This window comes from Impatiens glandulifera, chromosome 3 (genome assembly GCF_907164915.1).
Source record: "Impatiens glandulifera chromosome 3, dImpGla2.1, whole genome shotgun sequence".
Lineage (NCBI taxonomy): Eukaryota > Viridiplantae > Streptophyta > Magnoliopsida > Ericales > Balsaminaceae > Impatiens > Impatiens glandulifera.
The window spans coordinates 13,655,877-13,727,965 of record NC_061864.1 but is presented as its reverse complement, the minus strand read 5'-3'; the positions used below and the strand labels follow the sequence as shown (position 1 = coordinate 13,727,965).

At 27.2% G+C, this 72,089-nt stretch overlaps 7 protein-coding genes across 8 annotated transcripts; 4 read left to right on the top strand and 3 right to left on the bottom strand.

The window, feature by feature from the left end:
* The first annotated feature begins 3,406 nt into the window (after positions 1–3,406).
* LOC124929784 (transcription factor LAF1-like) lies at positions 3,407–4,476 on the top strand. The gene is made up of 3 exons (XM_047470177.1): positions 3,407–3,548; positions 3,638–3,767; positions 3,924–4,476. Exons 1-3 carry the CDS (start codon positions 3,407–3,409, stop codon positions 4,474–4,476), a joined length of 825 nt encoding a protein of 274 aa, XP_047326133.1.
* Positions 4,477–20,447: 15,971 nt separating this feature from the next.
* On the bottom strand, positions 20,448–20,829 carry LOC124928720 (heavy metal-associated isoprenylated plant protein 39-like). Its single transcript, XM_047468969.1, has 2 exons — positions 20,745–20,829; positions 20,448–20,614 (listed from the first exon to the last, which is right to left on the bottom strand). Exons 1-2 carry the CDS (start codon positions 20,812–20,814, stop codon positions 20,478–20,480), a joined length of 207 nt encoding a protein of 68 aa, XP_047324925.1. The 5' UTR covers positions 20,815–20,829; the 3' UTR covers positions 20,448–20,477.
* Positions 20,830–23,493: 2,664 nt separating this feature from the next.
* LOC124932225 (actin-depolymerizing factor 7) lies at positions 23,494–24,253 on the bottom strand. The gene is made up of 3 exons (XM_047472842.1): positions 24,197–24,253; positions 23,716–23,975; positions 23,494–23,645 (listed from the first exon to the last, which is right to left on the bottom strand). The coding sequence occupies exons 1-3, from the start codon at positions 24,197–24,199 to the stop codon at positions 23,495–23,497; spliced, it is 414 nt and encodes a 137-aa protein (XP_047328798.1). The 5' UTR covers positions 24,200–24,253; the 3' UTR covers position 23,494.
* Positions 24,254–30,625: 6,372 nt separating this feature from the next.
* On the top strand, positions 30,626–36,817 carry LOC124932190 (chromatin assembly factor 1 subunit FAS1-like). 2 transcript variants are annotated; one of them, XM_047472806.1, is made up of 13 exons: positions 30,626–30,669; positions 30,741–31,254; positions 31,528–31,627; positions 31,737–31,875; positions 31,963–32,086; positions 32,434–32,801; positions 32,899–33,201; positions 33,922–34,003; positions 34,074–34,214; positions 35,114–35,533; positions 35,657–35,794; positions 36,108–36,153; positions 36,424–36,817. In XM_047472806.1, exons 1-13 carry the CDS (start codon positions 30,641–30,643, stop codon positions 36,579–36,581), a joined length of 2,562 nt encoding a protein of 853 aa, XP_047328762.1. In that variant the 5' UTR covers positions 30,626–30,640; the 3' UTR covers positions 36,582–36,817. The 2 variants fall into 2 exon arrangements, with proteins under 2 accessions (XP_047328762.1, XP_047328763.1); XM_047472807.1 differs by having other exon boundaries at positions 30,648–30,659.
* A 7,402-nt stretch (positions 36,818–44,219) lies between these two features.
* LOC124929580 (stearoyl-[acyl-carrier-protein] 9-desaturase, chloroplastic-like) lies at positions 44,220–46,484 on the top strand. The gene is made up of 3 exons (XM_047469981.1): positions 44,220–44,429; positions 45,055–45,559; positions 45,718–46,484. Exons 1-3 carry the CDS (start codon positions 44,305–44,307, stop codon positions 46,282–46,284), a joined length of 1,197 nt encoding a protein of 398 aa, XP_047325937.1. The 5' UTR covers positions 44,220–44,304; the 3' UTR covers positions 46,285–46,484.
* Positions 46,485–50,699: 4,215 nt separating this feature from the next.
* Positions 50,700–53,352, top strand: LOC124932175 (beta-hexosaminidase 3-like). The gene is made up of 14 exons (XM_047472790.1): positions 50,700–51,038; positions 51,112–51,186; positions 51,258–51,293; positions 51,386–51,497; positions 51,595–51,665; positions 51,745–51,875; positions 51,959–52,024; positions 52,108–52,208; positions 52,287–52,346; positions 52,413–52,446; positions 52,521–52,619; positions 52,702–52,761; positions 52,844–53,094; positions 53,186–53,352. The coding sequence occupies exons 1-14, from the start codon at positions 50,700–50,702 to the stop codon at positions 53,350–53,352; spliced, it is 1,602 nt and encodes a 533-aa protein (XP_047328746.1).
* Positions 53,353–69,651: 16,299 nt separating this feature from the next.
* On the bottom strand, positions 69,652–71,869 carry LOC124932095 (protein ASYMMETRIC LEAVES 2-like). Its single transcript, XM_047472701.1, has 2 exons — positions 71,451–71,869; positions 69,652–70,480 (listed from the first exon to the last, which is right to left on the bottom strand). The coding sequence occupies exon 2, from the start codon at positions 70,466–70,468 to the stop codon at positions 69,815–69,817; it is 654 nt and encodes a 217-aa protein (XP_047328657.1). The 5' UTR covers positions 70,469–70,480; positions 71,451–71,869; the 3' UTR covers positions 69,652–69,814.
* Between the last annotated feature and the right edge of the window lie 220 nt (positions 71,870–72,089).

Below are 72,089 nucleotides of genomic sequence, written 5' to 3'. Positions count from 1 at the left end.
TATATCTAACCAACCATATGGTGTTCTATTTGATAGAGTAACTATTATTAGTATCAAATATACCATTCACACATGAATTACTTAAATACATCAAAGAATAACACATTAGTTTGTGTATTTTGTTCAATTGTATACATATTTCATTATTTGTTAATTATGAATTATTTAAATAGGAATGGAGTATTTATTTATATATAAAGCTATAAGAAGAAGAATTAAGCCAAGTCTAACTAAATTATATGTACGGACAAAAGTTGACAAGAATTTTTTTCTCCAACTACTAAAGGGAAAATAGTTGACTTAATATTTCTTTAATATGTAAAACTCTCATGCCAAGAATTAAAAAAAAAAAAAAAAAACATGTAACTTGTCAAAAGGCCGTGCCAAATTTATTTAATCATTGTACAATTTCAATAAAAAAAACAGCTATAAGACAAATATAATTAGAATATCCTTATCGAATAATAAATTATTTAGATGCAAAATTTAGAAAAATATGTATATTTTGAACTTCCTCCAATAATTCTTTGAAAACATGTAATTAAAATTGCACAAGCTTAATTTCCCTTTTTCCAATTATAAATATTAAAATAGATTTTATAAATAATTAATTTTTTATTAAAAATTATAATTTTAATCAAATATATAATTACTCCAAAGCTTTCGTTTTTCAAATCTATAAATTCATTCACACTTTAATCAATCCTATCACAATTCATTAATCAAAATATTAAAATACACTATATTTCTTTCCCAGAAAAATATTTTATCATTATATATTAATAATTTCAAATCATTTTACAAAAAAATAATATCCTCAAAATAAACACGAATCAATATATATTCTATAATAATTATAAATAAAATGAATAATAAAATTTATAAAAAAAATGAATAAAATTTATAAAAAAAAATGAATAAAATAGATCAAGTAAAAGATAAGTAAAATATGTGCGTATTTTTTATAATATATAATTATTTGTTCATGTTTGATATACCAATGTTTGGTTTAAAGTGTAGGAAAAAAATTAATATTTTTTAGATGATTTTTTTTCAACATTAATTTTTAGATTTTTGGCTAATAGAAAGAAAATTTGATACCAAATAAGTAGATGCATGCTCTCTAGCTACTTAATTACGTCTCTCTAATTAGATATATGTAGCATTATTAGCATGTGATTATATATTTAATAAAATAAATAATGATTGATTAGTGATCATTGATCGCTACCTTTATTTAGATGCCACTTAATTTACTATTATTATTTTAAATTATTTTTCCTATATTAATTGATATAAAATATACGGGAAATTTGACGAAATGACCCTAAAAAACAACGCCAGTGCATAAATTTAATTGCGCAAATGACCGCTTTAAAATATTTTGATGAAATTACCTCAGTCGCGTAACCCGAAGTGCACGATCGTCACGCGAAATGTACGATCATTCTGAATTTTTCACCGGCTTTTTCTTCGCGAGACGATTATGCCCCTGCGTTACGCAACGAAGTAATTTCGTCCAAATATTTTAAAGGGATCATTCGCGCAATTAAATATATGCCTCGTCATAGTCATCTAATCATATTTTTTTTTGGGTCATTTCCTCAAAAACTTGATCAAGACAATATATCATATATATATATATAAGTGGAATTATTTTTATTGTCTAAAGTCAACAATTGTCTGATGTTTAATGTATTATTTTATATAATTAAGAAATTAGTTTGATGAAGATTCAGCTCCTTTAGACGCCTTAACTCATCAAAAGAAGGGCAATAATTCTAAGGGCCTCAAATAGGACAAGTGTAGTTGTCTTACATATTTTCTATTTATTAATATTGCACACTGAATAAATATAATTACAATATAAGTCAAAATTAATTTTATTATCTTTTATATATGACTTCTTCTCAAAGGCAAAAATATAAGCATTGAATTAGAATGCTCAAATAATAAACCCAACTTTTGAATGGTCTAAATAATCCATTGAACTTAGAACTATTCCATTTTAAAAACAATGTTTTCCATTAATTTTTGCCAGGTGAAAGTATATATAATAAATGCAATTTGATCAATAATTAAATATTAATTGTCACAACTAATTTGAAAGAAAAGAGACAATTCTGATACACTATATTATAAGAAACACTAATCTAGCAATACACTTCATCTCTCCTAATCTTTATGAAGAAGCACAATAAATATTGAGCAGTTTTGATGGTGCCATTAATAGATTATTTCTCCAAAATGAACCATCAAACGTTATAGTGGTACTTAGTAACGATAATAGGGTGAATCGGGGCACGAAGGTTTCTAAATATCCACCATGTCGGGTTCAGAAAATCCCTATATGAAACACCATTTACACCATTATTTAATTTTTATACTAAAAACTATTGTATACATGAATTAATAGTCTATATATATACATATATATTAAATGTGATCTTTAGTATCCTTATTTTGAAATAGTAAAAGAATATATTAAAATATATAGTCTTTAAAATTGGATAACTTTTTTTTTTCTAAAAAAAAATAGGATTTCTTTTAATAATTCTGTAGTGTTTGAGCCAAGTCTTCTCATTCAATTCTTTCGAGACGGATTAAAATTACCATATGCACCTAGACTGAAACCAAGAAGACCACACGAAAGACGTAGTTGTATAGCGCACATATGTGAAAGGGAATAAGTTGTTTAAGCGTCTCTTCTACGGGACACACCACTAGGAGTTCATGTTGTATTGTCTATGAAAATTGGCCAATATAACTGGAAACATATCAAAGTCCGAATTTTAATTATGTCGAAATCACAAAATTATTTAATATAACACGAGAAAGTTAGTTACACTTTATATATGTTTCGATATTCCGAATAAATAAATATTTATTTTTCCCAACTAAAAGTAAAATTTGAATTTTTTTAATGAAATGATTATAGGTTTATTTTTCTCAAAAATAAAATAAGAGGCAAATGTTTGAAATACATCATGTATTATTGGTGATTATCATTAATTTATATGACAAGTCTTTTTTTAGTTTACAATAGTTAGGAGGAATAATTTCATCACTGGAAAGTTCAGTAGATTATTTGAACATATAGTACAATTTCAGTACATTATTTTACATTCATTTTATTTCCTAACAAATTAATACTTTTCATGAAAAAAAATAGGGGTCAATATACAAATCCTTATTAATTAATAATATCGTTTACTAAAAAAAAGATACTATTAATTATTAAGAATTGATTAAATAATTAACAGGAACTTAGAGAATATTACCATCTCTTTCATTATTATTACCCTATAAATGACAACTATATAATATTGATACAAGTATGCATATCATCATCATCATATCATTATCTTCTGTGTTTCTTGAAATAAAGAAAACTAATTAAGGATCAATGGTGATGTGCAAAGAGGCCATGGAGAAAGCAAATGCAAAGCAGAAGAAGGGTTTGTGGTCTCCAGATGAAGACCAGAGACTTAGAAGTTACATTCTCAACCATGGCCATGGCTGCTGGAGCTCTATTCCAGCCAAAGCTGGTATGTCTCTTTATTTGGAAATTAAGTCTATATATATATATGCAGATGATTGGTTTTGATAATTGCATTTATATATATATAATTATTAGGGTTGAAAAGAAATGGAAAGAGTTGCAGATTGAGATGGATTAATTACTTAAGACCCGGGTTAAAAAGAGGGATGTTTACAAAGGAAGAGGAGGAGATGATCTTAACCCTTCATTCCATTTTAGGCAACAAGTAAGACATACCATCCTAATTACCTTTTTTTTTCATTTGTAATTAGAAGAATTAAGTAAGTATTAGTTAAACACTTAATTTATTCATTTGAAGTATTGTGGACAAATATATGTATCACACCAATTGAGATAATGTGTCACATTTGATGTTTAACAGATGGTCTCAGATTGCACAATATTTATCGGGAAGAACTGACAACGAGATTAAGAATCGTTGGCATTCGTACTTGAAGAGGAAGAAGAAGAACCCCGATGATCATGATCAATCTCATATCGAAACATTATCACCACAACTTGGACCAAGTGGGGTTACAAAGTTCTCTCCATCAATATCAACAACATCTTCTTCTTCTTCGACTAGAGAAACCATTGCTTCAAATGATAGCTTTGAAACATTGAAATCTTCCTCAATCCAGTCTAGTAATAATAGTAGTAGGAAATCACCAAAGCTTCTATTTGCAGAGTGGCTGTCACTAGATCAATTCCATGCCAAAACTCTTCACGATGAGGGTCTTGACCAGGCAGTAACCGCAAATGATTTCGATTTTGAAGGCACCGTTTTTAATGAGTTTTTACTAGAGGAGGGATCTCACAACGACCTGCTAAAATCGGAGAATTTATTTGGAGAAGACGATTTTCTTGGTTTCCAATCATCTGGCCGGGATCATTTGAGTAGCAATTTCTTGATGGACATTAATGATATTTATTAATCAACACCCCTATTAATTACAAGAAGGGTACATATATTGTTGTTGAAGCAATTTCCACCAAATTAAAGTATATATATATATTGAATGATATATTGGAATATATATTAACCAAAATTGTAACATATTGAAAGGCCAAATATATATTGATGCCTATTCTTTGATTTGAACATTAATTTCATGTGTATTTTATGTGCATATATATCTTTTATGTTTTCTTTGATACATGTTTATAAGGCATAAAATGAGAACTTTGTTGTCAGTTTTAAATTAGTAAATAAATAAATTTGAATGATATTGTGGTAATTTACTATTTTCCATTTTATGCATAAAACTCGAATTCATGACCATAGGTAAGAGTTGATTGAATTAAGAAGGAGGTAGAGGTGCATGAGACACGTACGTCATGGGCAGCACGTGTCACTTGAAGGCTTCCTGGATAAGACACGAATCATTCCACGAATGCAAGACAGTTGCCACGTGTACGCCAGTCCTGCACTCTTAGTACCTTCTGTGTCTGTCTGTCTGTCTGTCTGTCGTATAATATATAAGAATATGAAAGGTTGTGTCTTGTTTTTCGGTAATATTGTGAGTAGAAGATGGAATCCCAAATGATGCGTCCCTCCTCAGGTATTATTTATTTATAATCTGAATTTGCTTGTTTATTATATAAAAACAATACTCTTCTTCTTCTTTTTGTAAGGAAAAGAAGAAAAAGAAGAAGAAAATGAGAAAAGTGTGGTGAAGAAGGTGAAGGCCGAGGCTAAGAAGATAAAGGAAACCCTGAGAAAGCACGGCCAAAAGGATGAGGATGAGGATGAAAGCGCGACACTAGTAGTACCGAAATATGATGATGATGAAGAATTGGGTAAGGTCGACAACGGAAAGAGTAGGAATGAGACTTTAATGGAGGAAATGTATGGTTCCAACATTATTACAGAACCTCCGCTTAGGACTTTTGCTCAATGGGAAGATGATGAAGAACAAGAAGAAACCAAAAACAAGGCCTCCGAAATCATCGGTGGTGGTGGTCGACATTAATAGATTAATTTACTAGTCATGTACAATGTCGTGTCGTCGATGCCTGCCATAAAATGTTATAAAATAAAACATGTTTGGTTAGTTTTTATTACATTTCATTTAAGATAACATAATGTTCAACAAATTCTAATTACAACTGCCCACCTTTCCAACTATGATCCATATAATTAAAGTGTCTTCGTTAGCTTTTTATGTTGGGGATTTTAAACCGAAGATTATTTAGATATACTGTATTCTAGCAATGTGAGATGGGTATGTTTGGTTAGTTGTATTACATTTCATTTAAGATAACATAATGTGAGATGGGTATGTTTGGTTAGTTGTATTACATTTCATTTAAGATAACATAATGTTCAACAAATTCTAATTACAACTGCCCAACTTTCCAACTATGGATCGTTAGCTTTTTATGTTGGGAATTTTATACCGAAGATTGTAATATAGCAATGTGAGATAGGTAAATGCACAGGTTATCCGAGTCTAAAACAGAAGATCAAGCACCAAGTCTAAAACAGAAGATCAAGCACAAAATAAACGTCGTGGAAAACTCTCTCAACCTGGAGGGGAAAAAACCACAGGATCAACCAGCAAATTTCACTATAAACAAGAAACGAATACCTATACCTAAAGTTGAGAAACGGATACCCAAAGTTGAGGTATACAAATAGAGAAAACCAATTTCATTCAGACTCAAGCTAGTCTAGATATAAGACAAATGTGAAAATGTAAGAGATTTACTGCCTCCTTCTCTTTTTCTTCCTCTGTTTTTTTCTCTTTTATTTCTTCTCTTTTTTGCAGAATGTCTTCTCTCTCTAGAAGTGATAGAATAAGCAATATTCTTAGGTTTTTCTTGTTTAATTGAATGCCTGATTGGGCTGCATCCAAAGGCCCAACAATCCCCCTTCAGCCCACGGAGAGAGGCACACCGATCTTCAAGTCATCATTTGGTATTCATACCGACAAGTCAACAACAGAGCTCGAGCTTGTCTTTTGGAACAATCTTCGTAAACATGTCTGATGGGTTCTTATCCGTGTGGATTCTCTTAACCAATGAAACCTCACATTAATATGTTTAGTTCTAAAATGATATGTAGCATTTTTGCTCAAATCTATGGTACTTTGGCTATCACAGAAAACAATTGCATCTTCTTGTTGCATACCAAGCTCTATAAGAAATCTAATTAATCACCCACAATAACTCTTTACCAGCTTTAGTTGTTGCAATGTATTATGCTTCTTTTGTTGATAAAGCCACACATTTCTGCAACTTGGATTGCCATGACACAGCTCCCCCTGTAAAAGTAAACACATAACCCGAAGTGAATTTTCTGTGATCTAGATCTCCAGCCACATCAGCATCTGTGTAACCTTCTAACACAATTTCACCATTTCCAAAACTCAAACACAAATTGGAAGTTCCTCTTAGATATCTAAGAATCCACTTCACTGCTTCCCAATATTGTGCTTCCCAATATTGTTTTCCTAGATTAGAGAGGAACCTATTTACCACACCGACTGCATGCTCTATATTTGGCCTAGTGCAAACCATTGCATACATCAAACTCCATACAGCTGAGGAGTATGAAACACTTGACATTTCATCATTTTCTTTCTCTGTTGATGGACATATCTTCTTGCTCAATTTAAAATGGCTAGGAAGTGGACAACTTACTTCCTTTTCTCCTTGCATGTTGAATCTTTCAAGCACCCTTTCAAAGTACTTCTCTTGTGACAACCAAAGTCTCTTAGCCTTTCTGTCACGAGTAATCTGCATTGCCAATATCTGACGTGCTTGGCCCATGTCTTGGACATCTCTTTCTTCAACATGGCTATTATCTGAGCATCATGTCCTACAATCAACATATCATCAACATAAAGTAAAAGGATTATAAACTTTCCATTAGAAAATCTTTTGAAGTAAACACACAGATCTGCCTTGGTTCTCTGGTACCCATGACTCATCATAAAAGAGTCAAATTTTTTGTACCACTGTTTCAGAGCTTGTTTCAAACCGTATAGACTCTTCTTTAATTTGCAAATTCTCTTTTTCTTTCACTTCAAATCCCTCTAGTTGCACCATGTAGATCTCTTCTTCCAAGTTACCATGAAGAAATGCAGTTCATGACAGGACTCGAGGAAGAAGCCCCGGCTAACTCCGTGCCAGCAGCCGCTTGGTATTACTAATCTCTGTGCTGTGATACTAAATTAAAATCGAAATGCCAAAAAGTAGATTTCCCCGCAAGAAGAGAGAAAGTTAGTAGGGAAAGCTATCTACATTTTCTGCTTTCAGCTATAGATACTTTTAGGCCAACTAAGAGGAAAAGCTCGATAGGAAGAAAGATCAGCAGGGTTTATGCACGAAGACCGCCTTTTTAACTTAAAGTCTGGTGGGAGCTGCTGTGAAGAAGTCCGAGCATACCGTTAACTATGCTATAAGATGAGCCATATGCAAACCGAACTGGATTTCCTTTTCGTGCCATATGCGCTTAAACTTGACTTTTCCCCTCTTTTTTCCCAAGGCGGAAGGAGGCCTATGGGCGGCGAAAGGAGAGATGTTACTTTTCATCTTCAATAAATCCCTGAAAGAGAGCTCAACATGTCATCACCTGTAACCTAAAGAGTGATTTCATAACTGAGAATCAAATGTTCATGTTTTATTTCCTTCTCGCGCTATGAAATAAACTTGACTGCCATGGCGGAGAGTTTTGGAAAACTCTCGGCTAACCCAATAGCAGATTCCGCAGCTGCCACCGTTGGAACCAATGAAGCAAATGATTGACCCATCATATCATCCGAAGATCCACTTATTAAAGAAATGACTATCAGGAACGAAGTAATCCTTTCTTTTTTTGTCCCCTTTTCTGATTCGAATAGAAAAGAAAGAATGGAATAGCAATAAAAAATAAAAAATAGATCTTTCTTTTTCTTTCCTTCCTTTTCCCCCGATGCATTATCTAAATACCAATTTATCTAATCGAGTGGGGATTGACCCTGCGAGAGAGAGTTCGTGCTCCAGATCTTTTTTATGTTGGAGGAGACTTTCCAGCCTTTGTAGCCCCTCGGCCTCTTGCCAATAAACTTTCCGGCCTCATATGAGAATGGAAAACTTGAGCATTTTCTGGATCGGTGGATGAAGAATCGTTCACTAAATAATTTATTGTTAACCATGTTCCCAGAAAAAAGATACTTTCGAGAAAGGACGAGTACGACTGAACCTCGCATGGATTTCTTTTTACCACAATCAGCCACCCTTCCTTCTATTCTTTTTCCATAAGTCAAGCTGGCTAGCCAAAGCTTCTTGAATGACCAACTCTTGCTCGTCCTTTTGGCCCTTTACTTTGAGTTCACCAACCGAAGATGACAGTTCTTCCAGTCATTTCACAAGTATGATCATACATTCAGCAAATAAGATTCAGTCCCTCGATTTTACCTTTGATAGAGTTCGTGAAATTCTGCCACTCTACTTGCTGTCGAATTGATTCAAATCATGTGATGCTTGAATGCATTTTCATGATGTTTTCGTTTTGGGGACCTGCTCCCCTTCCGTAAATGGTTATCGGTACTTTGTTTGTGCATTTCTTGGACGACTTTAGTCGCTTTACTTGGTTTTATCCACTGAAGAAGAAGTCGGATACTTTTTTTGCTGAAAATGAAGTTTTTTCCTTTTTTTTTTTCTTTCTATAGTGGAGATAGTCGCACGTAATGACAGATTACGGCCATATTATTAAAGGCTTGTGGTAAAAATTTCGCTCTAGTGCACGAAAATAATATTCCAAAGCTTTTGTATGTTCTCCGTTTCTTGTGTGGATAAGGCCTATGTTATAGAGTATATAACTTCGATCGTAGGGATCAATTTCTAGTGGCATAGCTTCATAATAATTTTGTAAAGTTTCCGCATAATTTCCTTCGGATTGAGCCGGGAGAAGTTTTTTTGTAATTTTTTCATCAATGCTGGCCCAGTCGAGGCTCGTCCATGCCCAATCCCAATGGAAAAACCTGAGATTTAGCCCTAGCTCTAGTTTCCACTCGTCTTCCCCAGTCCCTGAAAGCCCTTCCGGTGGCCTAGCCCTCTTTCAAAACTCGAGTCTTAAGTGACTTGAATCGTTGACGAACACCTGCGCTAATAAGACAAAGAAATTGGGAATGCCTAAACTTTCTCGATAGGATTGATTCCCATCACAGTCGGAGGCGAAGGAGACAAGGGTGAGGCACCAAACATGTTCTATCCTCAACCTCCACCCGTCATTAGTAATCTCAATTCGCTTTTCCTATTAACTAGTACACTGCGCGCTACAACTAGCAGCCCCTTTAGACGTAAAGGAAAAGGCTAGCGCGGGAAAGGCTCAAAGGTAAGATTAGGTTTTCTAGATAAATGAAAGGATGAAAGCAAGTTTCGCCATTAGCGAAAAATAAAATGATCTTTATCAGGGAATAAGGCGGACCGTAAAGAAGATAGATTTTACATCAAGTTGCTCAAGCTCAAGGTCTAAGTTAGCTACTAGACCTAACATTGTACGAATGAAAGTCATCTTTACCATTGGTGAGAAAATCTCCTCAAAGTCGACGCCCTGTTTCTGTCCAAAACCCTTTACAACAAGTCGAGCTTTGTACTTCATAATTTCTCCATTTTCATATCTCTTTAGCTTGAACACCCATTTGTTTCTCAATGCCTTTCGGCCCTTAGGAAGTTCCACCAGCTCATATGTGTCCATCTCTTGCAATGAATTCATCTCATCTTTCATTGCATTCTGCCACTTAACTTTGTCTTTATGAACTTGTGCCTCCTGAAAACTGTTTGGCTCTCCTTCTTCTGTCAATAGTATATACTCTGAAGAAGGGTACCTTTTAGAAGGTTGGTGCTCTCTTTCATATCTTCTTAATGACGGCTCTTTTGGCTCCTCTTGATGATGTTGCCCCCCCTGCTCAGAAACATCATAAACAGTCACATCATCATTACTAGCATTCATGTTAGAAGTTTCCTCAGTGGCTTCTTCATTATGTTCATCTCCATCTGTTACTGTTGATTGTACATGTGAAGGAATTTGTATGAGTTCTATGGACTAATCAACTCTCTCTGACTTCTCATTGATTTCTAGATTTATCCCATTCTGACCCTCGAAGAACACAACATCTCTACTTCTAACAATTCTCTTCTTTTCTAGGTCCCATAATCTGTACCCAAATTCTTCATTTTCATACCCAAGGAAAATACATGGAATTGCTTTATCATCCAATTTGGATCTTTGTTTTGCTCCTTTGAAATATGCACATATGTTTTGCATCCAAACACCCTTAGATGCGAGTATGAAATATTATTCTTAGACCATACTCTTTTTAGTACTTCAAAGGAACAGAGGGTGACATGTTTATGAGATAGCAAGCTGTGCGAACTGTTTCTGCCCAAAACTGTTTTGACAACTTTATCATCTTCAGCATGCATCTCACTTTTTCTACAATGGTGCGATTCATTCTCTCAGCCACACCATTGTGTTGTGGAGTTCCAGACACTGTTTTCTCATGTCGAATTCCATATTTTACACAATATACTTTAAACTCATTGGAGGTATACACTCCCCCGTTATCAGAGCGAAGACATTTCAGCTTATTGTTTGTCTCTCTTTCTACCATGACATAGAACTCTTGAAAGTAATTAAATACCTGATCTTTTGTTCTCATGAAATAAACCCACACCTTTCTAGATGCATCATTAATAAATGTTAGAAAGTATCGATTGTCACTCAATGACTCCTCCTCAAAAGGACCACACACATCAGAATAAACCAAGTTCAGCACATTTTGTTTCCTTTCTGATGTTTGACTAAAAGAGACTCTGTGTTGCTTACCAAAAGGCAGTAGTCGCATAGATCCAAAATCTCATGTTTGGTTGAGGGCATGTGAAACTTTCTCACCAGAATTTGTAACCCTTTCTCACTCATGTGGCCGAGACGTTGATGCCATAGATTTAAAGAGCTTTCAGCTTGTACTGCATTCAACCCATTCTTGAGTATCTTCACATGGGTTCTGTATAAGGAGTTCCACGACTTCCCTTTTGCTACAATCATTGATCCTTTGCTGAGATTCCATTCTCCACTACCAAGGTAATGCTTGAATCCATCTTTGTCCAATGCATCACATGATATCAAGTTTAGACAGAAATTGAGAATATGTCGCACATCTTTCAGTGTTAACTGATGTCCCAGCTCTGTCTGCAAACAAATATCACCAATACCCATAATGTTCGAGTGACTAGTATTACCCATCTTCACTATACCAAGATCTCCAGCCTTGTAAGTCACGAAGAACTCTCTATTTGGTGTAGCATGATAGCAAACACATGTATCAATTATCCACTCAACTCTTTGGTGACTTTCTACATGTAGATATTATTCTTTTTCACAAGAAATAATCACTACATCATCTGTAGTTACTGTAGCTGTGGTATTTCTGATCTCATCATCTTTCTTCTGATTTTTGTCTTCATTCTGTAGTCTTTTCAGGCTCTACAATTTTTCTTCATGTGACATTCTTTACCACAGTGATAACACTATCTTCCTTTAGATTTTGATCTGCCTTTAGATTTGTTATGGCCTCTTGATTATTGTCGTTATTCAGCTCTTCTCATGTTCTCTATGACAAGGGTTTGTGCACTATTTGTATCAGTTGACTTCCTTCTTGTCTCCTCATTGAACATGATGTTAGTAACTATACTCATAGTAAGAACACCATTCGAAGTTTCATTACTGACTGTCACAACCAATGTCTCCCATCTGTCGGGCAATGATCCCAAAAGCAATAAGGCTTGCAGCTCATCTTCTAAGGTCATCTCCATCACTAACAATTGATTAATCAACCTTTGGAACTCATTTAAATGCTCAGCAACACCTGCACCTTCTTTGAATTTCAGATTTACTAACTTTCGAATCAGAAACGCTTTGTTACTTGTTGTTTTCTGCTCATACAATGACTCCAGCTTCTTCCACAACTCATGTGCACTCTTCTCACTTGCTACATGGTGGTACACGTTATCATCAAGCCACTGTCTGATTGTGTTGACTACTTTCCGGTTCAATTTTGTCCAATCACCGTCAGACATATCTTTTGACTTTGCACTATCTCCTTCAACCGGCTCATACAAGTCTTTACAATAAAGGATATCCTCCATCTTGGATTTCCAAATCTTTCAGTTATTATTTGTCAACCTGATCATTGTGTTATTGCCTTCCATCTCAACCACAAAAGCACTCTTCAAAAAATAAATCTAATAGCTCTGATACCACTTGTTGGGAATTTTGAAACGAATATGACTTTTATACTGTAATCTAGCAATGTGAGATGGGTAAATACACAAGTTATCCAAGCCTAAAACAGAAGATCAAGCACAGAACAAAACAACACCAGATTTACGTGGAAAACCCTCTCAACCTGGAGGGTAAAAAACCACGGAGCCAACCAACAAATTTCACTATAAACAAGAAACAGATACAAATGTTCTTCTCAATTTTAAACCCAAAGATTAAATATACAAACATAGAAAACCAATTTCATTCAGACTCAAGCTAGTCTAGATATAAGACAACAAGAAATTGGAACCTGAAGGTGAAAATGTAAGAGATCTACTGTCTCCTTCTCTTCTTCTTCCTCTATTTTTTCTCCATTATTTCTTCTCATTTTTGCAGAATGTCTTCTCTCTCTAGAAGTGATAGAATAAACAACATTCTTAGGTTTTGCTTGTTTAATTGAATGACTGATTGGGCTGGACCCAAAGGCCCAACATTTTAGTGATATTAAATATGTTATCAAGACTCTTCCTTCCTTGTCAAGACCAGAGCAAAGTTATGAATGTTGAGACCACCCACAAGCATCCCGTAAAACTGTTCATACTTGCCCAAAACCCACCACCACGAATATATTCACTACATACATACATTCCCGCCCAGTTCGCCAAGATCACCTGTGCTTCTCCGCCGCATTCAAATTCAAAGAAAACCCTTTTGGAATTTTCAACAAATAATCAAACTGGTAATTTCCCTTCCCATGTTGAGTTTTGTCTTTTTGACTTTCATATTTTTACAAAGTCAACATAGTATGATGGGTATAATTAAGTTTTTCTAATGGAAGATATCATTTTATATTATTCAACATTTCAAGTTAATATTTTCGTGAATACGACTTGAAACTAAATATGAGAGTTTTCGGAGGAAAAAAATTATGGGTACAATCGTCTCAAATGATTCATGTTAGACGCATTCTATTTAAAAAAATAACATTACAATATATTATGTATATATATATATATATATATATATATTTCTTTTAAAAAAACAGTATAAATTTAAGAGGGTGATATGAAAACAAATCTGGGGAACGAATCCCCGTGGCATGACATGTATGTAAAAAAACAATTATTTTTGTTTTCCTTTTCCACGTAGGATAATTTTCCCTAATTTTAAACTCTCTCTCGTTTCCTTTCAAACCTTCTCTCTCTTCAATTTGTCTCTGCTCAAACTCCCTCTCATTTCCCTTAAAACATTCCCTCTCTTCAATCTATCACCGCTCAAACTCCTTCTCATTTCCGCTAAAACCCTCAATCTCTTCAATCTACCACCGCTAAAACTCCCTCTCATATCCGCTAAAACCCTTAATCTCTTCAATCTATCACCGCTCAAACTCCCTCTAATTTTTGCTAAAACCCTAACCCTAAATATCTACTACTATTCAAACGAAATCCGCTCAAACCTTAATTCTAAGTATTCGCTGCTCTTCAAATGGAATCCGCTCAAACTCTAATCATAAGTTTCTACTACTCTTCAAACGGTATTCGCTCCTCTACTTCTTCTTCAAACGTTATTCAACTTCTTCTTTTTTTAAACGTTATTCAATTTTTTATTCTCCTATCTATAAAACGTTTCCTTCTATAAACCCTAAGTGTTTTGTTACTAATTAGTATCGAATTATTCTCACAGTAGCTCAGTAAGTATGTCAACAATGACAGAGAAGTATAGTAAGACTTTAGGTAAAAGGAAAGTTTTAGATAGAGATGAAATGTAACATGAACTTATCGTTGTTGTACTGTTTTCATTAATGTGTCGTCATTTGTCGTATATAATGTTGCATCTGTGTCATATATTGTGTTGTCCCTTGTTGATAAATATTAACCTTAAATTGTTAATATTATGTTGTCTTGTGTGTTAGACTATGTTGTCATGTGTTTTTAGTTATGTTGTCCTATGTCGATTACAATACTAGTGTCTTCTTTTTTATTTTGTAGAAGATTTAGTGGGGTGGTATATAACAGGAAGATTACCAACAAGAATGTTGTTCGCTCTGACCCCCTACTAGTGCTTGCGAAGGCTGCTTCTAAATCCAAGACCACAACTCCATCAAAAACAATACAATATGCGAGAAGAATTTTGATTTAGAGTAAAAGGAGCCCAATAGCTTTTTCGTTAAGGACCTACCCAAAAAGAATATACCATCTCGTTCGAGAGTTAACGGACCTACAAGAACAAGTTGTGAGGGATGTAGGATTCGGCTTGATGCTCTCATTGAGCGTCTTTAAATGTCTCATTAAATTGTCACTTCACCTCCTGAAGACTTTCAAACCCAACAAGAGTTGGTTGCCATTAAGCAACGGGGAGAGGCTAAGAATAGACGAAGAGGATGTCTATAACGTTCTGAATCTCCCCCGATGTGACATTGCAATCGATGAGTCGATAGGGAAATATGAAGACTCTAAATCACCAGAATATATCAAAGTATTGAGGGCATGAAGGACAAGATGAGTGGGGCAACCGAATAGTCAACAACATGCATGCCAAATATTATTAAACAGAACCTATCCAAAAAACAGAGGACAACACAAGCCAACAAAAATATTAACAGTTTTACACAAGTTCTTGAAAACAATAGAATATTAACAGTCTAGCTATATAAACAAAAAAAATATACTTATTTATGTCCCCGGTTGTTGGTTCCTACACATAACAATCACAAAACAACAGAAAAACGTGAATATCTTAAAACAAAGAGAAGAACAATGAAACAAACAAAGAAAAAAGTAAACTAGGATGACAGAGAAGATATACCATTAGAATAACAAATCTCCAAAAGTAGTGATCTCTTCAAACAAACAAAAGGACAGTAAGGCTAAACGATGAGGATGAAGACCAATCTAAAGAATGGAAGGAGAAGAAGCTAAACGGCGTGCCGATGGTGAAGAAAACGGAAGAAGAAGATGAAGGAGGGTTTTGTTTGATAATGAGCGGGAAATGAGAAGAGGATTTGCTAGAGGGAAAAGATGTAATTTTTTTTCTTTCCTCAGTGACATGTTGTCAGGTGGATTCGTTCTCTAATTAGCTCCTCTAATTCGTTCTCTATATCATTTCCCAAAATTTAAAGCCTTGTTGAGTTGGGGTTATTGAAATAACCTAGAGTTAGTGAAATAACCTAGAGAGGGAAAAAAAAAGATGATTGGTTATGATTTTGAGGAGGTATGGATGTTTTTTTTTTTAAAAAGACTTAGACTTTGTTTGAGATTGGAGTTATTTAAAAAACATAGAGGGGAAAAAATAATGATTGTTAATAATTTTGAGCATGTATTGGTTATTTTTGGTAAAATGATTTAAATGTATTGATATATATATAAATAAAATAAAAAATAATAATTTAAAATAAATGTTATTTTAGTATTTTAGTTAATGATTTGAATGATGTGATGAATGAGAGAGGAGTGAAATGATATTTAATTTTATTTGAGTTATTTAAATAATCCAAACCAAGCAAGGCCTTAAAGAGTGTTAATATATATAAATAAAATAAAAAATTATTATTTAAATTAGAGAGTATTTTAGTATTTTGGTTATTGAATTGATTGATGAGAAAGGGAGTGAAGTTATGTTTAATTTTTTTAGGTTATTTAAATAACCCCAAACCGAACTAGGCGTAAGAGTTGAATTGAACTTGTAACTCAATTCTTTTGAACATTGACAGTCGGCCTCTCTTATATCATAATTCATTATAGCCTAAGTAGAGAAGATTTTGTATTCTCTCTTTTTTTTCTCAGTTTATTAAGAAGAAAAATGGGTGAGTTTGTACGATATATCTTATTTTTTGTCCATACCTTATACTTTATTAAAAGTTTTGATATAAAAAAAATTATATATTTATCATTCTTTGATTTCGGTATACCTTTCTTTCGGTACAGTATCGGTATATACCTTTCATATCCAAAAAACATACTTTGTCAATTTTATTTTAGATATTTTCTAGTTAAAATAGTGAAAAAACAAAGTACTTTCTTACTCCATCGTCTCGTTCGTCAATATGGTTTGACTTTTATCCCCCCACATATTTCGTAGAGCGGACTCAACTTACACATTTTTAAAAGTGTTTTTTCAACCCACCAGTACTTCCAAAAACAGTTGAAGTCTAAACTCGGGGTACTTGCATACCCCGAGTGATTTTATTCTTTCATCAATCAACTCTCTTGTCTTCTTTTCATAATGTTCCACGATATACTCTTATCATGTTTAGGAGTTACATGGAGTTTTAGTTTCGAAGTTATTTTTACTTTCGAGTTGTGGACTCTTGTGTTTCAAATTTTATTGTATTTTTTATTTGAAATGAATTTGACAACGTAGTAAATTGAGTCTATTTTAAAAGAAAAAAATATTTTATAGTGAAATAAAATTAATTATATATCTCGTAAAATAGAATGTCTATGAATTACATATATTGAATAATATTATAATATAATTATTTTGTCTGATGCGTATCCTTCATAATGTTATTAATATAAAATTTTCTGAGTTTCGTTACGAAAAATCAGTAGAGTCCGTCGGAGAGTTAATTGTTCTTTTAGAGTATTTACGAGCTCGATAACTTATTAAGTAACGTTTTTTATTTTTATTTATTTTCATGTCATGTTTTATCGTTGTAGTTAAAAAAAATTATATCAATTTTAATATAAATATATTTTTTCAAAATAAAATAAAATTACAATATAATTATTTTTATAATTTTATTTTCAAAAAATATATTTTTACGATTGAATTAATATCAAATCTACTCAAATATGTTCGAAGAATGAAATAAATTTACTAAAATTGGTTAATTCATCAATAACTTTTTAATATTGCTGAACGTGTGAATATAATTTTTAAAATTAAAATTAAATTATAATTATTTATAATTTCATTAGTCATTTCGGTATATATCGATATACCTAAATTTTGAAATCTCCTAAGTGTTTAGGAGAGGGCCAATATAGGATTGACAACGTTATTACGAGGGTGGTCATAGATCAGGTAGCTCAACTGTAAATTATTCGGTATCGGTACTATACTCTACATTTTTTCGGTATACTAAAAAATTAGTATTTTTTATATTTTACATCACCGCATTTTCGATAGAAAAATAATTTCGATAATTTTTCAGCTCTAAGAAGGGAATAATGTATATATATATAAGTTCAATTAATAAAATTTAAATAAATAATTCAGGACTTTGTATAATTAATATTAATTTGTTTGTTTATAATGTTTTTGGATCATTCTCAAATAATTTATTATATAATTATTAATAGTGGTGCAATAATAATAAACATTTGAAATATATATATTAATTAGATGATCAAAAAGACCAAAATTTATCCTTTCCATTACTTTCAAAGAGAAGATGTGAATGAGAATATTTTGCCGTAGAGTATTAATTATAGTGGATGAAAAGTATAGTCATCAAAAAGAGAGGACATATATAGGTAGATAGTAGGTCTAGCAAACCTTGGTAAAAGTCTTCACATTTTCATCAATGGACAGATTCTTGTTCACATTTTCAGATAGGAATTATTTCATAACTTAAATTATTTGAAAAATAATAATTTGTGGTGATTTTGATGATGTGTTAACTTTTTGGATAAAAAAATTTAAGAGATATTAATATATAATTATAAAATAATAAATAATAATTTAAAATAAAAAGTAATTTTAATATTGTGATTAATAAATTAAATGATATGATGGAAAATATAAAAGTAAAATAACTTTTATTGGATTTGAATTTTTGAAATATTTCAAAACTTATAAAAACTTGTATTGTCAACCTGCACTTAGTTTAAAATTTATTTTCTTACAACTATTCATAACTTGTGTAATATTGATGCTGACTTCAGGTCTTCCTCAATAGAAAATTACAACTTTACAGCACTAAAGTAAAAGTTGGTTACATTAATCATTAATTAAACAACTAATATAATAATAATTATTTTAAAAAAATTAAGATATATTTATTTGGTAGGTAATGTAGACAGGCCTCTATGATTGCTCATTTGATACCACAATGGATTTTAAAAAAAAATTATTTTATTTTAGATTTCTTTAAAATGTTATTTTATATTTAAAATCTAAATTATGTAACGACTGAAAGAGTAGTAGTGAGACTTTAACAGCTGGAAATGTAGGGTTCCAATATTATTACACCTATGACTTTTTTCCAGGTCTCGGAAGTCAATGGTCGACATTAATAGATTTAGCAGTGTACATGGTCGTCTTTGACAAAAAAATGTTGTTAAATAAAACATGTTTGGTTAGTTTTTTTTTATATTAAATATACTTTTTTTTTTATTACAATTCATTCCAGATAACATCTTAAAAAAAAGAAGGATTCCCAATTGATTAGGAATACTTCCCAAAAGCTAGCTGATTTTAAATGTTGAAATAAAATTTCTAAAAAGAGGACAAATCCAACATTTAGGATTCGAGTGGACTTAAATTTTTTAGAATGGCAAAAAAAAAATTACGAAAAAATTATGAATAAAACGAATAAATAAATATAAATCAAACTATTTTTTTAATAATTAGATAAATAAACAGTTAATTGTATTGAATTTTTGTTTAAATTAGTGAGTATTTTCAAATTTGAATCATAAAAAAAAAATCGAATTAGACTGAGCCCTTTCATAGATTCGTCCAGTCTGCAACTCTAAGAGTTCACTATAAAAAAAAAATTTATGATTTGCAACAAGGGCATCACCGGCGTTATTTGAATTAAAACAGACTTTAATAATTTTCTTAACAATATTTACGATATTCACGACCTAATTGGCAAGCACACTTAAAACACTGTAAATAATTCAATTATAAATTTGTATTAGTTTTTACAATTAATTTTTTTTTTCTGAAATTATAATTAATCATGATTAATATTAATATGTAATAATTTTTTTTATTAATAAACATGTTGTTTTATATTAAAAATTGCAATACGATGAATTTATTAAATAATAAAATATATTTAAAAATTGTAATACCTCATAGAATTAGGTAATACAATCACTTTCATAATATCTAATATAACGAATATATGTAAAGTTAACCATAAATTTTGCATTTTTTTTATGCAACCAGTCCATATCTAAACTATCTCCATTAAAAATATATTTAGCTACAATACTTTATAAATTACATAATTTAATACTTTTTGTAATACTTTATTAAATTATATATGTAATTCAATATTTTTCATAATAACTATATTTACAATCTACATTATCATTTGTATAAATCTGCAATTTTATTTTTAATATTTAATTTTTATTTTTATTTAGAATACTCAATATATTTTAGTATATTCAATTTTTTTTTGTAATGTAACGTGTAAAATTATATTATTAATAAACGTTTACCTATGTTATCACCAAACAATACTTTCCCTACAAACCCAACAAACAATTGCACACCACACCATAACTCATTCCATGGAATGTATAAATATTTTCTGGATAATTAATATATTCTACACTTTGTTTTCCTTTTAATTCTAATCATCAATATATATATTTAATGACATTAATTTATTATATAATTACTAATGGTGTGGTAGTGGTACAATAATAATAAACATTTCAAATATATTTCTATATATGTATAATGAATAATAATAGCATAAAATGGTAATTAATTAATTGTTTATTTAGCTGGCCCTACTGATATTATATCAACTTTCCCCACCGCTTTCCTAAGCTTGGTCGCCATAGCCACTGGGTCTATATTTCCGACCACTGTTAGCTTCTGTTCCTTAAGATCTGCTACTATTGAATCAACCCCTGCCCCCATTTTATTCAAACAAATTTAAATTTGTCCATTCATGCATGCAAATTAATGCTCCTAAGCTAACTTTGAGCAAATTAATTCGAAAATCAGATAGAATCAATGGGTTTTGCGATAGAAACATACCATAAATGTCGACAGCAGCCTCCATAGCTTTCCGTTTGGTCTTAGCATCGGACATGTTCATGACTTTCATCACCACTTTCTGCAAATTAATTAGTTGAGATTGGGAAATAGATGAATATGTTAATTAGATGATCAGAAAACAAAATTTACCATTTCCATTATTTTCAGAGAGAAGAATATGTGAATGATAATATTTTGAGTTGAGTATTAATTTATATATAGTGGATGAAAAGTATATAAGTAATCAAAAAGAGACAAGATCGGGTCTAAAAAGTACTAATTCTATATTTGTATAGAAAAATGAAACCGTGTAAGCATTGATATAGAGTGGGTCTAACAACCTTGGTAAAAGTTTCACATTTTCATTGAAATGTCAATTCTTGTTTATCAAACTCTTTTACCACCCTTAACCATAAAAATTATAAATCGTTCTAAAGTTTTTATCTGAACTGTCCCGATAGTAGGGGTAAGTATTGGGTAGATTAATCTGAAATTTAATCTAATCCGAATCTTAAATACTAATTCGGATTAGATATTTCGGATTGGATTGAGATTGGATCGGATTGTGGTCGGATTGAATTAAATCGGATTGAATTAGGATTATCCAAATTATCCAAACTATTTAAATAAAAATATATTTTTTAATTTATTTTTCTTTAAATTAAATTTCATCTTAATATAATATATATTTTACTTATCATTGACAACTATATTTATTTTTATTTTTATTTTATTATTATTATTTTTTTCATATTCAAATTTAATAATAAAAAAAAATTTAATTCTTTTTCAAAAATAAATAAATAAATAAATAAAAATAAAAAGATTGTTAACTAATTTCAAGTTGATATATATAAATATTTTTTATTTTGGATTATCCAAATCATTTTCAATCCAATCTGTATCCGATCCGTATAAATTAATAAAATAGTTTGGATTACGGATTGGATAAATTTAGTTTGAATTTAATACGGATTAGACAAAACGGTTTGGTTTTACCCATTTGTTCACCCATACCCGTTAGGGTGTTAGAGCGATTTTTCTTCAAAATCGATCGGTGATAGGGTGAAAATGATATTTATGTTCCCGCCATCTTAATCTGATTCTTTCCAGAACACTAACAAATATAATTTAAAAAAAAACGGAAATAGTAATTAAAAAAAATTTAAAAAAAATATCAGAATAAAATAGGATCGAATGATAACCGCGTAACGGGGAACCATCGTATACAATTAACCAGACTATTAATGGAGAAACGTACTGTCAACCTGCACTTTGAGTTTAAAATTTATTTTCTTACAACTATATTCATCACGTGTAATATTGATGTTTAATTTAGGTTTTTCAAATCTATATAAAATTGCAAAAGTTGACACGATAAATAAAAAGTTAGTTACATTAATCATTCTACAACTAATATAATTATTATTATTTTTAAAAAGAATTGTTAATTTTTGATATGTAGACCCTCTATGGTTGCTGATCATTTGATACCACAATGGATTTAAAAGAAAATGTTTTATAAAAAATAAATGTTTTTGATTTGTTTAAAAGGATATTTTATATTTAAAAATTAAATTTAATAAAATTAAAATTAAAATATTATAATATTTTTATTGATAATTTAAATTATAGTGATTTTGATAATAAAAAAATCAAATAACTAAAGATAAACTAACTTATATAGATGTTGGTTATATGTTTTTATAAATAAATCTTGTGCGGGTAAAATAAAAATTAAGTTAATTAAATAAAAAAATTATGTTGTTTTAAATTTTATAATAAGGATCATATATAGTGTTTATATGCATTATGTGTGAATGATGAGGGAATTCTCTATTAAAAAAAAAGTAAGATTTTTCAATTTACAATTAAATATGATCAATATGACAAAAGTTTTCAAATTTAACACAATAAAATTACATAAAATAAATAAGAACAAAAAAAATTGAATAGTTAGATCAGTGCATATATTCGACTTTCTTTTCTTGCGAGTTTTTAAGTTAACCTTACACTAAAATTATTCTTTTTTAGTTTTGAACTTTTTTTACTTTCTACTTCTCTTGGTATTTTTCAGAATGAGATTATGATTTGAGTCTTTTTTAAATGAGAATTCTTATATTTTTCAAATGGTGAGATTTTTGTAAATATAGAAATCTAACGTTATCTTATTGTCCTGACTTTTATTTCATTTAAGGCGAAACTATTTTTTTTTTTATTAAATCATTATAGAAAGTATGTGTTGAACCGAACCAATTACAAACATAGTCGCAATTTCATCCAAATGCTTTGGATTATTGCATTGATTTTTGTATTTGTTGTTTTCACTTTTCATCATTTAATAATTTATATTTCTTTATTAACTTATAACAAATATTATTGCCATGATTTGTAAAATGTTTTTTAGGGCAACAATTGCATTATTATAATTAATTGATCAGTGTACATTGCCAAAAATCTACATAATGCAATTATACATCTCAGAAGGAAATCAACTGGATTTAATTTTGTCTATGACTTTAAATAAAGCCTAGTTACATATATTACAATAAAGTGTACAACACAATACAATCCGTTACAAAGAATATAAAAATTGACAGCTTAAGATAACTTTAAAAACACAAAAAGAATTCATTGCACGAGAAGCTATTTTATAAGGAGCACTATAACAACACACGATCAAAGTAAAAAGGAACAAAATTTCACAAAGATGTTGATGGGGTAGGGTGGCAAGGAATACGCAAAATTAATTAATATGCTCGAGCTTTTATTATGTCGAAGCTCATTTCGCTAGGGTCGGTGGCTTGTAACTCGACTTGAATCCCATCTAGTTCTCTCTTGAACCTATCCTTTGTGCTCGCATAAACCATCTTCATCCTCACCTTTGACGATTCCGGCGACCTACAAATTAAACATAGAACTAATTGCATTTTCGCATTAATTTTTAGGCAAGAATTAATTAACTAATTACCATGCAATGAAAAAAATCTTGCTCTTCTGGCAGTTTTCATTGGTGGTGAAGTCCAAGTCATAGACGGCATATCGACATTCGTCGGCAGGGAGAGAAGCTGTGAAATCCTCGTAGCTTTCTTCCGGGCTTCCTAGTTTATCCAACACAACTTCTTGCCCTTCAATCTTAAAAGTGATGAAACGGTAATTCCTTTTTGACTTTAGCTCCAAAAATTTCAACTTACACTCATCTACCACCCCCATTCCAGATGCAGAATTCGCCTATATACATATTAATCATAACATTATGATACAAATGTATATTATTCCTCAATGGTAACATTACAAGGTGTCAATTTGAAAACAAGTCTATTTGTAGCCCTTTTTTTTCCATTTTTTTCTTTTTTTTGAATGTTACACAAAAAAGTAAAGACAACCCAAATCATAATTTTTGCCATATAACATAAAATGATGAAGTGAAGAAATGAAAGAGTAGTACATACCATTTTGGGTTGATAGATGGAGCAAGAAGGTAAGAAGGGTGAGGAAGATGAAGAGAAAGAGGGAAAGAGGGGGAGAGGAAAAGGGCTAGGGATAATCCTTGGGGGGAAGAAATGGAAGTTGCCTGGCCTTTTTAGGGGGAGAGAAAGACGCGGGGGGAGAAGTCTAGGTTAATTAATTAGGAAATAAGGTAGGGTTGAGAATTGTCTCTATTTATTATTATTCATTTCTTCTTTCTTTCCTTCCTTCCACGTTTTCAAAGACTTGGTTGCATGTCTACCGTTGTTGTCTAAAACCACCTCTTCACAGCCAACCAACCTCCCCTCCTCTCTTCTTTCATATCATTCAATTTCATAAATTATTTAATATTGTATTTAGAATGATATATATATATTTACTTTAAATAAACTTGAGTTAAAGTGTCAATGAACCATACAAACCAATTGGACTAGCCATTTCTTATATTTATAATGAATCTTTTATAATATATATAGTTATAATTTTATTTTAAATTCTTTCAATAAAATTAATAATTTTAATTTAGGGGATAATAATTATAATGTATCTTTGTATACATTATTTTGTTTGAAATTATTTGTTTTACATTTATTTTTGTGTAAAATTACTTTTTATACATTTATTTTTGTTTGGAATAATTATATTCTTTTAACCGGGAAATTTGATTAAATAACCTCAAAGATGAGGTTATTTGATATGGTGGTGGCTTGCTAATTTTTTTGCGCTCGTGGTCTTTTTATTTTTTTGGACAATATTGCCCTTGTAGCGAAACGCTAAGTCCCTTAGCGGTTTCGCTAAGTAGATTAGGGTTAGTATAAATACTTTAATATTTTCATTTCCTTAGTTTTCTTTCTCTCTCTTCTCCTGTTCTATCTTTCACGGCGGTCGGCGACGACGACGGCGACGGAGGTTGCAGGCGGTGGTTCAGTTCATACAGATCTATACAGATTTACAAGATCTAACCTAATCCATTTATGTTTTTATCTATACATATTTACAAGATCTATATAGAACTAACCCTAAATCTATTTTGCATGCAGGTCTCCGATTCTAGGGTTTAGTGTATGCAGGTCTCCGATTCTAAGGATTTGAAGGTCGAGAAAGATGTTCATTTCAAAATCTAATTCGAGTTATGTTCATGTTTACATTTTCTTCATTTCAAAAATCTTTTCATATTTCGTTCTAGTTCATATTTGGTCATATTTGTGGATTCTTATTTGTTATTTGGTTCATATTGGTTCATGTTTGAGCATTTCGTTAGGTTATTATTTGTTATTGGTTGATATTTGCAGAAAATCTCTGATTAGATCGTATGTGTTTCCGTTTCAGATCTGCTAAACGTTTCGCTACGGACTTACCGTTTCGCTAAATTTGAGAAAGAATAATATTTTATTATTGTTTTAATATTTTAGACTTGAATTACAAAGTTTTAATATATATTAAAAGATATTTGAAATAACTTAGTAATCAATATGAGGATTTTAAGTTTTATTCATAATTGATTTAAAATAAAAGATAAGAAAACAATGTAATTGATTGTTAAGATTTTTTTAATAATATCTAATCAATATAGTAAAGGTTATACCACATTAATTTTAACACTCCCTTAATATGTTGTCGAGTTGTTAGAACCTCTCTTTTGGAAGTGCTTTTGTGAGAATGTCAGTCAGATACATGTTCTTCAGATCGACATAACTCAAGTTGAATTTATTTGTCTTCTATCATGTGTCGGATAAAATGATTCTTATCTTTGTAGATCCATTTGTCACCAATGAATTTCTTGTTAGTTGGCTTGTCAACGAGATGCCATATATGATTCTTCATAATCACATGGATTTCCTCCTTCATTGTTTTTCTCCACGATTTTTCTTTGATTATTTCGTCAAAGTTTTCGGGCTCAATTGAACAATAGTTGCAAGTAACGTATATGTTGTTTGTTGAACTGTACCTCTTTGGAGTTGAACTCGGGGATGAGGAGTTTGATGAAGTCGGATTAGTTGAGCTACAACTTTCTTCATTTAGTTGATCTAAGCTATAGTTTGGTGTTCTTGGCACTGATGAAATATGTTCATCATTGTTAGTGCTGATTAGAACGTCATTTTTTCTCAACTTAATTTTCTTCCCAATTCAACGAAGAATTTTCAAACTTGACCATCTCGACTGATAATAACTTGACCTTCTTTTAGGTTTGCATAATTGATGTTGAGAGCGAAACTTCGATTGACCATTTTGATCTTGGTGAACACCTTTGACTTATCTTGTCTATCAAATATAATACACTCATTGTTATCGAAGTAGAGCTTATACCAATTTTCCACCAATTATTCGAGACTGAGTAAAATTTGGCTCAAGCTCGCACATATAATACATTGTTAATATAGCTCGGTCATTCTTTCATCTTGATGTTGATTCTTCCAAGCCCTTTTGATTTCATTTGCTCTCAATTCCCGAACTAAATAGGGGCATTGACGCTTTTTCGAACTCGGATAAGATTTTTGAGGTCGATGTCATGTGCTTGCTACATTTGATGTCTAGTAACCATTCTCCCCTCTCTTTGTCACTATCTACGTGACACATATAATGTTTTGTGTGTATTCAGGACTGTTTGATTTGTTTCGGCCTGACTTGTTTGATTAGTGTTTACACTTCGGCAATCTTTGGTGAGGTGACCAAATTGATGACATTTGTTGCATCTATATTGATCTTTGTATCCAACCGTCTTTTTCGGAATGGTTTAGTTTATTGCAATTATAGCAATTTGATGTGTTAGTGTTGTGATCCACCATGATTTATTCATTTATAAAATAATAACTATATATTAGTGTTGTGATCTATCACTAAGTTATTGATATGAATGTATAACCACCAATACAATAAGTTGACAAGAAGATCATTTATGTTAGTTTTAAATCATTCAACTCCTTCCATTACTTGTACAAACATAATAAAAAAAAGTCAAAAAAAAATAGACTTTGATAAAACTGAAAATTAAGACCTTGAACACTGAATTTTAAGTACTTAATGACTTCAAAATTTAAAAATAAAAAATTGAATTAACAAACAGAAACATCTTAACTTTAAATATTCAATATTTTAATTAATTTGATAATATTTAAAGTTAATATCTGAAAAAGTATATTAAGACTATTATATCCTTATATATAAACTCATTGAAGTACTTTCACCTTCCTTTATGTTCATTTTCAATTGTGACTCATCTTTCCACTTTGGGATGAATTTAATATATTAAATAAAAAATTATTAAAATAAATTTTAATATATTTTTAAATGTAATATTAAATTATAATGAGTTAACGTAATGTAATATATATATATATATATATAAATAAATAAATGAGACTAACATATGAATATATATATATATATATATATATATTTATTTTATAATTAGTTCATATATAATCGTATTGATGTTTGAAAATATTTTTTTAATAATCAGATAAATTATGATTAAAAAGAAAGAAAAAGAAAGTTTATTTTATTTATAAAGAGAACAAAATGGAAAAATAATACAATTTTATATATAGCAGTAATTTTATTAAATTTTAAAATAATATAAATATTTAATAAAATTAATATTTTTTTAATTGGTATATTAAATTATAATTTGTTAATATATATATATATATATATATATATATATATATATATATATATATATAAAATAATGAGAAATATTAACTATATATAAATAAATGTGACTAATGTAGAGATAATAAAATTATATACATATTTATTTTTTATTTATTTTATAATTAGTTTATATATAATCATATTTTTATTTTAGGATATATTTAAAAATAATATTTTTAAAAATAATCAGATTAATTATAAAAAAAAAGAAAAAGAAAATTTGTTTTACTTGTATTGAGAAAAAATATGGAAAAATAATATGAACTTTGTATATATTACTAATTATCTGTTTTATATTTTATGATGTTTGAAGTAATCTTTTAAAAATAATCAGATGAATCATGATAAAAAATAAAATAAAAAAATTATACTTGTAATGAAAAAAAATTAAATAATATGACTATATTATATATAATACTAATTCTCTCTATTTTATATTTTATGATATTTGAAAATATATATTTTTTTTAAATAATCATATGAATTATGATAATAAAAAAAGAAGAAGAATAACTTATAATTGTAATAAGAAAAAAATTAAAAATAATAGAATTTTATAAATATAGCAGTAATTTTATTAAATTTAGAAGGATAAAGTGGTCTTTTAGTGATATTTTATTAAAATAACGTGTTTATAAGTCTTTTTCTCTTTTAAAATAAGCTTCATATTTGAACTTATTATTTTTAACGTGTTTTCACTTAAGTCGATAGACTTAAAAATAACTTAAAAATAAGTGATTATAAATATGTGTTATCAAACCTATTTATTATAAATAAGTTATTAATATATTAAAATATGTGATAAGTCAAGTTATCAATATATAGTAAATATTATATTAATTCAATTATTTATGTACAAGTTAAATTATATTACTGATTTTGTAAAATTGTTTTTGTTAATATATATATATATATATATATTATATTATGCAATTTAACACCACTTCTGCATGTGTTGTTTTTATTAAATGAATTTTAATATTTATTAAAAAAACATTTATAACATAGTACATATTTTGTTTTCATTATAATATTTTCGTGTGAATATACATAAATTTATTTTTAACACATTCACATTTAACTTGTTTCAATATTTTTACAAAGAGTGTGATGCTGTTACAACACGAATAATGAGTCGTGTCATTTTTTAATATTTTGTTACGACGACGACACATTTATTTTAACATATATATACTTGTATATTATATATAAAAACTAATAAATATATTTAAAATTAAATATATATATATATATATAACTTATTATAATTTTTAAACATATTCTATTAAGTACTTATACTGTTAAATTATCAATATTTACATTATTATTAATAAAAATAATTATTTTAACAAAATAAAAATACTAAAATATAACATAATTAGATAAGACAAGGTAAAGGAAAAAAATGTTATTAAGGCACTTGAAAAACAATGTTAATTGAATGGATATGAATGAAAGTTCCTCCTAAAATTGACTAAACAGCGCTTAAAGATACAAATACTGACTGCAACTTTACTTTCATAATTTATTATTATTATTATTATTTTGTATGAATTTTGATGTCTATTAGAAAACAAAATACTTTGTAATATATTTAATTAATTAATTTATTTTAATTTGTAAATTGAAATCTTTATATAATTTTCATATCAGCCTTTAAAAAATTTACACTTCACTTTAATCATTATTAATTACAAGAGTAAAATAAAAATGATTTATATTTCTGATTTATTATTTAATTTAAAAAAATTTAAATGTTAAAAAGTATTAATTTAGGTTTTTCCAAACGAACATTATATTATAAATAATCATTAATTTATAAGTGTTATTTATTAAAGTTTTTATTACACATTTTAGTACACATAGTTTTTAATTAATGTTATTACTTGTAAATTGTGTATTTAATAAATTAATAATTGTACTTATTTTTTATTTTTTTAAAATTTCCAATAATAATTGTACTTATTATTTATTTTAATTTAATTACTAACAAAAATATTAGTATTACATTACATTTTTGTATTGATTGCATAATTTTTTAATTTTTTTATTATAAATAAATAATTTAATTGTTATTTTTTAAGTGAGGTTGAACACAAATTATTGAAACTTTTTAAAAGTGAATATAGTATTAAAATATTTTAACTTTGTAAACAAGTAATATATATATATATATTTATTAATTATATATATATATATATATTTATATAAAATATATTAATGTTTACTTATAAATGATTAATTTAATAAACTAATAATTAGTATTTTCTTGTAATTGATATTATAAAATATAATTTTATGTGAGTAAGCATGACACACACATTGATCAATTTTTTCATTTTAATTATTTTATCCTTAATTAACTTAGCATCAATGCATTTTAACTTATTATAACTTAATAAACTATTTTGTTTTTAAAATGGTTAAAAATATATTATATAATTTGTTTAAATTTATTACCAATTTTAAATATATTTTGTTACTCAATTTTGTAAGTCTATACAAAATGTTGAATAATTGCAATAAATAAAATTTTATTACTAAAAATAATCATAATTCTTTTAATACATAATATTAAAAGAATTATTAGAATTAGAATTACAAGATAATTAATTAAGAAAATCTAAAAAAAGAAACAATATAGGCGGCAAAAAGTTTCTAAAAAATTGACAAATCGGCGCCAAATATTGAATTGCAATAGAGCGGGAATTTGCAATTTCTCTTACTTTAGTTGAACCCTAGCCAAATTGATATTACTAAAAAGCTTGGATTGAATGAAGATTCAAGCTTTGGGTTGTGACTTGTAATTGATTCCACTATCTTCATCTCTCCCTGTTTCTATCATTCTGATTTTGACATTTCTCCTAATTCCAGTATTTCAAGCGACCAAATGGCGGAGACGATGATAGGGATGAGTTCAGCATCTGGGGATGCGAAGTCAGGAATCGGAGTTGAGATTCAAAACCCAGAGAGAGAAAACATCCGGGTCAACTTACCCGGGAAGAGAAAGAGGGTTTCTGCTGTTGAATCAATGACACCAGAAGAGAGAGATGCTAGGGTTGGTGATTTTAGACAAGAGATCGAAGGATTGTTCAGGTACTACAGAGAGTTGGTAGCCGAGAAGATGAATCTGGACATACGTGGGTGTGCTTCGAGTAATATGGCGGTTGCTTGCTTGCTTGAAGAGAGTAGTATGCCGTTCTCGAAGTTGGTTAGCGAGATCTACGAGAAGATGAAGGAGATAAGCGAGGGTTCTACTAATGGGGTTACTCTCGCTTCCGTGAAGATTTCAGTTCATTCCGTTGGCCAGAGATCTTCGTATGGATTGACTAATTTTGATGCAGATTTGTTTGAAGATGAAACTGATTCATGTTTGTGGTGTTGGGAGGTGATCACCCTCTGCTTAATACTATTAATTATGTTCAGATCCGGGTTTCTTCATGTTATTCTCTTTTGGTTTTTGGAGTTCTTGATTAATTTGACCGGTAATTGTTTATTTCAATTGAGTGAAACTTTGCTTGATTTACATGGGTTTGTGCCTTCTATTTCAACTTCTTTCAATGTTTATTTGGGTGCCTTAGTTTTCTGCCCAAATTGTCCAAAGCATACGTTATATATGTTTGAGTGCCTGACCTTTAAGTTTTCATGTTTGTGAACACAGACAAGAGACATGAAGCTGCTGCCACAATCTTCGCGTGGTATGATAAAAATTAGACGTACATGTAAGAAAAAGATTCATGAAAGGATTACTGCTGTAACTGGTGAGTGTTAAGATATCTTTTGTCCATCATATCAATGTAGTACAATAGTTTATTGAGCTCTGGTTGTATAGATATGTAAGTTTGCCATTGGTTTGCTGATTGATGTCAGATATGATAACTACATTACAAAAGTCTGGAAGCTGTGTTCGTGATCTGACAAAAGCATCCGAAAGGCTTTGTAAAGTCTTAAATGAGGCAGATATTCGATTGATGGCTCAAAGCATGGTAGAGAAAAATAGTGCCCACATGTAAAGAATCAATCCACTACTATGAATTTCTTATTGGTGAAGTTTTGTTGTTTTTCCTTTTAACTTAAGTCTTATCTATCATTCTAGGGGAGACAAGGAAGTGAAGAAAGAAGAAAAGAAGCTAATCAAGGAAATGGAGAAGATTAAATGGGAAGAAGAGAAGGAGAAGAAGAGAATGAATCTGGAACTTATGAAGGAGAAATTGCAGAATGTTAGTACTCTATATTAAAACCCATGCATTTTTGTTCAGTAAATTTTCAATGAAGCTGTGAAAATTGACCATTGCTTGATGCTGATAATATTTACATTGTAGGGTGAAATCCATTTATGAAATAGACCATCATAATTGGGGATGAGGGATAATCTATTTATCTGTTTATACTTGGTATTATTATTGTTTCAGTAGCAATATAAATTATTTGCCTTATGGATGTTTAACAAAATGGAACAATATCTTAGCCATATAGAGATATACCTGATGTTAGATTGTGTTGATTTTAAATTAACATTTTCCTCATTTTGGAATTGTTTTAGTTATAGAAACTTTTGTTCTTCCAGGAAAAGGAACTGAAGAGGTTGCAATCAGAAGCATTAAAAGAAGAAAGAAAAAGAGAGAAAGAGGAAGCTGAACACAGGAAACAGTTGAAGAGGAAGCAAGAGGATGATGAGAAAGATCAAAGGCGTCGAGAGAAGGAAGAGGCTGTGCAAAAAATGCAAAATTCGTTACAAAAGCAAGCCTCTCTTATGAATCGTTTCCTTAAAAGAAGCAAGACCAGTGTCACTTGTCCGGATGGGGAATTGTCTTCTCAAGCAACAGCTTTTGTTTCACCTCCTGACAAGAGAAGCACTGTATCTGAATCAGTTACGTTGACAATGGATAACATTCTTTCAAGGAAGGATGAAATGGATGCTGATGACATCCTAAAGTAGGTCTTTTGATTTTTATTTCTCTTCCTACATTCTTAATAAAGTTAAAAAACAACAGGTTGCAGAAATCATTTTATTTTGTTGATATCCTTTCAGAGCACACATGATTTCTTGGAAACGTCCAAATAGAAAACATCACTGGGGGATGAGGCAAAAGCCAAAGTCTGATGTAACCAAGAAAGTTAAATTAAGTGCAAGCAAAACATTGGTTGGTGAAGATGAGTTAAACTTGGAGAAGCTTGATGGTGCATGGGATGAAACACAGGCTGATGAAAGATCAGACAATACCATTTCAGATGCTGTAGTTCCTTGCATTCAGAGACCCAAATGGCATAAGCAGTTGTTGCAATTTGATAAAAGCAATAGACCTGCATTCTATGGCATTCGGACCAAGAAGAGGTATAACTTAATGCTTTTGTTATTTTATCTATACAGCCTATACTTATGCTAAATAAATAAATACACAATATTTTTATCATTAATGTTTGTTTTTCTTGTATATGTACTTCATCAGACCAATTTTGAATGATTTTTGGGTCTAATTAAAGGTTCAACTACAATTTACTTGTTATTAACAAACATCACTATGTGTGTTGGTTGGAGAGTTTGGTACTTAACATGAAGTTAATTGGTTCGTTTTGGTTTATAGAATTTTTAATTTCTTTATTCAGTTTCAAAGTGATGAATGCTTAAACTATGTTTTGGGTGGCATCTTGTTGCACCAATGATATCCCATTCCCATGGTCTAGTCCAAACCCAGGCATCATAATGCCTTTCATTCTCATTCCCTCTTTTTTGTGTCCTTAATTTCATTTTAACTTGGGTAAAATAGTTTCTACAGCTCATTAACTAGAGAATTCTTTCACTGGTTTTGTTGCAAATTGGTATCATTAGATTCTGTTGCATCCACACCTTTTAATTTTGAGTATTACTTGTTCTCTTCTTCAGGATTATACATGTATTTCATAGTTCAATTTTTGTGGTTGTGGCAATCTTTGACTATCTAGCAACTTGCTCAGAAAGTGTTCTCTAACTGGATGAATATCAATCTTTTGAATACTATGTTGTTTTGGGGCCATCTTTTGTTGCATATATTAACTGTCTTTTTATCTTCACCAGCCAAGTTATTGGACCACGATGCCCTTTTAAGAAGGATCAGGACCTGGATTACGAAATTGATAGTGATGAAGAATGGGAAGAGGTATAAACAAGCATTTGGTTGGCCAGTTCATCTGTGTTATTTGGTATCTCTGACTAATTGTCTTCTACAGGAGGAGCCTGGTGAAAGCTTATCAGATTGTGATAAAGATGATGATGAGGAAGTCTTAGAGGAAGGATCTTCAAAAGTTGATGGTGAGGATGATAGTGAAGATGATTTTTTTGTGCCTGATGGATATCTCTCTGAAGATGAGGTATTGTTTCTTTTCAATAGCTGTTGTTATCCGTACACTGTTGCATTTGGTGGCTTAATCCTACTTAATGTCTGGTACTAAGTGAACTCAATTCTAAGATTTTTGTGTAAGAATCTGTGCTCATGTCTGCTGTTTTCCCCTTTTGAATATAATCTGTTTGCTTTTGGTGCGAGTTATTTGAATCTTGTATTTGATGACATATTACTAATCCAACTTGATCTTACTAATCTTTTTCTTTCTCAAATTACTTATTACTATGATTAATTCACCTGTTAAATATTTAGTCTATAGTGTTTATGCCCTTTTTTTCTAATTACTGGCAGCTGATTTTCAATCACCATGATAGTTTTATTGATAAAGAAATCATATAATCTAAGATGTGAAACAAGTTTATATACAGTAAATTTGATCATACACCATTTCAGGTTTATGGCTGGATTATGATTAATAAGCAACCTCATTGTCCCTGACAACTTCTAGCCAGATGTCCTGATAGAGGATTTATATGATAGGAATTTATACTTACATTCCAGGTTTTCTTGATAATATCTTGTGATATTATTATAATAATACATATTATTCAACATAGACAATGTCTTATAATTTGATTTCCCTGAAAAAAAAAGATGACTAGATTTATTTTAGAACTAGAACAAGAGAGCTTGGAGCAACAAGGTAAACTAGAGGTGCAAAAGATTGAAATCAGGCCTCTAACCATCAAGATGTTTTATTTTAGAAATAATTGATTGGTTATATGTTAGTACCTTCCCCTCTTAGCTGTGTAGTATTCATAGTTTGAGACACATCTATTATGATACTTCTCACACGAAGATCCAAACTGTTTTTATGTTCTGGGTAGTAAATTTTTATTTATTTATCGGATACGATTCTGCATGCAGGGGGTACAGGTTGTTGGAATGGAGTCTGATAATATAATGGACACGGCAGATAATGTGCCTGATTGTAAAATAGATCCAGAGAATGAGCAGAAGATGCATGTTCTTCTCAGACAGCAGAAACATATGTTCAAGTTGACTGATCATGCGCTTCGGAGGAATCAGCCTTTGATTATTTCGAATATTAAGCATGAAAAGGCCCCGCTCATGTTGGCAGAGGATCTCAGTGGTACTGCCAAGCTTGAACAGTTGTGCCTTCAAGCTTTAAGTATGTGTCGATTTCCTGGTGGCCCCTGCATAGATATTTCCCTTGTTGATAATGGGCTGGAAGAGGATGACAATTCTCGCATATCAATGAAAAAGGAATCTTCCATTACCCCACGTAAGGTGGCAGCTGTATCTGAACTGGATTTACGGGAAATTGTAAGTTTCATTTGATTATTACATCCTTGCATAATTCTTTTATAGCATGAGGAATTTTCCCTTCTCTAGATATACATTTTTTATAATTTGTGGAGATGTAATCTTCTTGAACTAATCTTATAGGTATCAACTATTCAGTCCCACCAACATGGTATCAACAGATTGCTGGAATCTTTGCATCAGAAATTTCCTACCATTCCAAAGTCCCAACTGAAAATTAAAGTCCGTGAGATATCTGAATTTGTGGATAACCGATGGCAGGTTTGTTACCTAGATTCATTTTATTTAGATTTCAATTGTTAATATTAAGCATGAAAATGCCTCTCTCATGCTAGCAATAGAGATCTAGTCTCTTTACTTTGGGCCTGTTATCACACTATACTTTCACTTGCACACCAGTGTATTCAGTCTTACTCATGTTCCAAGTGTTGTAAGACACCATAATAAGGCCATTGAACTCTTACTCATATTCTCGACTGTTAGAATGCCATTGAGGTTCAACTCTGCGGCTACTGCATTCTGATAGATGAACAAGCAAATTCTGATGCTTTTGTATTATATTATTGGGTTACAGGTCAAGAAAGATGTGCTGAAGAATCTTGGATTGCCAATTTCACCAGGTACATATGATTCTATTACAGCCCCACTATAACTGACTCTAGCATTAATATTTTTCACAAACTTAGATGTGGTTCTATCTGGGTTTATTTTGAAATAAACAGTTTTTTAAGAAAAAATATGTATTGTTCTTTGGAGAAGTATTTTAATGTTTAAGTTAATAATTTGCTGAAAGAAGTGATTGATGATGAGATACCACATCAAACAATCCCTTACTTAAACTAGGAGAAACTGAGAAGCCATTTTTTGCATCCAATTTGTTTTAAACACAGAAAAGGGCAGTAGTAGTGTGAAAACCAAGAGTATTGCTGCCTTCTTCTCAAAAACTGCTGGAGATGGCAAGAAGAAGATCAAACCCAATTCAAACCCTTCTCTGGAAAATAGTTTGCCAAAAGCTTCAACTTCCTCCTCAACTGCACCTGCATTGTGATGATCATCATCTCTGTTTCTTTACTCTTTATTTTGGAATAACACAAACATTTACCATGACAAACATCTCTCTCTGTCTCCCAAAGTCCTATTGATTCTTTATGTGAGGAGATTGGCATAATTTGTGCAGAACTTGGTTGTACTTGTCACATGCATTCATATCATTAATGAGTACATTTGGAAAATGATACTTTTTTGAGAAATTGGCAATGTTTTGTTTTAATATGTTATGCATTTTTCTGTGGTTTTAAGTTCAATTGGAAAATAAAGTAGTTTGATATATTTGGTTGAATTACAAGTTTGATCATTGTTCATCTTTTTGTTTGTGGCCTTTAATGTAAAGAAATTGGCCTGATTTACATTGAATGGTTTGGATGGTAAAATTTCATTTCTCAACTGAAGTCAAATTTGATGTCATAAATATCTGGGCCTAAGTTTGGTGGGATGTAAAATAGACCTAAATGTTATATTGCACAATAAATTTTCATAATTTTATTTAGTTTAATTACATGAACATTATATATATTTTTATGTCATTATCATTTTTTTTTTATTTCATCTGTTTTTTAACATAAAAATGTATATACATATGGGTAATTGATAGTTTTTGTTTTTAGAACTTTGCTTGAATTCTTTAATGTACATTTTTTTTTAATTATTAATTATAATTTGTCAAAAATAATTTTTTTTTTCAGTTTTTTTTTTTTTTTAACTTTTAATTATTTTTCTTAGGGCAAATTACCTGGCTTTTTAATTACTCTGCTCACTTTTAGTTCTCAAATGATTTTTTAAAACAAATTGCCCCTTCAACTTTTAAAAAGGTCACTAAAAGTTTTTTCGTCAACTTTTTAGTTAAACATAATTGTTTAAGCTTAAAATAATTTTTATTTATTTATTTATATTATCATTAATCATTATTTTTTATATTTATATATATAAATGTTTATATATATATATATTATCATTAATTTTTATATGAAATAAAATAATTTAAGAGTTAAATGTAATTAAGTAATTGGAAAGTAACCTATACTTTTAGTTCTCAAATTATATATTATATAAATTTATATATATTTATATATATAAATTAATGATTAAAAATAATATATATAAATTATTTTAAACTTTTTTTTATAGATATATATAGATAAAAATAAATAATATATATTTTATCTATATATAAAAGAGATTTAATAATTATTTATTATATAAAAATTAATGATAATATATATATATAAACATTTAATAATTATATATATAAATATAAAAAATAATGATTAATGATAATATATATAAAAAACTATTTTAAGCTTAAGTCGTTATATTTAACTAAAACGTTGACGGAAGGGTCATTTTTAATCTTTTTAAAAGTTGAATGAGCGATTTATTTTAAAAAATAATTTAAGGGTTAAAAGTGAGCGATTAGAGTAATTAAATAATCGTTAAAGTAATTTACCCTTTTTCTTAACTCTCTCATTTTTTTTTAAAAAAAAATAATAATTTAGTTATGGTACCTTTTATATATATAAATTTATCTATTATTTTCTAAATATTTTTTAAAGTGTTTAATGTCTTTTTTTTTTATTTATTTAAGAAAAAAAGTTATATAATTTTTTTTATAATGAAATGAAATTAAAATAATAAGTTAAAATTTATGACATTAATTATATGTGATAAATAAATAAAAACTTCACCTTATACATGACATGTAACATTTACAGTGTTTATTAAAATTATATTTAAATTTTCATTCTAACCCTATAGAATAAAATCAAATAAAATATTAGGTACTTTAAGACAACTTTAGTGAATTTCAAAATGAAATCTATTAATTATTTATATATAAGATGAATTTTATGTGAGCATTTTGAAATCCAGTGTTAGTGTGTATTTTTCATGTTGGATTTCATGATCAATTTGATTATTAATATAAGTTTTTTCTTAGAAAAAAAATATTATCTATATATTTAATATTCTATGCAAAAACCCCTTGTTTGATAGCTTGGACACTAAGAATATGTATATATTTAATATTCATGTAATAAACCCTTGTCGGGTAACGTGACAATAAGAAAGTGAGAAGATTTTTTTTTTTTAACATTGAAAGTCCGTTATATATAACGGATAACACCTTACAGTTGTGGCCTCATTTAAATTTAAAATGTTCTCAAAAGAAAAAGAAGTACGTTATATGACTTATATCTATAAAAATAATATTATAATGATTTAAACAATTTCTAGAAAATAATACTAATTATAACATAAAACCATTTGCCAAATGAAGATATAAACACACACCATGGCCTTGTTCAAATATGGATTATTTCGATATCATGAGTTACTTTTTCATTTTAATTTATAAATGAAGTGATATGATCTAATAAAAAAGAGAGGGAATGAAAAGTTATTTGGATTTGAGTTAATGTAATAATCCAAACAGAACGAGAGGTTAATGTTAAATAATTATTCAAATATGATTTATATTAAATAAAAAATATTTTAATTTTGATAATTTTTTAATTAGATTGTAAATAACTAATTTTTAAATATATTATATATATATATATATATATATATATATATATATATATATAAACAAAGAAATGTAAAATCGTAATTAATTTAAGATAAATAAAGATTAAAATAATTCCCTCCTCAGTGGGGGTGGATATCCCCGGACAGCTTAAGGTTTTGGGTTCGAGTCCGTCATGTGTTACGAGTTATGTGCTTAACTCGTGGGGATCGGAACCAAAGTTAAAAAAAAATTATGATAATTGTACATATTTATTTGAAAATAATCTGAAATTGAGTTAGTTATAAGTATAGTTGAGAAAATATTAACAATTTATAAATTTGTATGTGTTTTGAAAGTGGAATTTTACATAGAGACCTAAGATTTATTTCCATTATTTATTATTATTATTATTATTTATTTTTTAAGAAGTTTAAAAATAATTTTTTTGTCCCATCTGATAGAGATTTTAATATCGAAAGGTATTTTATTTTTCTTTCAATAACTCAAATTTCAATTGATATTGTATTATTAAAATTTAGAATATATATATATATATATATATATATATATATATATATATATATATATATATATATATATATATATATATATACTTTCCATCATAAAAATGGAAATGAGAATACCAAATAGGTATATCTCAAAATAAAATTATGAGGAGTTAATTTATCTCACACTAAAATACACAACAAAATAAATTGTTTTGGTTGAATATTTTGAATTAAATCAAAACAAGGCATAATATGTATATATTAAAAATACATATTCTATAATCTTAGAGAGTATTCTTTCTCAATTTCATTCATTTTTTTTATTTTCAATAAGTTATTATCTTTTGATCCAACTTCTATAATTAGAGTTGTTCATTTGAATCGGTGATAGTCATTTAGGTATCGTCAATTTCGTTGCGTATTGATTCAAGTACTAAATCACTACAAGATTTGTTGTATATTAAAAGACCGTCATTTACGATAAACTCTAGCACAAGAAGGAGACGATAAAATTGTTTTAAGATGTGTTTAAATTCTTTGTAACATCGTTATATATATATACGAGTAAGGATAGAGAGCAAAAATTTGGTGTTATTATTGGTGTCGAGATTGATGTGTCAACACGTGATTGACCTTAAATCTAATAAGAGAGAAAAATTCCATTTTCCAAGTCCAATTACGTGTTGCCACTTACCACATCATTCTCAATATCATTCGTGACACCAAATTCCCGCTATCTATTATTAATATATATATTATGTCGTTTAAAGACAAAGTACCTAATATTTTGTTCAATTCGACATCTTGTTTAGCCGATCAGACCTTTTCATCCCAAATTTTTATTATTCCAATAATATTCTCATCTATGAATTTTAGGTTATCCCGAGTTGTTGTCCTAGGCAAGGCCGACCCTGGAGTAAACTTGACAAGCCCAGGGCTAGAGCAGCCCACTCCCCAAGGCAGCCTATTTAACAGGAAAAAAAAATTCACTTGGTAAAATATTTTTTGACGCTGAAACCCTCGATTAATAGTATAATTTTCACTGCTACTTAAAATATTGTAAAAAAAAATTCCGACACCGTTTGATTGGTTTGTTCTATTTACTATACTTCATCACTTATCATCATGAATTGTCGAAGTCACCTTGAAAAAACTATAAAATTATTAAATTTCTTTATTAAATTTTTAATTATTGTAAATATGTCATATTATTTAACATATATATATTTTTATTTATTTATTTGATTTTGAATTTTAGATACAGAACTACTCATTTGAATTAATATATATTTTTTATTTTAAAAATAATATATTAAATTTATTTATTAGATATAATTTTTTAACTAAAAAATAGGAGGTTAGCACAATTTTCATGGTTATAAGTAAGATTGAATCCTTGACTTTCTTGTGTGTATTTGTAAAAAAAAAAAAAAAATTTATTAGAGCTACTTAAAGTGAGTTGCTTCATTATTAGAATTTATATATTCAGATATTTATTTTTTTATAAATTAGTCATACAATTTAATATTTTAATTTTATTTAATTATTTATATATATATATATATAAAAGTCTCTATTTAAATTACTCCAAATACATAAACACTTCCACCCCTCATATAAATAATATAAATATCGCGCCCACGGTAAACCCTCAACTATGGACTGCCCCTAGAAAACCGCACACGGTAAATCATCGTTGCCACGTGTTGGGTATTTACTTACACATTAATAAAAGCTCATTTTTTTAAACATTTCAATTTTTTCTCTTTCTTTATCACTTTTTTTTTTAATAATTTACTTAATTAATTTATCATTAAAATATTCTTATTTTACTTTTATAAAATTAAATATAAAAAGTTTATCAACTAATTACATGCTAAAATAACTTATTTTTCATTAAATATTAATATTTTTATAAATTAATAAAAAAATCAAATAATGCAATATCAAACAAGCTCTTCACCTTATCAAAAGACTCATTTTCTTAACACCTGTATTGGTAAAAAAAAACTATAACTTTTAAAAATATATAATATAATATAAATTATAAAAAAAACTTTTATAATGAAACTAAAAATTATACAATTTAAAAATACTCATCCAAAATAATTTTAAAGATTATTTAGTTAACATAAATATGTTCTTTTAGTAATATATATGATTTTTAATGGGTTAACAAATAAGAGAAGTAAAAAGATAAAATATATAAAGACGAAGAGAGTTGTATATATTATTATTATTATCTAGTAAGTAATGTTGATGATCATATTGGGTTCATATTTTAAAATATTCCAAAATATGTTTAGAAATTGTTAATAATTTAGAAATTGTATTATTAATTAAATTATGTTTAAGTATTATATTTTATTTAAATTAGTATTTTAATCAAATAGTTAAAAAAAAACTTGTTAATTTATTTTGGTCTAAATTCAGTTCACTTGAAGATGTATTTTTGTAAGTAATTAATAAAAACACTAAGGTTTACTTGTTAGTGTTGTCTACACGTTATAAGCACTAAATGGCTCAACAACCATTTAAAAAAAACATTTTGTCTCCAATTTGCCATTAAATTAGCTTGCATATAGTCTTGACAACTTTGAGGGTTTATACTAAAATCAATTGTGGTATTAATGGAAATGATCAGAAATTTATGGATATAATTATATATACTTTTATATATTCTATTTATACATTGTATTAATGACACAACACGATAGTTTCGGTTACTTATATTATTTTTACAAATTAGAAGTAACAAATAGAGAAATAGGAATTACCTTAATTTTAATTTAAAATATTTTAAAGTGAAAATTAACCTGAAATATTTAGTTTAAATTTTTATTATTTGAACTAAAATATAAATTTTTAAAAACTAAAAGTTACAAGTTCAATTTTTATTTAAAACACTTCGAGTTGAAGTTAATGTTATAGTTATAAATTAAGAACTATGTTAATTTTTATGTTAAAAATAAAGAAAAAAAAACTAGAATGTTAAAAATAGTATTATATTTGTTTTTAAAAAAATACATACAAAATTATTTATTTTTTAAACTTTTTAAATAAATAAAAATTTGGTACCCACACATTTAATACACCCACAAAATTAAAAATCAGGGATACATTAAATTGAATAAAAATATATAATTTATAACCAAACTTAAATCATAAAAGAGTGAGATCACCTCACTTATCATCCTTAAAACTTAAATGATAGAAGAGTGATATAGTTAGGTAATACTTTAATAATGAAAGAGTTTATGATAACTATAAAATAATGACAAATAAATAAATTTAACCATACAATGTTCTTTGTCTTTTAACGTCTTAAAACTACTTAAATGATAGAAGAATGATATAGTTAGCCGATATAAGTTATATATAATGATAATTATAAATCACATATGTATACGAGTGTTATTCTCCTTAATCTTCAACCTTAAAACTTAAATGATAAAAAAATGAAATCTCCCTTAAAGTCGTAACATTTCATTCGATCAATAAATTTATATAATTAGGCAATATTTTGAAATATAAAAACTTGTTTTGAGATACATGATATTTTGTGAAAAACAAATTGATAAAGCTGATAAAGTGGAAAAAAAATGAAATTTAAACTTAATTGTTAAAGCAAGAAGCTGATTGAATATTTTTATCAAGAAATGTTTAAATAAATGATATTTTTCTTTCCTAAAATAACTAATCAACTCCTAAGATATCATTTCTAATATACAAATACCTATTTATTGATTTACAAGCTAAAATATAAAATATTTTACTTCTTTAATAAAAAAAATAAATTGAACTCATATAAATTTGCTATTTTAGACATAATTCTTACTTACTTTAGTTAATTTAAGAATTACTTGTTTATAAGTAAAATTCTAAACAGAAATAAAAATATTATAAAATTTTAAATTGTTTTATTCTGGAAATTATAGATTAATCAATATCCTTTTAAATTATAACTATTTTGGTATCTAGATTTGTTAAAGCATTTTTTTTAAATATAATTTATAATTTTTTATTAAAAATATACTATATTTAATTTATTTTAATCAGATATTTCATTATAAATATATATAAAATTAACTAATTATAAAAATATTTCATTCTATGGTTATGTGATTAATTGTTGTACTACTTTTTACTTTTATTTTTAATATGTTATATATAGTAGAGAATAGATATACACAAAAATCTTAACAAAACTACACAAATTAAATATAAAAATTAATATTATTTTCTTATAAAATAATAATAATAAGAACAAGAACATAGAATGAACTAACACGACACGTTAAATGGGCTGTCTTGAAAAATGGCCATGAAATATTTAATTATTTAAACAGATTTCAGGACTAGAATTAATAGTTTAAAAGATAAGGGATTAATATAATAAATTATAAAAAATTAAGACTCTATTTTGATATTATGTTTTTGTACTTTTGAAATGTGTCACGAAGAATCCTTAACAAATATTCACGAGATTTCCACAAACAACATCTGTACTAAAATACGCCATCTGGTGTTTATGTAAATACGCATAAAACCAAGGGTATTTTCGAGTGTACATGTTAATATAATTTGCCCTTTCCCTGCTTCCACTCCGCACTGCCTCCTTTCTCTCTCTCTGTTTTAACTTCTTGAAAGCTTTAATTGAGAGAAGAACTTAGAAATCAGAAAGCTTTGAGGATCCAACAATGGCTTTGAAGCTGAATCAAACGTCTTTTCAATCACCCAAGTTAGCTTCAACCTCTCTTACTCGATCTGGGTATCTCAGATCTCAGAGAGTTTTCATGGCGTCTACACTCCGCACTCCTCCAATGTAATCTCCTTGTTTTCTCCGTCAGTTTCTTTTTCATTTAACTTGATTATTATCCGATAATTCATCTATGTTTAAGCTCAATAGCACTTTACTTTATCTGTTAATTGTTTGATATTGTACTGATACGATCGGATGGATGTTCGTTTCTGATTCTATTTGATTACTGTTTCTGGGTTTTTAACTATATTTTGTTCTTGATGCGATTCAGTTGGTTTAGATTATTGTTCAGTACCTGCATGCATGCATTGGGTTTAATCCAAGGTTGTTAGATTGATGCTGTTAATTTGTTTATAGGTGTAATCAATTTGAGTGTTTGAATCTGTGAAGAACTGTTGTGTAACTATTCAATTGTTCATAGTTTGGAAATGAATCATCAATTTGTTATTCCTTTATCAATACTCTGGCTGGATATTCCTCACACATAAAGGATTGACTGTTTGAATCTGTGAAGAAAACCTTTTGTAGGAAGAAAACGATGATAAATATCCACAATGCTACAATTTTGATTGCATTTTACACATGCACTGCTGTTTCTTATTGCTAATGAGATGGATAGACACATTCTAGGTGAAAGGTAGGATTTTGCAGGTTAAATCTGAGTTTTTTTTCTATGTTTCATTGACAGGGAAGTTGAGAAACTTAAGAAGCCTTACAGCCCGCCAAAGGAGGTACATGAGCAAGTGACTCATTCTATGTCACCTGAAAAGATTGAGATGTTCAAATCTTTGGATAACTGGGCGGAAGAAAATATCTTGCCATACCTGAAGCCTGTGGAGAAATGTTGGCAACCAAATGATTATCTTCCTGACCCAGCTTCAGAAGGGTTTGATGAGCAAGTTAAAGAACTAAGAGAAAGAGCAAAGGGGCTTCCAGATGACTACTTTGTTGTACTTGTTGGAGATATGATTACTGAAGAAGCTCTACCAACTTATCAGACTATGCTGAATACTCTAGATGGTGTGAGAGATGAAACTGGTGCAAGTCTTACTTCTTGGGCTGTTTGGACCAGAGCTTGGACTGCAGAAGAAAATAGACATGGTGACCTTCTCAACAAGTACCTTTACCTTTCTGGACGTGTTGACATGAGGCAAATTGAGAAGACAATTCAATACTTGATTGGATCTGGAATGGTAAGTTTCATTTTGCTTTCATATGAAAACTATTGGATAAATCTTAGGCCCTTGTTTGATGTGGTTTATTTTAGCTTAATTTCAAATAACTCACTGTCCAATCAATGATCAATGCCCGATCTTGGGTTATTTCTCAAATATGATTTCTTTTCATATAGGACCCTCGAACTGAAAACAACCCATATCTGGGATTCATCTACACATCATTCCAAGAGAGAGCAACCTTTGTTTCACATGGAAACACAGCTAGGCTAGCAAAGGAGCACGGGGATTTGAAGCTTGCACAGATATGTGGCACAATCGCAGCAGATGAGAAGCGTCACGAAACTGCCTACACCAAGATAGTGGACAAGCTTCTAGAGATTGACGCAGATGGAACAGTCCTGGCTCTAGCTGACATGATGAGGAAGAAAATATCTATGCCAGCCCATTTGATGTACGATGGTCAAGATGACAATCTTTTTGAACACTTTTCCTCGGTTGCACAGAGGCTTGGGGTGTACACGGCCAAAGATTATGCTGATATTCTGGAGTTCTTGGTTGGAAGATGGGATATTGAGAAGTTGACCGGTTTATCTGGAGAAGGGAATAAGGCTCAGGATTATGTTTGTGGTTTGGCTCCTAGAATTAGAAGGCTGGAGGAGAGGGCTCATAGCCGGGCTAAGCATGTTGCCTCGACTGCGGTCCCTTTCAGCTGGATTTTCGGGAAGCAAATCCAACTTTGAAGATGAAATAAGGAAAACAGTTAGTTGTTGGTTGGCCACTGAAGGAGAATGAAATTGGCTTGAGAGATGGTCAAGTTTTTTTTCTATAAAAAAAATAACTTGTAATTTGAATGTTTGCTTTCTTTGTATTTGGACGAATTTCCCTAGAATGTCAAGTTCTCTCTATTAGTAAGAAAAAAAGAAAAACTGATGCTTTTCTACTCAACCTAGCAATTAATAATTACATATTTATATTTGTTAGATTTTATTATTTTAAAATTCTAACATAAGAATATTCCACTACATTGACGGTGAAGCAAATTGGATTTTGGAGAAAGGCTGCATTTATTGGCTGCTCCAAGTAGATGAAATTGTTGGGCTTCTTTGGAGGCTCACTACTATTTGGAATAATTAGGTGAGAAAATGAAACCCTAATGTAGCTATAAGGAACAAACAATTAGAGTATAGATTTAGGTGAGAATTGATTGTTCTAACTAATTCTCAAATGCCTCTTAGTTAGGCCACACTAGAATTGGTCAATTGACTAGTTATGCAACCCTACAAATGATATCTTCATATAATAAATTAGGTTCTATTTCTTTATTCTTTTTAAAAGAAGCTTTCATGATCTAGTATCAAGCCTAAGGTCACAAATGTCGAAGAAACTTAATGACAGTATTCTTGAATAACTTGGACCTTGGGCCTTTTTTACGCACTATACTATTAGTGATATGAAAATAATAGGAACATCGGATTCAATAGTCAATTGTCTCTATTGGAAATGGCTCCGGAAGAGTCCTATGTAGAGAAAAAATGAATTTTTGTTTTTGTCTTAGGTCTAGTTTAAAAATATGTTTTTTTTAAAGATTTGAAATTATAACAAATAAAATTTTTCAATTTTTATATTGAACAACTCTAATATAACATTTTATGTTTAAAAAATCAATAAATTTTAACTTTAAAAACTTGTCTTTTTTTGTAGTAAATGGGCAGTTAGCTCGGGCTTGTTGGGCTTATCCGAGGGCCGTCTCTGGGCTTGGGCTTGGGGGATATGACTCAGTTGGTAGAGCTCCGCTCTAGCAATTAGGTCATTGCGACTACGAGTTAGATGTCTAATTGTCCAGAATCGTAGAGTGTCTAATAAGGGTAGGAGAGGGTCTCTTAAAGCCTGCCTTTTTCTTCTCATCAATAAGTCATAAGAATTGAAGAAGTTATTGATAGAGTAATCTCCTAGATACACAAAAAGTGACCATAAACATAATATTTGTCAAAATTCATTTGATACGGAAATATTTACCAAAACTAAATATTTTTATGTGGAAAACTTGTGTATATAACCACTTTACTGATAAAAAGTATTTTTAAATAATATGAGATGTAAAACAGAAATTGAAATATTATATCAAACATGATTACAAGGAATGAGAATACAGTGTTCCTGCTTTTTGGTTTGTAATAATAATTCAACTTTTTTTTATAACTCTTAATCTTTTTAATTTGTCAGAAAATAGTTAAAATGTTGTGTTTATATTTTCTTGATTGTTAGAAATGAAAAGGTCTCACTTTTGTAACCATCAAAGTGTATGCAATTGTCTATGTTGTCAATGAGAAGGATGAAATCAATGCATTCAACAACCATGAACGAGAGCCGTTTAATAAAATGTTATTCGTTTTAACGACAATTCAAAACGCGATAAAACTACTTATATCGGATCATATACTAAATATATTATTTAGATAATAAAAATAACAATGAATAAATCACGCTTACTTCAATTCAATTGAATATGACATATACCAAACTTTTCCATTTATTCATATTTTAGGAAAGCTAATGAACCAAACAATTTGGTTTGATATTTCTTTACTATAAGTTATAAGATATTATGAAAATGGTATTAATTTTCCATGTGTTTAATTTTTCAATTTCAATAATTGTTCAGATGCTATTGTCTAAATAAGCTACTAGCCAATTATCAAAGACGATCCAATTATCAAAGACGATTTTGTTGTAAAAGGAAAAAAAAAAATTTATAATACAGCCAATAAATGAGTGGTCGGAGTTAAAGGACACGTGTCATTTTATAACCCAAGATCAAACGGACTCAATGTATCCCTTAGAATATTTATTTTTATATGATATTGATTGAAATATAAAATTAAATTGAAACTAAATTACTTATTAAATAGAGATTTAGAATTATAGATAAATTATTTTATATTTGAATATTCAAAACATAATCCATTTTAAAATAATAATGTGACATGTTTATATAATTTAAGATGTTTTGAAAATGAGAAATAATTAATGAAATATAAAGTTTTTGTAGTATTTTTTTAAAATTTTAGTTTCAGTTTTTTAAAAGTTTTTAATTAATTAATTATTATATTTATATTTTTAATAATTATTATACTTTTGAAAAATTACTTTCATTTTTTTACATTTCATTTTTTTAACTTATATTATATCAATTATTATATTTTAAATATTTTTTATTTTAATTTTTTAATATTATTTTTAATACACGTAACATTTAATTTCATCTTTTGAAAATATTTGTTTTGATTAAGTTATTTATTAAAAATCACTAGATATGATTTTGAAAAATAATTAATTTCTTTAATTTTTTTAATATGAATTAAAACTGAAATTTAAAAAAGAAAAATGTTAACAAATAAAAATTTATAAATAACTAAAATTAATTTCTAAAAAAAATTAAATAAATAAAAAATAATTCTTAAGAAAATTAAATTAATAAAAAAAAAAGATTAAAGTGTTGAAATATATTTATTTAACTAATAAAATATTAAAATTTTAAAAAAAAATTTATAATAATTATTTTATTCTCTCTACATTACACTTAATTTAAAATATCTTTATATATTAACTTGTTTGATTTTATTTCTATTAAAAAAAATATATATTTTAAAAGTCATTGTATATTATATGAAACTTTTTGCTTTCTAATATATAAAAAAAATTTTGATTTCATTTTAAATTTAATATAATTTTTTTTTCTCTTTACATTCATTAAATAAAACTTTTATTAGATATTTCCTCTTCTAATATAATGGTAACAAATTAAACAAAACCATTTATTAGATATATCCTCTTCTATTCTAGAGGTGAATATCAACTAGAATAGGGTAAAACGGTAATAAGAAAAAGATTGTAAAGAATTCTATCAAATTTTAATTTTGAAGAAATAAAATAGAAATAAAACATAAAAGTTTTAGTGAGAAAGAGGAAGAAAGGAAGAGTTTATATTTAAAATTAAAAAGAAATCAAAACAATATTTTATTTATAATAAAAAAAATTATAATCAGTGTATTAAAAAATAGAATTAAAGTAAAAGTTAAATTACAAAAATAATAAAACTGATCAATTATAAAAAGCAAATTCCAAGCCATGAAATATAATTAAAATGAAAATTAATTATGCCCATTTTGTTTTTTCATCTAAATTTAGCAACCTAAATTGATTAATTTATTTTTTAAAAGAAAAATATTTGGAAAAGTTAATTTGAGAGAGAATTATCAATTTCATTCATTGAGAAAATAAATTTTTTTATCTCTTTTTTTCTCCTCAAACTTTATTTTACACATCATTTCTTTTTCAAATTTTCTCCTCTAGTCACTCATTTTTTTCAATTAATAAATTGTTAAAATTATTATTAATTATTTTTAATAATGTTTATTTATTACCATTATTTTCTCTATTAAAGATATTTAAATTTTTTTATTTAATATATAAATATTACATTTTATATAATGTAATTAAGGAATAACTTTAATTTGAATTATATTATATTAAATTACAATTTCATCTATAAAATAAAAATATCTTAAACATTAAATATTAATAATTATCTGAAGATAACTGATTAAAATATTTTAATACAAATCAATCTCTAAATTAATATAGATTACAGTAATATTAATGTATTAAAAAATATCAAATATATTTATATAAAACTATAAAAAAAGTTAATTAATTTTTATTTAATTAGCTCAATTTGACCAGAATATTACGATAGATTACATAATATCAAATATATATATTTGAATTAAGGAGAACAGTAAAACTTTATAATATTTAATTAATTTCTAGTTAGTATTGGCTCTTTTTTTGACATATTTAGGAGAAGATTTTATAAATATAATTTTAAAATTCCAAATTATAAAATGTTTCAAGGATTGTTTGACCTTTAGCTACAAGTTTAGGAGTTTATTTAATCTTCTTCTAAAAGTGGTCTGAGCGTTTTCTTTCTGAAGTCTCTGTTTATGGTGTGAAAATTGGAAATTTATTATTTACCCATTTAGTTTTCTGGTCAAATTTTATACTTACTTAGAATTTAATTCATTCATCTATATATAAAATATCGATTTCTCATTTGTGAGTACATCTTGGATCGGTCTTACTAAAGGAATAGGAAATGGGTTTGCGAAACAATTTATACTTTCTGGGTCAAATAATTCTCAGTTTATCAATTGTTTCTTTGGCGGCTAAGAAGGTGGATAATGAGGTGAATATATGGCCAATGCCAGTATCCGTTAGTCATGGTAATCGGGTTCTGTATATGAGCAAAACATTTGAGTTGAAAACTAATGGGAGCAAATACAAAGATGTTTCTGGTATACTTAAAGATGGGTTCTCCAGATTACTTGATGTTATCAAGGCTGGCCATGTAATTGATGATCATTCTGGGGGTGGGGTTCATCATTTGACTCAAATTCAGGGGATTCATGTCGTTATTCTGTCTCCTAATGATACGGTTTGTACATTTGTTAACATTCATGTTTCTTTTCTCTGTTGATGTTTCTAAGGATTTTGAACTGTTCATGCAGTTAATTTATGGAATTGATGAATCATATAAGTTATTAGTCCCTGCAGAAGGAAAACCAGTTTATGCACATATTCAGGTTAGTGTCTAGATGAAACATTGGCGTTTGTTTGATTCTTACTTTAATGAAACATTTGATTATGAATGCAGGCAAACACGGTTTATGGGGCTTTACATGGTCTAGAGGTCTTACTTCTTCTTCTTATAACTCTTCATCATTCTGTCAAAAGACAGTAATAATAATAAACTTGCGATTTCTGTTGTATTTGATCTTGTAGACATTCAGCCAGCTTTGTTACTTTAACTTCAAAAATCGAAAGATAGAAGTTCGTCATGTTCCATGCAACATTACTGATCAGCCAAGGTTCTCTTATAGAGGGATCCTAATAGGTCTGTTAGAACTTAGAACCGAGAATTTAACATGTTGTCCAACATTTTGATATGATTCTTTTAACTTGTGATCAATTTGATGTACTTGTGTTAGCAGATACGGCTCGTCATTACCAGCCAATCTCGATGATAAAGAAAGTTATCGATTCTATGGCTTATGCCAAATTGGTAAATAAACAACCTTTAATCTTCAAATTCATCAATGAATGATTTGAATGGAATGGCTAATTATGTTGTAATGGTGCAGAATGTTCTGCATTGGCATATTGTAGATACACAGTCTTTTCCTTTGGAGATACCATCTTATCCAAACTTATGGCGTGGTTCTTACTCTGCTTCTGAAACATACACAATGGCTGATGCTGCTGCAATAGTAAGGCAAGTACCAAACAAAAACAGATTATTAATCTTCGATTTTATGGTGATTTTGGTCTCTCATCTCCTTCGAGTTTCGACTGCAGTTATGCTCAAAGAAGGGGGATTCATGTGTTGGCTGAAATTGATGTTCCAGGCCATGCTTTGTCTTGGTAAATATTTTATACTATGCTTTCATTAATATATAGATATTAACTACTTATAAATTGACATTTTTTCTTGGTATGTTTGTTAGGGGAATTGGTTACCCTCAGTTATGGCCATCGAGGAATTGCAAGGAACCGCTTGATGTTAGCAATGAGTTCGTCTTTAAATTAATTGATGGAATTCTTTCAGGTGTCTGCTCCTCCTACTCATGAATAGTTAAGGATTTTGAATTTGGAAATTGGAATAATTCATGTTCTTTTGTATCAGATTTCAGTAAGGTCTTCAAGTTTAAATTCGTTCACTTGGGAGGCGATGAAGTCGATACAAGTATGTATTTTTAATCTCGATTATGCACATTTTTTCAGTGGACTTATAGAATGATACAAATTTCAGGTTGCTGGGAAACAACTCCACATATAAAGAAATGGTAACTAATTTCATTTAGTTTTTTATGTTAACAGCAGCAGCAGCTTCAATTATTTTTCTTATTTTAATTGACAGGATGAATGAACACAAAATGGTTCAATCTCAAGCTTATGAATACTTTGTTCTGAGGGCACAAAAGATAGCTTCATCTCATGGATACGAGATTATCAACTGGTAAGTAATACATTAGATATGTATATATTTGATTATTAATTTGAAAAAAAAAAATCCTTTTAATGGTGGGTAACGCATGCAGGGAAGAGACATTTAACAATTTTGGAAGCAAGTTAAACCGAAACACTGTGGTTCACAACTGGTAAATATGCAGCTTGAAAATTTAGATATAGTTTAAGATTTTGCAAGATTTGAGTAGTAAGTAAAATAAATAATGATTTCAGGATTGGACCTGATGTTGCTCCTCAAGTAGTGGCTGCTGGATTTAGGTGTATTGTGAGCAATCAAGACAAATGGTATTTAGATCATTTGGATACTCCTTGGCAAGACTTCTATATGAATGAGCCACTTTCTAACATTACAAATCCTAAGCATCAAAAGCTAGTCATTGGTGGTGAAGTTGGAATGTGGGGTGAACATGTAGATGGTTCAGATATTGAACAGACCATATGGCCAAGAGCAGCTGCTGCAGCAGGTTATAACTTTTTCTCTTCTTCTTTTTTTGATGAATTTAGAAGATTATTTGAAATGGGTTTATAATTTTGGTTGGTGGGAAATGAATTTAGAGAGGCTTTGGACACCATATGTGAAGCTGGCGAAAAATGTAGAGGAAGTTGAGGGAAGATTGTCACATTTTAGGTGTTTGTTGAATCAAAGAGGAGTAGCTGCTGCTCCACTCAATGCACCTGGTAGAGAAGCTCCAGATGGACCAGGATCTTGCTTTATGCAGTAATATATTATACCAGTCTCTTGTTTGTTTGATTAAGTCTACTCATACAGAAAATAGATCTATATATATGCCCATATTATTGTCATATACATTCTCAAATATTTAAGCTCAATAATGAAAACAGATCAATTATATTCTTTGTTTGCAATTTCTCTTTTGGATTATTATGGTCATATTATTGTATTTCATTGTTCTCAATTAATCCATTGCAAAGAAAAATAAATACCAAAAGCCTTAAACTGTAAGGTTAAAATATTATATATATATATATATATATATATATATATATATATATATATATATATATATATATATATATATATATATATATTAATTGATGAAAAAAATACCCCAGCAATTAAAGGTGATATCTGAAACAACAAAGTTTGAAAAAATGTAAAAATATATATATATATATATATATATATATATATCACTATTTTAATTATCAAATCACTTGTTTAATCAATAAAAATATTAAAATACTTTTTTTTAAATTTTAAATATAAAAAGAATTTTAATACAATCAAATAAAAACTAAATAATTTAAAGCTTGTTTGATATGGTTTTTTTAGATTTTATTTAAAATTCAATATTTTTTCTCCTTTCACTTTATTTATCACATTACTGATTTTATGCACTAAAATAACTTTACATTTAATATATCTCTCATCTATTTAAATGATAAATGGGTCATCAAACTTTACAGAAATAGTTTTAAAAAAAATCAAATCAAACAGAGATTTTATCAAAGACATAAAGCTTAAAATCAAACAAACTCTACTTTTTACTTCTTTTTTTTTTATTTTTTTTATTTTATCAAATAAGTTATTTTTTACAAAATCTAAAAAAAAAAAATCTGATAGGTAAGAAAGCGCCGTGCGTGCCAAATTCCAAGAAGAGATTGGGAAATTAGGAATAGTCAATTCTGATTGTGCAATATATAATAATATATATATGTTGAGATCTTCTTCTCTTTAATATTGTATAGTAAAGTAATAGTAGGTAGGTAGCTAGGGTTAGGGTTTAGGGTTAGGTTTGATGATGATGATCGATCCTTTGAGAGGTTTGATCCTGAAGGTCATGATGTGTCATGGTGTTGGCATTGTCGAATTAATTAATGCAGATGCAGAAGCAAAAGCAGAAGGGGGTATTCTGCAGGCCATTGATTCGGTAGAGGATATTATTAATTTATATTATATATTTATTTAATTTGTGCTTGATTCATTCATTCTTCAGAAATGAAAGAAAACGCATGCACTAGTATATAGTACTGTTAATTGTGCTTTGTTTGGACATGTCTGTCAAGCTTAGACAACCACCCATATTCAATGCTAGCTCAATACATGCATATTAATTAAAGACACCATTTTTAGGGTTTAGGGTACAATATTATTCCAAAGTCTTTCATAAATTAACTTATACAAACTTATATATACATTATAGAAAGTATTCTCTTAACAATTAAAAGTCAAGACCTCCCATTAGCCTCTTTTTAATCAATTATAATACCCAACAAGCAGTCAAAAGCCTTTGCTCTTTCTTGTTGTTGTTTCTTCTCTTTTTTTTTTTTTTATAACAAAATAAAATTGTGTAGAGCTTTACTAACTTCAACTCTCATGCCATATTGAATATTAATAATAAAAATATTAGAGAAAAAAAAAGTAAAAATATTTTATGTTCAGGATTTGTACAAAATAATTCATGCACATTACATCTTTCAAACCATTAGTTAAAGCACAATTTTACATTTTCATGATTAATAGGACAAACAATAATTAATCCAGACATCAAGAAGATAAGTGTGAGAATGACTTATTTCAATGTTTAAGTTTAATCACTTGTATGTTAATTTAATAAATAAAAAATTAAGAAATACAACATCTTGTTTGGTAATGGATTATTTAAATAAGATGAGGTTATTTAAAATTATGATTGATGTTAGGGAGTAAACCTAATGGGTCTAACTTTAACTTTCGTGTGACTGAATCACCGGGCTATCTAAGAAATACAGTTGACACGGACTTTAAAAATATTTGAGATGAATTGGAATAAAATAAATAAATAATTATAAATAAAAATGAGTAAAAAATGTGTGACTTTTTTTTATATTAAAAAAGCAAACGATGAATTAATTTTAAAAAATAAAAAAAATAATGAGATAATGTCACTACTTTACCGTAAAACTAATTTATATGTGACTTATGCTCACTCCAGCCATATCATATAAATCCTTCCTAGTTAGTGGTGATTCATGGTATATATATATTTTAATTTTATTATTTTATATTTTTGTAAAAAGACAAAAAAATATTATTGTAAAATGATAAAATAAAAAATTAATAATTTAAAATATATAATAATATAATATTTTAGTTAATTAATTGAATAATATAATATAAAAAGTATTAAAATAATATTTAATTAAGTTTGAATTATTTAAACCATTACAAGCCTAAATTTTATCAATATTCTTATTTCATTAAATCTTTATTAGAGATTGTTTTGATAATAGTTGTCAAAATTATAATCAACTTATTACAACAACTTTAATACTAGTTTTATGTCTAAACTTTGAATATGTTATAATTAAATTAATTTTCTATGTTAAGTCCACTATTTAAATATTGGCTAACTATTGGCCTCAAGGGCATGTCCGACCACACTACATATAGTGAACTTTCAAATTAGTATAAAAAAAATTTGATCGAAAGTGAATTATATTGAAAATTTGAGGGAATTAGGGAGTCATGTCAACTCTGGTGACTCAAATTGTAATAGATGGCTAGCTCCGGTTATGATTTTTTATTATTTTATTTATTTATTTTTGAGAACAATGTATTTAGTTTCTCCTTTGAAGTGCGATTAATACTCGTGGAATAAACATATAGCCTACAAACACATTTAACCACAAAATGAACAAAATTTACCTCCTAACTGGCTCAAACCCAAGACTTCCAAAGAGGATAGGGATATTCATATCTTGTTGCTGTTATGTTAGAAAAGATGATAAATGTTACGGATTTAATTCTCACTTTAACTTCTCAAATGAAAGTAGAAGTTAGAGATGTATTAACTTCTTACATTAAAAGATAATTAAAATGGAGTAACGTTAGCATCATACTTTTGATATATATATATTTTTTTTGAGTTTAAGTCAACTCAACCCTGAAATAAATGTGTTTCTGCTTTCATTCACAGGTTTGTTCATTAAACAAGGTTTGTCTAAAAGAAAATGGTTAATGATTGATGCAATTGCATAGCTAAAATGGAGACAATGTCCTTTATCTCTTGATCCTGGAGATTATGTTTAAGGATAACTAATTTTCTTAACCATGATAACACTTATTTAATCTATCCAAAATATTGTTTTCTGAATATACAATAGTCAACTGTAAAATTATGAATGACAATTAGGAGGTAAAGCATTACTATTGTTGTTAAACATTTTTATCATTTTTTCCACGAGGCTGAGAAATTTGTTTAGTTTTGGACCAGATATTATCAGATAATATTGTTAAATACATGCACAAATACGAATTTAAAATTTGGGTGAACATAAAAAAAATTTGGGTAGCTTAAAAATTAATAAAAAAATTTTTGGATAAAATGAGTGAATAAATATAAGTTTTATGATTTTTTTTAATAATGAAATAATCAAACAGTTATTATATTAAAATTAAAAAATAATTAAGGAGGGTTGTCACACTACTGTAATTTTTTTTTCTTCTGAGTGACTGTTTATTATATAAAAAAAATGAGTTTCAACCACAACTAATAATTTCTAGTGGATCCAAAAAAGAATGAAGATTATTTTAAACCAAATACTGACCTTCTAAATTAGTTAAGAGTTCCGAACCAAATGTATGATTTTGACAATTTTTTGAGATGCAATCAGAATCACCAAAATAAGTAAACTTTTTGTAATTACAATGAGTCCAAACAAGGCATAGTTAAAAAAAAAAGTAAAAGATAGAAATTGATAGTTGACAAAAACGTAACATAGAACTGTAGATATATAATATAATAATATAGTTTGACAGCCAATTCTGACCGGTAATAGTGCAATTGTCGGTATATACTCCATCACACTTTCTTATAAACCATCCCTTTCACTTCTTATGTCATTTCCTCTCACCATTAATTATTATTTTATGTCATCACAATTTTTTTTTATTCTTTTGTTACCATTATTTTTTCTAATATTATTTGGCTATCAAACTTAAAAATATTATTTTTTAATTAATTAATTAAAATATTAAAATATTATCAATTTTAAAATGTTATTTTTTATTTTATAATTATATATTAATATATTTTAAATTATTTTATCAAATATATATATGTATATATATTTAAAATCACTATCCACCATTATTATTTAAATATATATTCTTTTAGTGAAATTAAAATTAATATTTAGAATTTTTTTATTTGGAATTATTTAAATAAATTTTGATTTATTTAAAAATATTAAATTATGGTAATTTTAGGAGGTTACTTTTTATTTTATTTTTTCTAGAAAAAAAATACTTAGTATTGACATATAAATAATATATATGTTTTAAAAATAAATAATATTTTAGTATTTTTGGTTCATTAATTTAATAATGTGTTTGTTTAAAAAAAAAAAGATGACGTTTAATTACTGTGGAATTAAAAAAATAAACAAGACTGAATTAGTGTTATTTATTTGAATAATTTTTATTATATTAATTAAAATATTTTAACTTTATTTTATTTTTTATTATATATTTTTATTTCTCTTGAATTATAGAAGATAACATGAGACTACATTTCATCTATTAGACATTATTTTTATTAGTTAAACTATCTAGGAATTTCATTAAATATATTAATATTTATTAAATTTATTCATTCATTTTCTAACTATAAGGCTGGTTTGAATTAGGTTATTATAATAATTTAGAAAAAAAAATGAATAATAATTGATGATAATTTTGAAAAAGTAAAAATGTTTTTGATAAATTATTTAAAAGTATTGATATATAATAATAAAATAATAAATAATAATTTACAATATAGAGTATTTTATTATTTTGAGTAATGGATTAAGTGACGTGATTAATGAGGATGAGTAAAATAATGTTCAAGTGAGTTAAATTATTTAAATAACTCAAACCTAACCCGGTTTAACTTGTAATATAAAATTATTTAAATAATTAATATATTATTCAACTAAATAATTATTTTTTACATTTTTTCTCAACAATTATATCTTTAAATAATTAATTATAATATTTTATAAAAAAATAATTTTTAATTATATATTAATGATTTTTAATATTTCGCTCAAATAACTCATTTTTACTACTAACACAACATTGATAAAGTATTTAATAATAATCCAAATCCAAAGAAGGTTGGAGTAATAAAAACAAAAAACCATAATTTAAAATAAAACATTATTTAAAATTTATAACTTTGTAATAAGAATAAGGTTAAAATCACTTGAACTCTTTTAAATAAAAGGTCAAGAAATACTTAAGAATACATATTGTTTTAGATTAGTTTGATTCAGTTTATATTGAGCATATTCGTTCTATTTTATTCAAAAAGGGTTGTTTAATATTTGGTCTAACCGAATATCCGTCCAAATTCATCGAATTCGAATTTTATTTTCAAAATTTTAAATTAACAAATTTCGAATTCAAATACAATTTTTAATTTGATTTTCGAGTTGGTTTCAACTCGAAAACAAAACGTAAAACCACATTATTTTTATTATTTATTAACTATATATATTTTAGCATATATATTTTATAATTTATTATATATAATTAAATAATTATATATAAATTATGGATAATGATATAAATCTGAAATTTAATATCATGAATGATGCGATAATAAGGGCTTGTTTGTGAGGAAATGATTTTTTAGGTTTTACCTGGGTTTTGTTCGGTAAAAACTAGGAAGAAATTAGTTTTTAAAATGTGAAGACTAATTTAACTTTTGGCTTTAGAGGATATGTGTAAGTGAGAGAAGGATGGTTTAGAGAAAGAGGATAAAATTAGAGGACATTTTGGTATTTAAATGATAAAATTATTTGATTTAATGGTTGATAATATGTTTGAGTTTTGAGATAAAAAAAAATGAATCTATATATATATAATGATGCTTAATAAAATAAATGTAGGGTGACATTCACGCTCTCATCATAGCTCACATAGGCTTATTATATTTTTTTAACATTTTATAACTTTTTCTCTCTTATCATAATTACCATAATTATTAATTTATCATTACTAATTAATTTTTATTTTATTTTACTAATTTCTCTTTCCTAATTATTATTTTTATTATTTTATCTTAATATAAAAAACGTTCAATATAATAAATGAAAATTTTTACATAAATAAGAAAAAACGTTAAATTTAATAAATAATAAATTAATGGACATTAAACATAAATAAGAGAAAACCAATACAAATATCTGTAAATTTTTCTATATATATATAATGATGCTTAATAAAATAAATGTAGGGTGACATTCACGCTCTCATCATAGCTCACATAAGTTTATTATATTTTTTTAACATTTTATAACTTTTTCTCTCTTATCATAATTACCATAATTATTAATTTATCATTACTAATTAATTTTTATTTTATTTTACTAATTTCTTTTTCCTAATTATTATTTTTATTATTTTATCTTAATATAAAAAAACGTTCAATATAATAAATGAAATTTTTTACATAAATAAGAAAAAACGTTAAATTTAATAAATAATAAATTAATAGACATTAAACATAAATAAGAGAAAACCAATACAAATATCTGTAAATTTTTCTTTCTCTCACATATTCCTTCTTTTATTTTTCCGTTTCTCACCTATTCATTTTATTTATGATTTTGGACAGGCGAGACACTATCATGCAATAGATGAGCAATTTTCGATCCGCAGACGCTAAGTGAGGTATGTTTATGAGCTAGGAATGTAAAGGTTCTCATCATACAACCATTTGGTAACTTTCTTACTTTGCTGTAACAATTTAAAGAATAGTTCGTCAATACATTAGATTTGAAAATTTATGATACTCTATTGAGACCTTATAAGGGCACATGAATGAGCAGTACTCCATGATTCTTGCAATTTACATTGCTTTCCTCAGCTCTGTTCTGATGTATATTAAACTAATAATAATAAAAAGAGACAAATAGGAAGAACTACTCTAAATCGTTACACATTTTTTGTCATCTGATTTATGGTAGCTACTCTCAGTCTAAATTTTGGTGTAAAGGAGGTGACATCGTTTTTGTTGGAGAGGTTAAATTTAGGTTTTTCTTCTTCCAACGATTTTGTATATTCTTAATGATTGAGTTATGAAAACACATTTTGCAGATGGAGATGATATGGAATGACTCTAATGGACAATCTGGACTAGATGACCTAAATGGAATTAAAATCTTAACTTTCATCTACACAACATATAAACATAACTGATCACTTTTTATTACAATTACATAGATTTAAAAGGAAGATTTCAGTACGTCTTAGAAGCATGTGGGTATAAAAGTCTTTGTCTAAACTTGGTGTAAAGGAGGGTGACAACGTTTTTTGTTGAAGAGGTTAAATTTAATTTTTTCCAACGATTTAGTATCTATCTCTTAATGATTGTTATGAACACATTTTGTAGAACACCACTAAATTTACATTAAAAAATTTCATTCTTTAACATTAAAAAAAACAAAACTTATAAAATTAATAAAAAAAAATTAAAATAGTGTAAGTTCATGTTTATATTTATATAAGAATATTTAGTTCATATAAGTTCCTTTATTTATGTAATAAATATTCTTATATAAATAAAAAAATATTGTAAGTTCATGTATATATATTTTATTTTAATATAAATATATATTATTTTATTATTAATTTTATATAAATATTTTCTTTCATTATATATATATATATATATTAAATTAAATATCATATAAAAACTTCATTTATAATGTAGGATATTTTCCTAGAGAGAATGAATTTTAAAGACAATTTCACTCTCTCTTCGACCTGTGGTAAATTTTATATTCCTTATCTTTTTCAAAAAATAAACAGCATATATCTTACGAACCCTAATTTATTTATCTTTTACGGTTAAAGGGGATGCAGTGCTAACTGTAGATGGTCTCATTGGCCTTTTGTGTTAAATCTAACCTCTAACCGTTGCCAATTTCGAACTGGAGCTTATGGATTTCGGAGCTAATGAATTTCAAAAATAGTTAGTAAAAAATAGTTAGTAATATAGTCTATGGTTGATTTTCAGACCTTATTAGTGTAAGTCATATCCGTGAAGGTTGATTATGAATAAAAAAAAAATTTAAAAAATATTAGATCAAAGTAAAATTTTATATAATTTGATCAATAATTTAAATTTCAAATAATATATATATATATATATATATATATATATATATATATATATATATATATATATATATATATATATATATATATATATATATATATATATATATAACAAAGCTCTCTCCAAAATAATTCACATCATCATATATAATTTATTTTTCTTATTCTCTTCATTTATTTTTATTAATTAATTATTTTTTTTTCTCTTACCATATATATATATATATTCATCAATTTTATTAATGAGTCTCACTATTTAATAAAAAAACGGGCTATAAAATAATAAATATAAATAATTATTATGTAACTGTTTTGGTGAGATGAGATAGAGAAATGTTATTTGATTTTAAAATATTTATTTTTTAAATAAACTAAAATATATATAATCTGTTATTTTATTAAAAAAAATATAAAATTTATTTATAGGACAATTTGATAAAAATTTGTATTTATATAAAATTAATGATAAAATATAATAACGCTTAATTTTAAATGTTGAAGGTGTATAACATGCATTATAGGTCATTTATTTTACTTATTCTCTCTTCATTTATCTTTATTAATTAATTGTTTTTTTCTTTAATATATATATTCATACTAATCATATAAAATATATTTTAAAAAAAATTGGCTATAAAATAATAAATGTAACCTACTAAAAAATTAAGTATAAAATTTATTTATGGGACAATATGATAAGAATTTGTATTTATATAAAATTAATGATAAAATTATATATATATATATATATATATATATATTAAATGTTTTTTTTCTTATCATATATATATTCACACTATTCATATAAAATATATATTTTTTCATACTCACTTTTATTTAAAAAAATGGGCTATAAAATAATAAATGTAACCGACTAAAAAATTAAGTATAAACTTTATTTATGGGACAATATAATAAAAATTTGTATTTATATAAAACTAATGATAAAATTATATATATATATATATATATATATATATATATATATATATATATATTAATTAGGAGAGAGAATCGTTTAATATTAATTTTTTAAATATTAAATAAATTAAAATGTATATAATATGTTATTTTATTAAAAACAAGTATAAAATTTATTTATGGGACAATATGATACAAATTTGTATTTATATAAAATTAATGATAAATATATATATATATATATATATATATATATATTAAGAGAGAACCGTTTAATATTAATTTTTTAAATATTAATTTTTAAATAAATTAAAATATTTATAATTTTTTATTTTATTAAAAAATATAAAAATTATATATGAAATATATATAGAGAATGAGAAATATTATATATATATATATATATATATATTTATATAAATGAGGAAAAAGAAAATAAATAATTAATTAATTATTAGAGTTACAAAATATATATATAGGATGAAAAAGAAAATAAAAATAAAAATTAATTAGGAAAATACATTATTAATATAAGAGAGGAATGAATATTTAATATTTAAGAAAGATATATATTATTATTATTATTATATCACAAATATTTATATAAAAAAATAAAAAAATATTTAATATTAAATATAAGTTTATATAAAATTAATTAATAAAATGAATATATATAAGAGATATAATAATAAAAAATATAATTAGGAAAGAAAAATTAATAAAATAAAATAAAATTTAATTAGGAAAGTTAAATTAATAATTATAGTAAGAGGAATAAATTAATAATTATGTATAGGTAATTATTATATGAGAGAGAAATTCTTATCAAATATATGAACTAGGGTGATGTTTATTGGTTTTTAAAATTTTATTTTTTAAATAAATTTTTATTTTATTTTAAAAAAAAAATATTTATTTGTATGAGAATATGATTTTATTTTTTGTATTATTATAAAATTATTGATAAAATATAATATATATATATATATATATATATATATGATGAAATATAAAATAAAATAAAAATTAATTATTAGAGTTACAAAATTTATATATATATAAAAATAATAGTTAGGAAGAAAAAAATAATATATATAAATTTAGTAGAAACACACTTAATATTAAGTTTTATCTCTAATAATTAATTATTATTTTTTTACTTTATCTCTTGTCATTTATATATATTTTTCATATTATCTTATGAAGAAAAAAAAAAAACTGATAGAAAAAAATATTAGTAATTATAAAATGAGAGATAAATTAATAATTATGATATATTTTTTTTCAGAAATTTAATCGTTTACATATTATTTATTTTCATAAAATTTATTTATATTATTGAAACAATTACTAATAATTAATTATATATTTATATTTTATATTTTATTCTGCAAATATACCTACTAATAATAATTCTCAAATTCCCTCTTATAATAATTACTAATTTAACTCTTATTTTATAATTACTATTTTTTGTTTTGTTAATATATATATTAATTTTTTCTTCATAATTAATATTTTTTTATATATATACTAATTTATTTCTCTTATCATAATTATTAATTTATATTTCTTATTTAATTTTAATTTTATTTTATTTTCTCTCTAATATAAATATATTTTTTTCACACAAATTACATAAAATATATATTACTTTATTAATAATTTTATATTTAATATTAAATATCGATTTATTTTTATATGTAAAAATATTTATAATATACATAATAATAATACTAATTCTCATTTATCAATAATTTTATATAAATATAATTTTTTTTATATTTTCACACAAATAAATTATATATTTTTTTAATAAAATAAAAAATTATAAATATTTTAATTTATATAAAAAATAAATATTTTAAAAACAAATAACATCTCTTGCCTAAAATATATATATATATATATATATATATATATATATATATATATTAATTTACTTTCCTATTTTTTTTCTTTCTCATCTTTATTTATATATATATATATATTTATATTTATAATATACCTAATAATAATAATAATAATTCTCAAATTCTCTCTTATAATAATTACTAATTTAACTCTCATTTCAAAATTACTAATTTCTTTTTTCTTTCGTTTTTATATATATTAATTTTTTCTTCCTAATTAATATTTTTTTATTTTCTCTCCTTACTCTATATATATAAATTTTGTAACTTTAATAATTAATTTATATTTTATTTTCTCTTTATATTATATTATACGCGTCCACCAGCTTAATCCCGATTATTTGATAGATTTCGGGCTCCAATTGTTTTTAATGTTTAAAAGGCAGAAGTAGGTTATGCGAGAAGATGAGATTGATGCACAAGAGGATGTGGCGTTCATCGTTCATCTATTCCTAGACAAAGCGAATTCGGAATTGTCTTTCATTTCAAGGCATACCTTGTATACGCTTCATATTCGCCCGGAGTTCGCTCCCAGAAATATAGTCATCCCTACCCCCTCACGTCAATCCCATGAGCCTCTTATCCATTCAGGCGGGGGAAGTTAAAATAAAAAAACTCACATTGAGTTTAGGGGATAATCATGCTCGAACTGATGACTTCCACCACGTCAAGATGACGAAATTTTGAATAGAGAAGAACCATCCCCTTAATAGATTACCAAAATCGGTCTTAATTCATCTTTCGTTGATAGTAAATAAATTTGCTATTGTTAAGCAGACCTCCCACTGCATTTTTATAGGAGAGTTAATAAATGTGGTTATTGGACCCTAATGACATCGAAAGTGTCCGGATTGCCGGGTCGAGAACTTTGGTTAATTTGAATATATATGTGAGAGTAAATGGATACTTAGGTCGGATTCTGGGTTGACCCGCCTATAAATTTAAAACGGTTAAAAATAAAATTATAAATGTTATAGGTATGTTTCGAACTCGCAACTTAACAAAACAAATACAACTCTTTAACCAACTAGGCTAATAACACTTTATATTTTAAATCCAACACCAAATTTGATGAACGCGGAACGTTGTAACAATATATTTTTATCCATGTGCATCGCACGGGGATCTTCCTAGTTTTATTAAAAACTCTTTCATCAAATGAACTCTAAAGGGAATTGACTTAAAATATAATAGAAGAGATAAATTTTATCCATCATTCCCCAACATTTATTGTACGTTACTCATAATTTATTATATAATATATTAAAATAATATCAAATTAAAACCAAGTTCCGTTTTAATGGAATTTTGTTCAATTTAATGACTAAAAATAAATAAAATTGGAACACACCTCTATTAAACTTAAATGTGCAAATAATTTATTTTATATATTTAAAATAATATTATTTATATATATATATATATATATATTTAAATATTAATCACTTTAATGTTTTAATAATAGTTTATATATATTAATACTATACAATTCTCTACTTAATTATATATACTAACTCAATTCTTTATTTGGTAATAACTTCTTGTAAAATCTCTAAATATATATATTTTGGATTTTTTTTACTAAATAGAGAAGAAAAAGAAGAAAAAAGGTGATGAGATTTTTTACTTAAGGCAAAATTAGAAAAGAAGTCTAAGAAAGAAATGAGTAATGATAGAGGCTAAATATTTGCAAGAAATAAGACATCTAGTTATGTGTCATTATACCTACATTTTTTACAGATAGTAAATGTGATCATAAACACAATTAATAATTTTTCTTTCTATAATTTTGATTTAAACAAAATATTTAGTAATTTTTTTCATTTTTTTTTAAGAAAGGAAATTAGCATGACACCCCACACATGCATGATCACCGCTTAAACTCAATGCGCTTTCAGATAGAATCGAACCCGTAAACTTTTTGGTCTCTTAAACCGAAATTTTAATTTTTTTCATTAAATTATTATAAAACTTTTTAAAATTATATATATATATATATATATATATATATTATTACATATATATATATATATTTTTAATTATTATATATATTAAGTTTGTTATATATATATATATATATTTTTTTTTATAGTTTTAAAAGAATATATACATTTTTTTGATCTAATATATATAAAGAAAGTGAAAAAATATAATTGTTTTAATTAAATATATAAGAATGAGAGAAAAGAGAGAAAGTGTAAGTTAAAAAAAACAATTCTCAAAGTAAAAAATAATTTATATATTTAAAATTTTATTTTTATTTTTAATTTAATATATACATTTATTAAATATAATACATATATTTTAAAAAAGCACATTTATATATTTTATTAGTTTGATTTATTCACAGAAATAATTAATTGGATTAAAAAAATAATTAATATTTTTTATATTTAATTTGTTTGTTCTCTCTTATTATATATGTTTATCAAATATAATATATATTTAAATATATATATATATATATTTTATTTATTTATTTATGTATTTTTTTTATTTAATTTTTATTCTCACTATTACGTACTATTCTAAAAAATATATATAAATAAATATAGGGAAAAATTAATAATAGAGAAAAAGTATTCATTAACAGAGAACAAATAAAAATATTTTTTCTAATTATGTTTAATAATCCTTCCATATCATTCACTATATTTATAAATTTTTAAGTCTATCATAATTATTTTATAGAATTAAGTCTTTTAGAAATAATTATTATCACTTGAACTAACTTAATTAATGAGTTTGTACATATATTAAAAATTCATATAGATATATTATATAATGTTTAATTATTTATTTGGGTTGAGTATCCTTATTGTTTAGATATTAAAACAATTGTTAATATATGAATCAAATCGTATGTTATATCATTACAATATTATAAATTAACAATATCGAAGTTCTAATATTAATGTTCCTAATATATATATCATAAACAACAATGTTTAGAATCTTGTCTTTCAAAATATTTATATAAGAAAGTAATATTCATATATGTGGGAGAGTAATAGTTCAGATGACAATAGTGATTTTATTTAAAAAATATATATATATTATTATGTGAAAGAAAATTATAAAATAATTTTGAAAGGTCATATATATATTATAGAACTCTTTAATGATTTTTGAATATCATACATTCTAACAATAAAAATAAATAATTAATGTTTAAAAGAAAATAATGTTAACTAATTAAGATATTTTAAAATAATATCAAACATATTGATTGTATAAATTAACCAAAATCATATATTATAACATATAATTGAGTTTAAATAATAAAATAAATAATATTTTAAATAAGATAACAAAAATAAGTAAACATTAAATATTAACATATACTGTTTTATAAATAAAATAAAGTTAAAAAATCCAACATATATACTATATTATTAACTTTTTGGAACATACAAAATCATTCAAACTATACATGTTTATTTGGATGGTATATTACCACCTTTTTGGACAGTATATTATTAATTTATAATAATGTGTTATTGAATGTCATCATATAATATTTTAATAATTTTTGTTTAATATTTTAGTTGAATGATTAATTGATTTGATTGTTAAAATAATAGTTATGTAATAAATTATTTTTTAAAAATAGATACCTAACAAAATTCTGAAAACAACTCCCTCTAATGAGCCCTACAAGATACATTTTGATACATTTTAGGGAGTATCTTGTAGGAATGTTATAATGGTATAAAAGAAAGTTATATATTTAACAAGCTGGACATAACTATGCCTTTGGGAATTGAGATGATACTCAATATATATATAAGCTAAAGATACTCTTGTATATAGAAAAAACTTGTTAACATGATGATAAACTTTGTTTGTAGTGATTTGCTTTTTTTTTAAGGAAGTAGAAGGGAAGTGATAAGTAATTTGTAATAGGAATGAAGAAGATAACCTAACTTAGAAATTTTTGACCCAATGAGAAAAGTAGCGTAGCTGAAAGAGTTTATAAGGTACCAATAAAAAGGTAAAACAAAGACGAAAAGCGTCAAGGAAGATACTATACATTTGTCAGAGTGAAGCTTTTGAAGAGAAAAGACATTAGAAACTCTATCAACCAGTATTCGATCAAAACCCAGTATGGGCTAAAATCGGATTAAATTAGTCTCGAGCTAGGATAAGTAAGAGTCGTTACATAATTTCCTAATCTTCACCCAAATATTAAGTATAGTTTCCAATCATCAAGACAAATGAAAATCTCACTTGTACACTATATATACAAAAACTTTCTTCGAGGAAAGTACACAAGACTTGAGTGGCAATGATAGCACCATGACCAAATTTATATGTCAAGTTTAGGATGAAATTGTTACTTCATGTCATTCTTAAGCCAAATTCTTGTTCGGGTCATAGGCTTTGTTCGTAATGGGTTTTTATAAAAACTCATACAAAATCAAACATCACCTACTCTTTTTTTTATCCATATCAATCGAATTATTAACCAAAATACTAAAATATTATCTAATTTAAATTATTATTTTATATTTTATTTATATATATCAATACATTTTAAGTCATTTTATCACAAATAATCATTACCTCCTTAAAATCACCACCCATCATTCAATTTTTCTCTCTATTAATTTTTTAAAAAAATCAATAATCGACCATAACCAAGTTGAATTTGATGTTAAGAAGCTCGAAGTCAAATTAAATTTAAATAAAAAAAATTAATATAAAATTCATGACAAAAATAATTATGACCAAATGGCTGGAGGCCTTATTAAAGGGCGGTAAGATCAATGTTGAGCTTAAACCATTTTTTTGTTCATCTAGTTTCCATATGATTTATTTAAGATGTAATTTAAATTAAGTTTCCCTAGTTTATTTGTGACATTTGAAAATACATGAATTAATAAAATTATTTTTTCTATTATAATTTTAAGATTTTACTTAATGAGAATCTCCTAATTCCTTCCATTTAACTAAAACAAATATTATGAACATTGAACTTCACACTTTTTGACAAGTGAAAATACTATATATAATAAAATATTGTATCTCATAAAAGATCCATATATATATTATATAGATATTATACATATTAGTAAAATTAAGAACTTATTAATAATGAAAATATAATATAAATCCCAATTAAAGTAACAAATATTCCAATAAAATATAACATAATTATGATTCATTAATTAATTAATACCTTAGGGTTTGAAAGATCAACCTCAAGGTACTCATCATCTAGTAGTTGCAAGATCTTTAAGGTTCAACGGTAGTCCTCCGGTCGTCAACAGTTCCGGCCACCGCTTTCTGCAAATGATTACCCATTTGTCCATGTAAGCCAATCATCTGTCCACCATTAATATCACAGTTGTTTCCATTTGTTCTCAAGTAATCAACCACCTGTTGTTGTTGATATTGGTTACTATTCGGAAAGAACTGATGATGATGAAGATGTTGACATTGAAGATGATGATAATTATTACTATAATTCTCTCGACCGGAGTTAGCCCCAGTACCGCCTCCTCCTCCGGCAATGAAAGGGTTGATTCCGTAATTACTCAAAGACTGGTACTTTGATAGCTCTGATTTGGCACATGATAAGTCGATTTGGAGCTGCCGGAGTTGGTGCTGGAGGAGAGAGATTACTCCGACGCAACCGTAGACGGGGTCGCGCAACCGCATGTCGGCCTCGTAGGCTAGAGAGTTGACGGCGTCTTCACGTTGATGGGGGAGGAGTTCGTTGAGAAGTTTTGTAACGTTACTTGCACCGAAAACTTTGTGTACGTTTGCGAACTTTTGAGGTTGGTCCGGTGGGAAATACGGGGCGAAAACGCACTCCGGTTGACATTTCCGGCGGAGGAACTTGCATGCCGCGCAAGGTGAACTTGTTGATGAACAAGAAGACGACATTTGATGACGATTCTGAAAAATGGGTGATTTTAAACAAAATTAAGACAATATGATATTTGTTTATGTTTTTAGAGAGAGACTAGGGTTTTGAGTGGAAGAGGAGAGAGAAAGTCAAGGAAGGAGATGATGACTGAATTTGCAAGGTGGGTTTGAAGATTGGATCCCGTGTATGAATGAATGAAGGAAATTAAATAATGGGGCCCGTTAGTTCTTACTCTTTGCTATTCCCTAGGAGGAAGAAATTAAGAGAAAGAGAGAGAGAGAGAGATCTTGCTTGAATTTCATTCAATGTCTAAAAGCTTTAACTTTGCTTCATGTGTCTATAAAGACGAGATCTTTACACACAAAAAATCATAACCTATATTCAAGCTATTAAAAAAATAATTTAAATTAACAAATATTTTGTTTTAAATAAAATCCAAAATAAATATATCAAGGCTTGTTTCAAATGGAAATAATATTGAATTTTTGAAAACATATTGGGTTAGATTGATTCTAACATATTTTTTACTTAATCACTTTATTGTGTTAAACAACATTTATTTTATTATCACAAATTGTGTACCAGTTAATAGATTAATTTATTTTAAAAAATCTAATTACCCATCTAAACTATTATTTATTAACCTTTGTATACTAAATTTGGTTATACAAGGAAAATGATAAAGATTTTTTTTATTATTTAATATATTATAAGAAAACAGATAAATTTTTTTTAGATATTTTAAGTAATAATTGGAATGATTTATATTTATTGAAAATAAAGATATTGATTGTATAATATATAATGAATAAATAGAAAGTATTTATATATTTTGAGTTTGATTGATCTTCAATTATCTTTATAATATTTTTTTCAAATAATAACCCAATATGAAAGAAGGTTTTAATTGATAAATGGTAATGTGGGTTATTTGAAATGTAGAATAAAATGAAAAGAATGATGAGTGAGGAGAGGAGAGGTGAGGTGAGGAGATGAGACCTCTCAAATTCGTTTGGGGAAAGTCTGGTGAGTCAGTGAGTCTAGGTTTCTTCGGTCAAATCTCTCTTTCAGCTGCTGCTGCTGCTGCTGGTATTTGATGGACGTGTGAATTAGCTCGGATCTTGCGAACCCTTTTTGAACCTTTTCAAACTCCTGCTGCCCTTTTGTCCCCTGTTTGTTTCAAAGCCCTCCCTCCCTTTCTTTCTTTCTTTTCTCTTTCTCTCTTTCTCTCTCCTCTCTCTTCTCTCTCTCTGGTTCGTCGTCGTCGTCCAGTCCACAGCTGGGGGAGACAAAGCAGATTGATCCTTTTATTTTTCTGTACAGTGGGGACTCGACTATTCACCTTTTTGTGCTTTTTGAACCGAGAGAATTATTTATGAGGATATTTGTCCATGCTACATTTTATTTTACCTTTTCTTTTTCTTCTAATTCTATAAATTTATTTCTTTTGCTTCTTCTCAAAATCTTTCTTTTTTTTTATTTTTCTATTTGTTTCATTGAGTAGTTCACTTAGGGTTAGTTTGATTTTGGATTTCTTTTGATTTTTTCTAAAAAAAATTATTTGATAAAAAATTAATTATTAATTGTATAGTTTGGAGTAGGAGAAATGTTTGCACAAATTGGTTGAGAAGTTTTTTT

Excerpts from the sequence above, each read along its gene's own strand:
- LOC124929784 (XM_047470177.1), top strand. The coding sequence starts at position 3,407 with ATGGTGATGTGCAAAGAGGCCATGGAGAAAGCAAATGCAAAGCAGAAG. Across the intron at positions 3,549-3,637 it reads CTCTATTCCAGCCAAAGCTG|GGTTGAAAAGAAATGGAAAG; the intron begins GTATGTCTCTTT and ends TATAATTATTAG. Across the intron at positions 3,768-3,923 it reads CATTCCATTTTAGGCAACAA|ATGGTCTCAGATTGCACAAT; the intron begins GTAAGACATACC and ends GATGTTTAACAG.
- LOC124928720 (XM_047468969.1), bottom strand. The coding sequence starts at position 20,814 with ATGAAAGTCATGAACATGTCCGATGCTAAGACCAAACGGAAAGCTATG. Across the intron at positions 20,615-20,744 it reads GGCTGCTGTCGACATTTATG|GGGTTGATTCAATAGTAGCA; the intron begins GTATGTTTCTAT and ends AAATGGGGGCAG.
- LOC124932225 (XM_047472842.1), bottom strand. Across the intron at positions 23,646-23,715 it reads AAGATTTTTTTCATTGCATG|GTCGCCGGAATCGTCAAAGG; the intron begins GTAATTAGTTAA and ends TTTAATTTGTAG.
- LOC124932190 (XM_047472806.1), top strand. The coding sequence starts at position 30,641 with ATGAAGATTCAAGCTTTGGGTTGTGACTT. Across the intron at positions 34,004-34,073 it reads GTGATGAAGAATGGGAAGAG|GAGGAGCCTGGTGAAAGCTT; the intron begins GTATAAACAAGC and ends TGTCTTCTACAG. Across the intron at positions 35,795-36,107 it reads TTGTGGATAACCGATGGCAG|GTCAAGAAAGATGTGCTGAA; the intron begins GTTTGTTACCTA and ends ATTGGGTTACAG.
- LOC124929580 (XM_047469981.1), top strand. The coding sequence starts at position 44,305 with ATGGCTTTGAAGCTGAATCAAACGTCTTTTCAATCACCCAAGTTAGCT. Across the intron at positions 44,430-45,054 it reads ACACTCCGCACTCCTCCAAT|GGAAGTTGAGAAACTTAAGA; the intron begins GTAATCTCCTTG and ends TTTCATTGACAG. Across the intron at positions 45,560-45,717 it reads ACTTGATTGGATCTGGAATG|GACCCTCGAACTGAAAACAA; the intron begins GTAAGTTTCATT and ends CTTTTCATATAG.
- LOC124932175 (XM_047472790.1), top strand. The coding sequence starts at position 50,700 with ATGGGTTTGCGAAACAATTTATACTTTCTGGGTCAAATAATTCTCAGT. Across the intron at positions 51,294-51,385 it reads GGGCTTTACATGGTCTAGAG|ACATTCAGCCAGCTTTGTTA; the intron begins GTCTTACTTCTT and ends TTGATCTTGTAG. Across the intron at positions 52,762-52,843 it reads AACACTGTGGTTCACAACTG|GATTGGACCTGATGTTGCTC; the intron begins GTAAATATGCAG and ends TAATGATTTCAG.
- LOC124932095 (XM_047472701.1), bottom strand. The coding sequence starts at position 70,468 with ATGTCGTCTTCTTGTTCATCAACAAGTTCACCTTGCGCGGCATGCAAG.